Source organism: Musa acuminata, chromosome BXJ1-10, assembly GCF_036884655.1.
Source record: "Musa acuminata AAA Group cultivar baxijiao chromosome BXJ1-10, Cavendish_Baxijiao_AAA, whole genome shotgun sequence".
NCBI classification, from domain to species: Eukaryota; Viridiplantae; Streptophyta; class Magnoliopsida; order Zingiberales; family Musaceae; genus Musa; species Musa acuminata.
This window is the reverse complement of record NC_088336.1, coordinates 27,139,920-27,194,909: the sequence shown is the minus strand read 5'-3', so window position 1 is coordinate 27,194,909 and position 54,990 is coordinate 27,139,920. Positions and strand designations below refer to the sequence as shown.

Here is a 54,990-nt window from a genome sequence, read left to right as displayed (position 1 = left end):
AATTATTAAAAGGCTACATTTAAAATATAAAAATTTAACATATTATAATGATATATTTTTTAAATTTTTAATCGGGAAAAAATTAAAATTGTTAAAATGATGCATTTTGTTTAGTGATATCTGAGAATTAAGATATATATAGATTTGATTTGTTTAGTGAGGGACGAAACCTAAGCCGTAATCATATGTCATTCTTGAGGATCCAAAGTCAACACTCAAACCTCATTCTTGTGTAAAAAATTTAACGAAAAGAAAAGAGAATCTTTTGAAACTTCTCTCAAAAAAGACGGCCCAATGGCTAACGTCGTTTTTGGCTCATACGGAATACAAGGAATAGGAATAATCAATGAGATCTAATTACATATATTTATTTTGATTTTTAGAATTAAAATTTTTATAGTAAAATTTATATAGTTATAAAAGTGAAATATTTAGTTCTATTTATCCTACTATCGTTAATTTTACCGATAGAATTATAAAAATAATGAGATAAAATATAATTTTAACATTCCAATTATGTTTTCGATATTGGCGGACGACAATGTCGCTAGGACCGCGAGCGGTTATTGTGGATGAGAAGGGAGAGTGACGATGTTGACGCTTTACATTTGTATCGGTTTTGTTCGGTAATTGCATCAGCACCGACGTAGATGTAGAACAACAAAAGAGTTATTCAGTATCTACTTTGTCACTCGGATACAGAGGGCAATGCAATTATCATGCGACACCGACGCAAAGCAATGTCGCCCTTCCTTACATCGTTGTTAGTGCCAACAAAGATACTATGCATTTGCATCTACATCGATGTCGATGTAGATGTCGAATGACCCTTTCGTCACTTTGCATAAGTGTCGACGCTATCATCAACATTTGCATCGTCCTCTTCCTCCTCTTCTTTTGCCTCAACTTTTATTGTGCCTCTCTCTTCTCATCCACGATAGTTATCGGTGGTCTTCGTCACCATCCTTCATCATTAAAAACATAATCAAAATATTAAAATTATCATTTTATCTATTATTTTCATGTTTTCGTCGGTAAAACCGACGATGTTATGATAAATAAAATTAAATATTTAACTTTTATAACTATAGAAATTTAAATATAATTTTTAAAAAATCTAAAGATCGAAATATAAAAAAGTTTAACTGTAGGATAATTTATAATTAGCCTCTCGGTCGTGACAATCATGTCTCATCCTGTTGGTAAAGACGAATTCTTCACTACCTGCTGGGATAAGCAGGTAGGAGTCATCCTAACTGATGGAGGTAGGAATCCAAATCTTCAAAGCACCCACTGCAATATTTAAATGTTAGCACGCACGAGGGCAACGAGTTACTCATTGTTGATGATCGATAATGGTGTGGAGGCATTATCCCATGGCGCTTAAAGGCAACCTCTGTCGGCAACCATTTCAGGCAAACCTTTCATCCTCGGACGACATATCATGATGGCCGACGACGACTCCTCTCTCCCTCTCCGCTCTTATCTTCTCTTCTTATCCCTCTCTTCCTCTTGTTCGCATTCCCGTCATTTATGAATTCTTCGCTACCTGCAGGGATAGGAGTCATCCTAACCGATGGAGGTGGGAATCCAAATCAGTCAAAGCACCCACTGCAATATTTAAATGTTGGCACGCGGTCAACGAGTCACTCAATGATGATGATCGATAATAGTGTCGACGCAAGGAGGAATTATCCGATCTGCTGGGATAGGAGTCATCCTAAACGATGCAGGTGGGAATCCAAATCTGTCAAAGCACCCACAGCAATATTTAAATGTTGGCACGCGGGCATCGAGTTACTACTCATTGTTGATGATCGATAATGGTGTCGACTCAAGAAGGCATTATCTCATCGCGCTTAAATGCAACCTCTGTCGTCAACCATTTCACGCAAAACTTTCATCCTCGGACGACATACCATGGCCGACGCCTCCTCCTCTCTCCCTCTCCTCTCTTCTCTTCTTATCCCTCTCTTCCTCTTGTCCGCACTCCTGTCATGGCGATGGACCAAGAGTGTTCGCAAAAACCTCCCGCCGAGCCCCCCTTCGTTCCCCATCATCGGCCACCTCCACCTCATCGCCAAGCTCCCGCCTCATCGCGCCTTGGCTGCCATCGCCGCCGCCGGCGGCCCCGTCGTACTTCTCCGCCTCGGATACCGCCCCGTCCTCCTCGTCTCCTCCGCTCCCGCCGCGGAAGAGTGCTTCACTACTCACGACGTCGCCTTCGCCAATCGCCCCAACCTCCTCGTCCCTCAGATGTTAGGCTTCGTCTGCACAACCATGGGCTTTACCCCCCACGGCCCCCACTGGCGCGACCTCCGACGCATCTACGCCGTTCACCTCTTATCCTCGGCCGCCCTTCGCTCCTCCTCCGACTCACGGACCCGCGCGGTCCGGTCGCTCGCTAAGGCCCTCTTCCTCCAGCCCGGAGATTCTGAGCCGGACGGTCCGCGGCGGGTGGAGATGAAGTCGAGGTTCTTCAATCTGGCGTACGACGTGATTATGACGATGGTGAGCACGGCCCTCAAGGAGGGATCCGCGGAGGAGAGGCAGCGTTTCCGGGAGATAGTGCAGGAGACGTCTGCGGTGAGCGGGGCGGCAAACGTGGCGGACTTCTTTCCGGCGCTGCGGAGGCTGGGGTGGCGCGGACCGGAGAGGAAGCTCGCGAGGCTCCAGCGGACCAGAGACGCACTTATCGGAGAACTGATCGAGCGTCATCGCGTCCGCCGGCGTCGGAGTGGCAGCAACGGAGAGGCAGCGGCGGCGATAGGGAACGGAGATAAGGGGAGGGCAACGGTGATCGACGTTATGTTGTCTTTGCAGGAGAGCGATCCGGGAACTTACACCGACGTCACCATTAAGGGCCTCATTGCGGTACGTGTCGTTTCTTCGGTACTCGTAATCTTACGGTTATGTTCATCTCTCCCCGCTTCGACTCACGACTAAAGTTCATTGAGGGACGCATAGCGGTAATAGAAGCGGGATTACATCCCTCGCCACAAGTCAGTTGTGATGTCAAACTACTCTAATGCTTTTAGTAATAATAATTAAGTTCTAAGAATTAGTAAATAATCATTTATTTTGTATTCACTAATTCCTAAATAGTAAATAATACACACACTACTTTCATGTGTAGGAATTACTGGCAGCAGGAACAGACACGTCGGCCGTCACCATGGAATGGGCCATGTGCCTCCTGCTCATCCACCCCGAAGTCCTGCACGCGGCGAGGGCCGAGCTCGATGCCAAGATCGGCCAAGGGCGGATGGTGGAAGAAGAAGACATCCCCAATCTCCCCTACCTCAACTGCATCATCTATGAAACCCTCCGTCTGTACCCCGCTGTGCCGCTCCTGGTGCCCCATGAGTCTTCCCAGGACTGCACCGTCGGTGGCTACGACGTGCCTCGCGGCACGATGCTTTTGACGAACGCGTGGGCCATCCACAGGGACCCTAACACATGGGACGAACCCGAGGAGTTCAAGCCGGAGAGGTTCCAGTGCGAGGGAGGGAAGGAGGAGGCAGGGCTTAGGATGCTTCCGTTCGGGTCCGGGCGGCGCAAGTGCCCCGGGGAAGCCCTCGCCATGCGAGTGATCGGGCTGGCACTCGCGACCTTGATCCACTGTTTCGAGTGGGAGAAGCTTCCGGGGGAGGAGGTGGACATGACTGAACGGCCGGGGCTATCCATGCCAAAGGTAAAGCCATTAGAAGTCGTGTGCACGCCACGCCACACCATGCTTCATGCCCTTTCACAGCTCTGAGAGTTGGCAAACAGTATGGCAAATACGTTCCTCCTGTCAGAAAGCTGCATGTGAGTTCGCTGTCTGATACGTGTGCTTTTGTGGTTATCCATGCTTTTATTCGCGTTGGTCTTGTGTTTGTGGCCTAATTAATAATTTACAGGCTGAGATAGGTATGACCGTCACTTGTATTATCCTACTCCATATAAATCTAAAATCGAGGTTGGTGCAGTATCATCCTATTTGAGTGTCCTTTACATCCATTGCGACAAATCCATCGAAGAACGCCCTATTCTATTCCCTTATATGACAGGGATAATTATATATTACTTAATTCTGTACTTAGAATTTATATTTTTATATTAAAATTTTTATATTTATGAAAGTAAAATAATTTTTTTATTTTTTTAACACCGTCAACTTTACTGACGGAAGGCCTACCACGTGACATTAATTTCAATAAAAATGGGGTGACTACCGTCCCGTCAACGTTGTTGCTACTATTTTTACTATGACGTTGGAGCTTATCGACAAGGGTCTTGGCCACTCCTTTGCCTACGTTGACCCTGACGTGTGTCACCTCATTAGTTCTAACACCAACGTCTCGTCCACTCGTATCCACCGCTCTCATAAAGGCACTATCATGTTCATCCACCGCTCTCATAATGGCACTATCATGTTCTGATCTTTCTTCGATGCATCCGTAAGCACAAATGTTGGCACCCTTCTCAACTTTGCAACGTTCATTCTTCGGAACAATCTGGTCTACACTTCTCCTCTTTCACATTCTTTGAGAGCTCCTCCTCCTTCACCTATGACCCTCTACAACCCCAACACTCCAGTTCACTCTTCCAATCTCATCGGATCCAATCGCCACTACTTTAGCTCAGGTCACCTTGATCCGAGATTTCGTTCTTGCCCCATCGAGAACTAATGCATTTTCAGTATCTTCTTTGGTTTGCTTGACCACCTTCCTTCCTCTTCGTCCACCTCCGACCACTTATATCACACTTTGTCCTAACGCCTCCCAATCCATCGGTCCGCCCATCACAGTCGCACTTCGCTTGCCCTCATCTGTATAGCCATACCCCAAGAGACCTCTACGAAACCGGATAGCGGCAAGGTTCCCAACCTCATCGCTAACCTCGACTAGACCGCTGATCCCACAATAACTCCACCATCAATAGCAGTGGCAATGATCAGAAAATTTTGGATTGCATCGAGGATAAATCGGATTCGTTGGATGCCACGAACGATAACTTCCACTATGCACAGGATAAGGCTAGTGAGGATAGAACACATGTTGTCATGTCGGAGGAGCATGGTTGGATTTTTGTCATTATCTATGACAGTCTGGCTCTGACGCCAATGATGAACATTTTGGAATTAGTGTTGTAGAGTGCATGGCATCTGGTGTGATACCAATTGGTTAGTGCATGTGGGCTCCCATCCTACTGTTTATCCGAAAGCTATGCATGTCATCCACCGACAATACTTTTCTTCCCAGCAGCTCATAATTCAGCAGGTCCCAAGAGACATAGTTTTGAATGAAGGTGGACGTAAAACAGGATTTCTAGCATCAAACAAAGAGGAATACACTGAAGCTATCCTCGAAGTGATTAAGATGCCAGAGGCAGAGAGACTAGCAATAGCTGCAGCTGCTAGAAAGCACGCTCAAAGGTTTTCAGAGCAGAAATTCTTCGAAGACTTCCAAGGCTGCTGCAGTTCAGCCTATTCTAGCACCCAAATCTTCTTCATGAACTTGACTCGATGATACTGTATTCTTCTCCGATTATAACATTTTCCATGCATGCTGAGCATATTCTGTAGGTAATAATTTTCTTTTCTTTTGACAAATCTTGTAATATACAACACCGATTTTTGATAGGTTTTGTAATGGTGATGACTGTTTTATCAAAGACTTTTATACTGGGCATCAGAAGTTGTTTGTGCTTCGGCTGCAATCGATGCCTAATGTTAATTTGAACTGTATTGATAATTAGCCATAGGCAGACAATTTGCAAACTATATGTATATATCTAATGTAGCTTCTTGGAATTGTTGCAGCTTTACATCCTCTTTGAGGATATCTAAGCCAAGTTTTCTGGTTAGACGATTTTGAGTGTATATTTGCAAATAATACTTATATGTATCCCTTCTCCAAAAAACTAATATTTTGATGATATATTTGTTATCAACTCTGAATTGGAGAGTCATTTTCCTGTGTTATAGCTTTTCCTATCATCATGTGTTGTCTTAGCCGGTCTACCATTGCTAACACAAGTAGCAAGGTATCAAATGATTGGGACTTGTTCTTTGGTTAATTTAAATGATACTTTTTGGCGAGATAAACTAAATCCTTCAACGTTAGATTTATTTCGTTTCAATTTTATAATGATATTTTTTAAATTATTAATCAGGATAAAATTAAAATTATTAAAATGATACATTTCTTTTGGTGATATCTGAGAATTAAGATGTAACATATAAGATTTGATTTGTTCAATGAGAGACTAAACGTAAATGTTAATCATATGTCATTGTTGGAGGATCCAAAGTCAATAGTAAATAAAGAATCTTTTGAAACTTCTCTCAAATAAGATTGTCCACTGGATCAGCGAATCCAACTTTGTCAGATAAACGCGGGCATTCGGGCAACAGTCTCTTTCCATTGTTTGGGACAAGTCACTCGTTGATGATGATAGAAAACGATGTTCACTCAAGGAGGCCTTATCCAATGGCGTTTAAAGGCAACATCTGTCGGAAACCATGTCACGCAAACCTTCCATCCTCCGACGTGTTCTCCTCTCTTATCTTCGTACCCCTCTCTTCCTCTTGTTCACATCCGTGTCATTTATGAATTCTTCGCTACCTTTTGGGATAGGAGACATCCTAATCGATGAAGGTCCTTTTCTAGGAAACAACTGAGCCGTGGCCTCGGGGTCGACGTGGCTTGGTTCGGGTCCAAACGACGGGGATCTCCCTGGGGCGTTCCTCGAGCCCATTGGGACGGTGTAGCCACCTCCTCCGGACAAGAACTTCTTGCTTGTGCATCCGGAGGGGACCTTCGGCTTCGCACCTGCACAAAGGTCGGTGCTCGGCCCGACCCCTCCGACGATCAAGTTAGCAGATGTAGAGATGGTTTTAGATGAAGAAGTGTTTTGGTGTGTCTGTCTCTCCCCCCCTTTTTCTGATGAACGATAGGGTATTTATAGGGAAGCTTACTGCTTCCTGAGCTGTCCGCTTGCAGGGCACGCTGGTAGCGTCTTATCATAATTACTATCCTTATCACCGCTTATGATGATCCATAATAGTGTCGACTCGAGGAGACATTATCCCATGGGGCTTATAAGCAATCATTTCGCGCAAACCTTTCATCCTCGGACAACATACCATGGCCGACGACGACTCCTCTCTCCCTCTCCTCTCTTCTCTTCTTATCCCTCTCTTCCTCTTGTTCGCATCCCTGTCATGGCGATGGACCAAGAGTGTTCGCAAGAACCTCCCGCCGAGCCCCCCTTCGTTCCCCATCATCGGCCACCTCCACCTCATCGCCAAGCTCCCGCCCCATCGCGCCTTGGCTGCCATCGCCGCCGCCCGCGGCCCCGTCGTACTCCTCCGCCTCGGATCCCGCCCCGTCCTCCTCGTCTCCTCCGCTCCCGCCGCGGAAGAGTGCTTCACCGCCCACGACCTTGCCTTCGCGAATCGCCCCCGCCTCCTCGCCGCTCAGATCCTAGGCTACGACTGCACAACCATCGCCTGGTCCCCCTACGGTTCCCACTGGCGCAACCTTCGCCGCATATCCGCCGTCCACCTCTTATCCACGGGCGCCCTCCGCTCGTCTTCCGACTCACGGACTGGCGTGGTCCGGTCGCTCGCGAAGGCTCTCTTCATCGAGGGCGGCGATTCGGGGCCGAACGGCCCGCGGCGGGTGGAGATGAAGTCCAGGTTCTTCAATCTGGCGTACGATGTGATGATGGGGGTGGTGGCCACGGCCGTCGTGGGGAAGTCCGCGGACGAGAGGCAGCGATTCCGGGAGGTGGTGGAGGAGACGTTTGCGGTGAGCGGGGCGGTAAACGTGGCGGACTTCTTTCCGGCGCTGCGGAGGCTGGGGTGGCGCGGGCCGGAGCGGAAGCTCGCCAGGATCCAGCGGAGCAGAGACGCACTAATCGGAGAACTCATCGAGCGTCATCGCGTCCGCTGGCGTCGGAGTGGCAGCAACGGAGAGGCAGCGGCGGCGGTAGGGAACGGAGATAAGGGGAGGGCAACGGTGATCGACGTTATGTTGTCTCTTCAGGAAAGCGATCCGGGAACTTACACTGACGTCACCATTAAGGGCCTCATTGTGGTACGTCTCGTTTCTTCGCTATTCGTAGTCTTCCGGTTACGTTCCTCGCCTCGCTTCCGTTCACGACTAAAGTGCACTGATGGACGCCGAGCGGTAATAGAAGCGGGATTACATCCCTCGCCACACAAGTCAGTTGTGATGTCAAACTACTCTAATGCTTTAGTAATAATAATCAAGTTCTAAAAATTAGTAAATAATCATTTATTTTGTATTTACTAATTCCTAAATAGTAAATAATACACACACACACACACTACTTTCATGTGCAGGAATTATTGGGAGGTGGAATAGACACGACGGCCGTCACCATGGAATGGGCCATGTGCCTCCTGCTCATCCACCCCGAAGTTCTGCACACGGCGAGGGCCGAGCTCGATGCCAAGATCGGCCAAGGGCGGATGGTGGAAGAAGAAGACATCCCCATTCTCCCCTACCTCAACTGCATCATCTATGAAACCCTCCGGCTGTACCCCGCTGTGCCGCTCCTGGTGCCCCATGAGTCTTCCCAGGACTGCACCGTCGGTGGCTACGACGTGCCTCGCGGCACGATGCTTTTGACGAACGCGTGGGCCATCCACAGGGACCCTAACACATGGGATGAACCCGAGGAGTTCAAGCCGGAGAGGTTCCAGTGCGAGGGAGGGAAGGAGGAGGCAGGGCTTAGGATGCTTCCGTTCGGGTCCGGGCGGCGCAAGTGCCCCGGGGAAGGCCTCGCCATGCGAGTGATCGGCCTGGCACTCGCGACCTTGATCCACTGTTTCGAGTGGGAGAAGCTTCCGGGGGAGGAGGTGGACATGACCGAAGGGTCCGGGCTAACCATCCCCAAGGCAAAGCCATTGGAAGTCGTGTGCATGCCGCGCCAAACCATGCTTGATGCCCTTTCACAGCTCTGAGAGTTGGCAAACAGTATGGCAAATACGTTCGTTCCTCCGGTTAAAAAGCTGCTATTGGGTTCGTTGTCTGATGCGTGTGCTTATGTCGTTATGGACGCTTTTGTTCTTGTTGGTTGGCGTCTTACCTGTGTTTGTAGCCTAATTAATAATTTACATGCTGAGATAGGTATGACCGTCTCTTGTATTGTCGTCCTCCGTATAAATCTAAAAACGAGGTTAGCGCATTATGTCATACTATTTCAGTGTCCTGTTACATCCATCAAGACCAATCCATCAAAAACCGCCGTACTCTATTCCCTTTGATGATTGAACTAATTACGTATTACTTACCCTATGTATTAGGGTATGATAATTTTTATACTTAAAAAATTTATTAAAAAAATTATATTAAGGTTTTTATAATTATAAAAATAAATAATTTATTTTAATTTTCTAACATTGTCAACTGCACAGATGGAAGACCCCATATGTAACATCATATGTTCGATTGACGCAAAATCGATGAATAACAACGTAATTTCAACCGAGAGAATCAAAGAGTTGTAGGTTAGGTTTTTTTGGATGTCACCTTCTATTCTCTTCTTTTTTTTCCCTTTTCCGCCAATAACCCCTATTTGGGGCGTGTAAAGATTTGGATAGTGATTTGAGGTACGTTTTCGTAGGCCTTGTCATGTAAATTATCACTAGAGAGGATGACAGTTGACCTATTTCATTATCTTCCACAGATCTTTAGAATTTAAGGGATATACGAACTCTATAGATAAAACATATCTCTCTTATATGCATGATTTTAAGGGATATACGAATTCTATATGTAAAGACACGTGACTCAAGAATTGAAAATCATTAAGAATAAAATATTATATTATCTTGAATAATATGATTACGATGATGATGACGATGTCTCATGCTTCAATGCTATACTTGATATTAAAAAAGAATAATTTATTTTAATTTCATAATTATGAGAATCATAATATAAAATTTTAAAATATAAAAATTATTAAATTAAATAACATAAGTACGGAGATAATATGTAATTAGTGCTTTTTCTTTTCCCTGTCGTGGAACCATGAAACTCTATCTTTCCCCCTTTCCACCGCCACTTCCCACCATTGCGGCCCCAACTACGTCCTCTCCGATTCCCTTCTTCCTCGTTGCACGATCGGAGACTAATATGGAGGATTAGCGTCGAATAAGACCAAGGCGCAATCGACCGTAAATTCTTCAGGGTCCATCCGTCGCGTTGATTTGAGCCACTCTGAGGTGGCCCACTTGTGGGTTCGCTAGCTGCATCCAATCACAGTGTGGGTGGGTGGTGTATCGGGCATCCGTTGTTCCAAGCACGGATGGTTTCTTTTCTTATAAACAAGACCCCATAGCTCTGCCCGCCGAGACCCAAATCCGGTGGGCCGCGAAGAGTCGGAGCGTGATCCATGGCGGTCTGGGTCTTGTTGTCGACCACCTTGCTTTCTTCCCTTCTATCCCTGGTACCCTTCTCCGCTGTCGCGGCCGTGATCTCGGGGCGGCGGGGGAGGCGGAGGGCGGTGGGGTTCTTCCATTCTTACACCAACGACGGCGGTCGCGGGGAGAGGGTCCTGTGGTGCGCCCTGAGAGCCGTGCAGGAAGAGAACCCCGATCTCGGCTACGCCGTCTTTACTAGTCATTTACATTATGAAATTGGTGAGGATGTTAGGATGTTTTGTTGCTTACCACCATTACCTTCGATCTATGAAACAAAACAACAAAGAGTGTTTAATATTTTAGGTTTTTAATTTGATAAGAAAGAAGAGTCCATCATCAATACCTATTGTTCTTTTGTATTTTTTTGCTATAAACAAGTTCATCCTTTTCTGGCACTTCAGTTTTGGTTAAATGATCCCATAGTTTACGTGCCAACATGCACTGTTAGGTCATTCACTTGTACAGGTGGAAATGCATTGAAGAGCACACATATCCTCATTTTACTATGATTGGATAAAGTCTTGGTTCAGTGTATTTTTCGTGGAAGGCTCTGTGCAAATTCACCCCTCAATTCTATTTTGATACTAGTGGTTATATGCTTTTACCTACCTGCTTGCTCGGATTTTTGGGTGCAAAGTTATTTGCTATACTTACTATACGACCACCAGCTCGGATATGGTTTTTCTCGTGTACTCCAGCGCAGCTCAATGTACAATAATGATGCTCTAATTGCTATGAGGTATTTGCAGATATAGTATCTTCAGTTGACTGCAGAAATAGTTGCTTTCATGATTTTTGGAATCTTTATCATTTGCAATCTGTTTATAAGAACTGGTACAGCTTAGACCTTTGTTCTTGATCATGTTCATAAGCTAGGTTCTAAAAATAGTTGCTTAGTTGGTGTCCTACGCTAACTGTAAACTTATGTTGTTTTTGCAATTGAGTATCACTCTACAATCTGTTTCACAAGAAATGACTCCTGGTAATGTTGCTTAAAGGTCATGTTTGTTAAATTTTTATTGTTAAATGGCCACATGTCTGCTTTAACCTCTGGATGCAACTTTCTTTGTAAGTTCCATTTAATCTATGCAATATTTTCTTAGAATTGTGTGATGAGGTGACATTTGATTTATTCAACAATAACAAGAGCTTTTTAAACGAATTGGAGCACACATATGAGAACATGGTCATTCCTTTTGCTCCATGTCCTGCTTTTTCCTAGTGCTTATTCTGTATTGTATGTATGTCATGATTTGTTTGCAACCAATTGCTATGTAAAGATTTTAAGCGATGAACACTGCTTCTTATTGTTCTTCACTCCTGTAGACGAGGTCAGAATACTGATACTCTGACTTCAAAGAAATAAATAAGCATTAAATTGTATGGATTTGGCAGTCGAGGTATAGGCAATCTAGTCTTGTTTGGACTAAGAAGAAGTCTTTTTTTCTTTGACGTGTGGTGCTAATCATCTTATGTCTTCTTTACTTGTGAGGCAGCATTCTGCTATCCAGGTGCAAAGTGGTGTACTATACAATATTTAGTTGGTTGTATGGGTCGGTGGGATCCTGTGCACATCTTGCAATGGTAAACTCCTCATGGGCCAGGTCACATATAGATTGTCTGTGGAAGATTCCTCCACTCACTAAGAGAGTGTACCCTCCCTGTGATACTTCATCCCTTCAGGTATATATATAATTCTTGTAAATTGGCAGCCTGGCTTATACCTGACTGTTGCTTAACAATTTTAGAATGCATGACAAATTTCCAAGCCAATTATATTTAATTTTGATGTCTTGTTTCTTTACAAAACCAACTTTAGAGAGCTAAGTTTCACGGTTTAGCTAAATGTGTCTTATTACCTGCAATTGTTTAAAAGAATTAGCGAGTTGGACATTTCAAAACATCCTATTTTATCATCTGGCTCCATTTAATTATTCACTGCTAGAGATTTATTGAACCATCATTGATGAAAGAAAGTACTGAATGTCCAAGCGGATGCTTCCTCTGGGAAAGCTAGTTAGGAGTCCTGTGATTGTATCAGTTGCCCAGTTTCGCCCAGAGAAGGTAATGTCTGTGAATGCCCTCATCATGTGGGCATATGGTTAGTTGATGTCACAATATTAACTGAACACTTGATTCTCATCAAGGCTCATAGCCTTCAACTGGAAGCGTTTGCACAATCTGTTGGAATTCTAGATCAGGACATGCCTAGGCCAAAGCTCCAATTTGTGGGTAGTTGTCGGAATAAGCAGGATGAAGAAAGTTTGCAGAAGCTCAAAGAGAGATGCAGGGAACTAAATTTGGATAATTTTGTGGAGTTCTGCAGGGATGCTGCGAATAGGTTCGATCTGCAGCACTAGTTTTCTTTCAACTTGAAAATTCCTAGCTGCTAGTATATTTTATGTTTTGGATTCCCTTTTTTGTCTCTAGATTTGTTTTCACTGTACACAACTAACAAAATTTTCTGGTTTTTTCTTAAATTTTGGTGGATCAAAACAGAGTTAGTGACATCTATGTTTGAGTTTAGGTGTACCAAGTAGAATTTCCCATATAAGGACTCCGTTATCCTTTATATACTGTTTGGTTTTGTGCTACCCTTTTATGTTATTGACTAATCGAAGCATATCCAGAAAGAGCATAATGAGTAGCTTGAGGCTGGAGATGTGCAGGAGGATAAGGACTTCAACATTCCATATGTTCTTGAAGGCCCAGGGTTATTTACTAAAACAAAGCTGAACTTGTATGGTTTTTGTGGATATTTCTTTTCTACCCTTATGGAAACCAGAAGTCAGTTCCATAGTTTGCAGGTAGAGATGAACGACGACAGATTTTTACTCCACCATTAGCATGGATGGAACTTCCATTAATGGTCTACTCATTTGTCTGCCGTGTCAGAACTTTGACCAGTGGTCAATTTGAAGTTCCAGTGGAATCGATCTAGAACTGTTCTGAGCAATACCATTCTTTCAACTAGTTTGACCGTCTCCTGTAAACTACGACTGACCCATTAATGCACGACTGAATATAGTGTCCAAAGGATAACAAGTTATTGGATACCTTCAGACTCGAGGGAATATCAAAGGTCTTCTGAGAGAGGGAACAAGAAAGTTTTAGATCAATCTAATCGTGGCTATGCATCTGAGCTCAAACTTTGACATACTATTTGCAGAACATGCGATTTTGGATGTCGTCTTGTGCCTGAACTTTATGTTTAGAAGTTCTTGAAACTCGAGAGGAATCTTCACTACATTATCTAAAACTCTACTGCCTCCAATGCATAAATGATATACAGTTTCTTCTATTGTTTGCCATGTTTCCGTCAGCTCTTTTTGAATTGTTCACCATAACAAGGACTAGATCCAACTTCTGGGAGGTGCTGTTGCCGGACTTCACTCTATGATTAATGAACATTTTGGAAATAGTGTCGTAGGAGTACATGGCATCTGGAGTGATACCAATTGGTTAGTGCATGTGGGCTCCCATCCTACTGTTTATCCGAAAGCTAAGCATGCTATCCACTGACAATACTTTTCTTCCCATCAGCTCATAATTCAGCAGGTCCCAAGATGGACATAATTTTGAATGAAGGTGGACGTAAAACAGGATTTCTAGCATCAAACAAAGTGGAATATACTGAAGCTATCCTCAAAGGCAGTTCAGCCTATTCTAGCACCCAAATCTTCTTCTTGAACTTGATTCAATGATACTGTATTCTTCTCGGATGATAACATTTTCCATGCATGCTGAGCATGTTCTGTGGGTAATAATTTCCTTTTCTTTTGATAAATCTTGAAATATACAACACCGATTTTTGATAGGTTTAGTAATGGTGATGACTATTTTATCTAAGACTATTGGCAACTGGAAGTTATACTGGGCATCAGAAGTTGTTTGTGCTTCAGCTGCATTTGATTCCTAATGTTAATTTGAACTGTATTGATAATTATCCATAGGCTGACAATTTGCAAACTCTATGTATATATCTAATGTAGCTTCTTGGAATTGTTGCAGCTTTACATCCTTTTTGAGGATATCTAAGCCAAGCTTTCTGGTTAGACAATTTTGAGGGTATATTTGCAAATAATACTTTTATGTATCTCTTTTCCCCAAAAAAAAATAATATTTTGAGAATATATTTGTTATCAACTCTGAGTTTGAGTATAATTTTCTTGTGGTATAGTTTTTCCTATCATCATTTGTTGTCTTAGCCGGTCAATCGTTGCTGGACCGTATCGAATTAAATCCTTAAACGTTAGAATTAGTCGGTTTCAATTTTATATTTTTGTTATAGAGTATTCCTTTTTTATTTGTTTGCCTTTATAATTATTTAGATGCTACATTTAAAATGTAAAACTTTTAAGATTTTATAGTGATATATTTTTAAAATTGTTAATCAGGATAAATTTAAAATTATTAAAATGATACATTTCTTTTGGTGATATCCGAGAATTAAGATGTAACATATAAGATTTTATTTGTTTAATGAGGGAATAAACGTAAGCGGTAATCGTATATCATTGTTGGAGGATCCAAAGTCAATAGTAAATAAACAATCTTTTGAAACTTCTCTCAAAAAAGATTGCCTATCTGCTACCGGCCTTTTGAAACTTCTGCTGAGGGGTCCACTGGATCAGCGAATCCAACTTTGTTAGATAAACGTAGGCATTCGGGCAACAGTCTCTTTCCAACGTTTGGGACAAGTCACTCGTTGATGATGATTGATCGATACCGGTGTTTGACTCAAGGAGGCATTGTCCCATGACACTTCAGCAACCTCCGTCGGAAACCATTTCACGCAAACCTTCCATCCTCCGACGTGTTCTCCTCTCTGCCTCTCCTCTCTTCTCTTCGTATCCCTCTCTTCCTCTATTTTCACATCCGTGTCCTTTATGAATTCTTCGCTACCTTTTGGTATAGGTGACATCCTAACCTACGGAGGTCCGAATCCAATTATGTCAAACCCCACCGATGATGATCCATAATAGTGTCGACTCAAGGAGACATTATCCCATGGGGCTTATAACCAACCATTTCGCGCAAACCTTTCATCCTCGGACAACAAACCATGGCCGACGCCTCCTCCTCTCTCCCTCTCCTCCCTTCTCTTCTTATCCCTCTCTTCGTCTTGTTCGCATCCCTGGCATGGCGATGGACCAAGAGTGTTCGCAAAAATCTCCCGCCGAGCCCCCCTTCGTTCCCCATCATCGGCCACCTCCACCTCATCGCCAAGCTCCCGCTTCATCGCGCCTTGGCTGCCATCGCCGCCGCCCGCGGCCCCGTCGTACTCCTCCGCCTCGGATCCCGCCCTGTTCTCCTCGTCTCCTCCGCTCCCGCCGCGGAAGAGTGCTTCACTGCTCACGACGTCGCCTTCGCCAATCGCCCAAACCTCCTCGCCCCTCAGATCTTAGGCTTCGTTTGCACCACCATGGGCTGGACGCCCCACGGCCCCCACTGGCGTGACCTCCGACGCATCTACGCCGTTCACCTCTTATCCTCGGCCGCCCTTCGCTCGTCCTCCGACTCACGGACCCGCGTGGTCCGGTCGCTGGCTAAGTCCCTCTTCCTCGAGCCCGGAGATTCTGAGCCGGACGGTCCGCGGCGGGTCGAGATGAAGTCGAGGTTATTCAATCTGGTGTACGACGTGATGATGGGGTTGGTGGCCACGGCCCTCGAGGAGTCCGCGGAGGAGAGGCATCGTTTCCGCGAGATAGTGGAGGAGACGTCTGCGGTGAGCGGGGCGTCAAACGTGGCGGACTTCTTTCCGGCGCTGCAGAGGCTGGGGTGGCGCGGGCCGGAGAGGAAACTCGCGAGGCTCGTGCAGAAGAGAGACGCACTAATCGGACAACTGATCGAGCGTCATCGTGCCCGCCGGCGTCGGAGTGGCAGCAACGGAGATAAGGAGAGACCAACGATGATCGAGGTTATGTTGTCCCTACAGGAGAGCGATCCGAAAACTTACACCGACGTCACCATTAAGGCCCTCTGTGCGGTGCGTCTCGTTTCTTCGCTATTCGTAATTTTCGGTTATGTTCGTCTCCCCGCTTAAATTCGCGACAAAGTGCAATGATGGACGCCGAGAGGTAATAGAAGCGAGATTACATCCGTCGCCGCAAGTCGGTTATGATGTCAAGCTGATCCATGCTTTCAGTAATAATAATTAAGTTCTAAGAATTAGTAAATAATCATTTATTTTCTATTCACTAATTCTTAAATAGTAAATAATGCACACACTACTTTTCATGTTTAGGAATTACTGGGAGCAGCAACAGACACGTCGGCCTCCACCATGGAATGGGCCATGTGCCTCCTGCTCATCCACCCCGAAGTCCTGCACGCGGCGAGGGCTGAACTCGATGCCAAGATCGGCCAAGGGCGCATGGCGGAAGAAGAAGACATCCCCAACCTCCCCTATCTCAACTGCATCATCAATGAGACCCTCCGGCTGTACCCCGCTGTGCCGCTCCTGGTGCCCCATGAGTCTTCCCAGCACTGCACCGTCGGTGGCTACGACGTGCCTCGCGGCACGATGCTTTTGGCGAACGCGTCGGCTATCCACAGGGACCCTAACACATGGGACGAGCCTGAGGAGTTCAAGCCGGAGAGGTTCCAGTGTGAGGGAGGGAAGGAGGCAGGGCTTAGGATGCTTCCATTCGGGTCCGGGCGGCGCAAGTGCCCCGGGGAAGGCCTCGCCATGCGAGTGATCGGCCTGGCACTCGCGACCTTGATCCATTGTTTCGAGTGGGAGAAGCTTCCGGGGGAGGAGGTGGACATGACCGAGGGGCCGGGGCTAACCATGCCCAAGGCAAAGCCATTGGAAGTCGTGTGCACGCCACGCCACACCATGCTTCATGCTCTTTCACAGCTCTGAGAGTTGGCATACAGTGTGGCTAATACGTACGTTCCTCCGGTTAAAAAGCTGCTTGTGGGTTCGTTGTCTTCTACCTGTGCTTTAGTAGTTATCGACGCCTTTGCTCGTGTCGGTTGGCGTCTTCCCTGTGTTTGTCGCCTAATTAATAATTTACACGCTGAGATAGGTATGTCCATCTCTTGTATTATCATAATCCATATAAATCTAAAAACGATGTTGGCGCATTGTGCCATCCTATTCGAGTGTCTCGTTACATCCATTGCGACCAATCCATCAAAGAACGCCGTACTCTATTCCCTTTAATTACATATCACTTATCCCTTATTTAACATGATTTTTATATTTAAAATATTTATCATTGGTGCATCCGTGAGCGCCAATGCAGCACACCTTCTCTCCTTTGCACCGTCCATCATTCGAAACAAGTTGACCTGTTCCTCTCTTTCACCTTCTTTGAAAGCCCCTCCTCCATCTTCGTTCCTCTACAATCCCAACATTTCAGTTCACTCTCCCGCCCTATCGAATCCAACCTACTTTAGCTTGGGACACGTTGATCTGGGATTCCGTTTTGGCCCCATAGAGAACCAATACATTTTTTGAGTCTTCTCCGGTTTGCTCGACTACCTCCTTTCATTGTCGTCCTCCTTCAATCACTTCTATCACACTCTATCCTAGTGCCTCCCAATCCATCGGACTGCCAATCATAGTCTTACTTTGCTTGCCCTCATCCTTTGCTTTACCGAGGACCTCTCCAAAATTACCACTAAGTTTGGCTGTATAGCTATACCGTTGGAGACCTCTAAGAAATTGGACAACAGCAAAGTTCCCAACCTCATCGCTAACCTCAACGATCAAAGAAAATAAAGAAGGTTAGGAAATAAATAAGCAGTCAAAGGAACAACTTGCGCACCAATGGTGTGGCCGACCATAGGACAGTACCGAAGGCAATCTCAAAGGTCTTAAAAGAACAAAGGAGGCATATTGGCATATGGCTAACAAGATGGCGGATGCAAACCTCGAGCCGACATTAATGGGATAATGTGTTCTTTTGATGTTGTTGGGGGAGGATATGTGTTCATATTCTATAGCTTTTCTTAACATCACTTTTGTCTCATCCGATCGATCATTGCTAACACAAGGAACACCGTATCAAATGATAGAGGCTCTCTCCAATTACATTTAAACTGATTTTATTTTTTGGCGAGACAAATTAAATCCTTCAGCGTTGGAATTATTATGTTACAATTTTATATTTTTGTTGTAGAATATTCCTTTTTTATTTGTTTATCTTTTTAATTATTAAAATACTATGTTTAAAATATAAAATTTTAAAATGATATATTTTTAAAATTTTTAATCTGGATAAAATTAAAATTATTAAAATGATACATTTTTTTTTTTGTGACATCTGAGAATTAAGATGTAATTCTTATATAAGATTTGGTTTGTTCTAATAGGACACATTCTCGTATACTCCAGTGGTAACAGTCAACAGTCATGTCAAAGTTAATATGGAGCATTAAGACTGATATGACACATGCATCGACACAACACCTCAGACCTCAGACTTAGATGGGACCACCACCTATTCGTACGTTGTTCGACCTATTCCTACGTTGTTCGAAGCCGTACAAGATGCGTGGGCAATGAAAAGTAAGCAACAGTCTCTTTACAACGTTTGGGAAAAAGATTGCCCATCTGCCAACGGCCTTTTGAAACTTCTGCTGAGGGGTCCACTGGATCAGTGAATCCAACTTTGTCAAGGAAAACGGTGTTGACTCAAGGAGGCATTGTCCCATGGTGCTTAAGCAACCTCTGTTGGAAACCATTTCACGCAAACCTTCCATCCTCCGACGTGTTCTCCTCTCTGCCTCTCCTCTCTTCTCTTCGTATCCCTCTCTTTCTCTTGGTCACATCTGTGTCATTTATGAATTCTTCGCTACCTGCTTGCTGGGATAGGAGACATCCTAACCTATGGAGGTCCGAATCCAATTCTGTCAAACCCCACCGATGATGATCCATAATGGTGTCGACTCAAGGAGACATTATCCCATGGGGCTTATAAGCAACCATTTCGCGCAAACCTTTCATCCTCGGACAACGTACCATGGCCGACGCCTCCTCCTCTCTCCCTCTCCTCTCTTCTCTTCTTATCCCTCTCTTCCTCTTCTTCACTATTCGTAGTCTTCCGGTTATGTTCCTCGCCCCGCTTCCGTTCACGACTAAAGTGCATTGATGGACGCCGAGTGGTAATAGAAGCGGGATTACATCCCTCGCCACAGGTCAGTTGTGATGTCGAGCAGCTCTATACTTTTAGTAATAATAATTAAGTTATAAGAATTAGTAAATAATCATTTATTTTGTATTCACTAATTCCTAAATAGTAAATAATACACACACTACTTTCATGTGTAGGAATTACTGGCAGCAGGAACAGACACGTCGGCCGTCACCATGGAATGGGCCATGTGCCTCCTGCTCCACCACCCTGAAGTCCTGCATGCGGCGACGGCCGAGCTCGATGCCAAGATCGGCCAAGGGCGCATGGCGGAAGAAGAAGACATTCCCAATCTCCCCTACCTCAACTGCATCATCGATGAGACCCTCCGGCTGTACCCCGCCGGACCGCTCCTGGTACCCCATGAGTCTTCCTAGCATTGCACCGTCGGTGGCTACTATTGGTGTCAACAACTTTAAGTCGTGACCTCGGGACCAACACGGCTGGGTTTGGGTCCGAATGATTAGAGATCTTCCCGAGCGACCCTTGAGACTGCTAAGGTGGCCACTGCGGTGGTCCGATCGCAATGGGACAGGAGTTTCCTCCAAGAGGGAACTCCTCGCCTGGGCGCGCAGTAGGAGCCGCTCCGTCTTCGTCCCTGCACACAGGTCGAGTCGGGAGGCTCGACCCGACCCCTCCGACGATCAAGTCAGTCGATAGTCTTAGGGAGTTTTTTCTCTCCTTTTTTCCCTGCTTCATTCCGGACGCGAGGGTTTTTATAGGGAAGGTCACCACTTCCTGATGTGCCCGCTTGCAGGCAGCAGGGTCGTACCTAGGATAACCTGTGACACCGGCATAGGCGTTGCGTGAAGGACCGGGCTCCTATAGGGTGGTGACGTGCCTTGGTGGGCGTTTTTGGTCTGCCTTGGCCAGGCGCTGTTAGGTCAGACCGAGGTAGGCGACCCGAGCAGCTCCTCGGTTTGCATGATCCAAGAGACGTCACTCGAGAGCAGGTGACGTTAGTTCGTGTCCCATCATTATTATTACTCTCATCATATTCCCCCCCCCCCCCTCCCGTGATGAGGGTAATAATTGTGATAAGACTCGTGTGACGTTAGTTGCCCCATATGACGCCTCACGCCTCTGTTGAACTGAGAGCACCTGGTCAACGCGGACCGGAATGCCTACCAAGGCACATTAACACCCTACTCAGGCTCGATCCTTTACGCCACCCCAACGGCAATGCCAGACGCTACCAGAAGTATGATCCTGCTCCCTACGAACAGGCATATGAGGCAACGATAATTCTCACTATAAAAACCGTCGCGATCCGAGGAAAAGGGAGGAGAAAGAGGAAAGAGGAGGGAGACGAGAGGCAAACAAGAAGACACAACTTAGCTAAAAAAACCCCCTGCAACTATCCACTAACTTGATCGTCGGAGGGGTTGGGTCATGCTCCCCGACCCGACCTTTGTGCATGTGCGAAGGCGGAGGTCACCCACTAAACGCACAGGCGAGGAGTTCTTTCCCGGAGGGAATAGCGACCCCGTCCCGATCGGAACACCGTAATCGGCCACTTCAGCAGTCTCGAGGAACGTCCCAGGGAGATCCCCCATCATCCACACCCGAACCAAGCCGCGTCGGTCCCGAGACGACGGCTTAAAGTTGTTTACACCAACAATGTTCTAATCTATTTCATGTATGTCTGTGAGTGCTAATGCTGCCACCCTTCTCTCCTTTGCGTTGTTCATCCATTGAAACGAGCTAGCCTGCTCCTCTCCTTTGCTACCTTCTTTGATAGCTCCTCCTCTTCCTTCACCTTTGTCCCTCTGCAACCCCAACACTCCAATTCAATCTCCCAGTCCATCGGATCTAACTGCCACTACTTTAGCTTGAGTCACCTCGATTAGGGATTCTATTATGGGCCTATAGAGAACGAATGCATTTTCGGTGTCTTCTCCGGTCTACTTGACTGCGTCCCTTCCTCGTCATCCTTCTCTGACCACTTCTCTCGCACCATGTCCTAACGCCCCCCAATCCATCGGATTGCCCGTCACAATCGCAGATCACTTGCCCTCATTCGTTGCTTTTCCAAGTACCTCTCCAAAATTGCCACCAAATTCAATTGTATAGCCACACCCCAAAAGACCTCTAAGAAACCGAATGATGGTAAATTTTTCAACCTCATCTCTAACCTCAATTGGACCGCTGATCTCGACAGTAGCTCCATTAATAGCAACGACAACAATCAAATAAGTTTTGACTGCATCGAGGATGAATCGGATTCATTGGATGCCACGAACAGTGATTTCCACTAGGCACAGGGTAAGGCTGGTGAGGATAGAACGTATGTCATCATATCGAAGGAGCATGGTTGGATTTGTATCATTATCTACAACAATTTGGTCCCGATACTATTGATTACCTCCTCGCTAATCTCTATCTCACCATCCAACGAGAGCTCTGCATGCCCCTTGAATTATCACATTCAAGAGGTATGAACCTGTTTTAAATCAACATATTTGATAATATTAAAATTTTAATCAACAATCCAAGATCCAAATATAGATTTGAGGACGTCGAAAAACATTCAGGTAAAATTCGTCTCTATAATTTCACAGTTTATAAAACCTATGTAGTTTAAAATCACAATGTTAATGATCTTTTTAGCTTTTACGGAAGACAAGATTTATATTCATGAAAGTGAATTATCTAATTCTATTTATCTTAACATTATCAATTTTACAGATAGAAGCATAAAAATAATGAGTAAAAATATAATTTTAATATTTCAAATATGTGTTTGATATTGACGGACGATGATATTGTTGGAGAGAGCGGATGATTGTTGTGGGTGAGAAATGAGAGCGATAATAAGAGGTAAGACAAAGGTAAAGGATGATATAAATATCTATGCTCTTTATTTGTATCGATGTCATTCGACAAGTACATCAGCATCAATGCAGATGCAGAACACAACGCAGTTGTTAAGCGACTTCAATGCAAATACAAAACAATGTTGCCCTACCCCACATCGTTATTGACACTAATGAGGATGCTCTGCATTCTGCATTTGCATCGACATTGATGCAGATGCTGAGCGACCCTTTCATCCCTCTGTATTTGTATCGATGCCAGCATCAACATCTGCGTCGTCCTCTTCCTTCTCATCCATAATAATTACCTGTGACCCAGCATCTTCATCGTCCTTCATCACCGAAAACATAATAGGAATGTTAAAATTATCTTTTTGTCTATTATTTTTATTTTTTCGTTAGTAAAACTAATAATGTTAGGATAAATAGAATTAAATATTAAATATTTATAATTATAAAGATTCTAATATAATTTTTTTTAAAATCTAAAAAATAAAATACTAAATAAATTTAACTACGTGAGATAATAAAGTAATTTATAATTAGCCCTATTCTGAATCAGGGTATCGGCAGTGACCATTCAATTCTCATCCTACTGCTTCTCCCGACGGGTGTAGTGGGAAAGACGTGAATTCTTCACTACCTGCTGGGATAGGAGAGGAGACAACATAACCGAAGCAGGTGGGAATCCAATTCTGTCACAGCCCCCACTGCAATATTTAAATGTTGGCACGCGGGCAACGAATCACTCATTGAAGATGATCGATAATAGTGTCGACACGAGTAGGCATTATCCCATGGCGCTTAGACGCGACCTCTGTCGGCAACCATTTCACGCAAACCTTTCATCCTCGGAAGGCATACCATGGCCGACGCCTCCTCCTCGCTCCCTCCCCTCTATTCTCTTCTTATCCCTCTCTTCCTCTTGTTCGCATCCCTGTCATGGCGATGGACTAAGAGTGTTTGCAAGAACCACCCGCGGAGCCCCCCTTCGTTCCCCATCATCGGCCACCTCCACCTCATCACCAAGCTCCCGCTCCATCGTGCCTTGGCTGCCATCGCCGCCGCCCGCGGCCCCATCGTACTCCTCCGCCTCGGATCCCGCCCCATCCTCCTCGTCTCCTCCGCTCCCGCCGTGGAAGAGTGCTTCACTGCTCACGACATCACCTTCGCTAATCACCCCAACCTCCTCTTCCCTCAGATCTTAGGCTTCGTCTGCACAACCATGGGTTGGACCCCGAACGGCCCCCACTGGCGCGACCTCCGACGCATCTCAGCCGTCCACCTCTTATCTGATAGAAATAATAGAAGATAAGAACAATAATTGAAAAAGCTTTATTGTAGAAATGAAATAACTTTAGCTTGAATCTATTAACATGTTCCTTCTCCTATTTATACAAATTAGGAGGGAGGATTTCCCTAACAGAATAGAGGATTTTCCTCAACAGAATGAGAAATTTCCTCATATAGTTAGGAAAATCTTATCTTCTATCATGCCCCCGCAAGATGGTGCTCCTGACAAGGATACCAATCTTGAATCGATGCAAAGAATTGTTTACAAGCGAGAGGCTTCATGAGTAAGATAAGTGTAGATCGCTACTGCTGCTGCTGCGATTGCTGTTGTTGTGATGCACAGGCGTTCCCTTCATTCTCCTTAAGTCTGCCGAATGTTGACAGATCAGCGAAGACTACCGCAGTGAGAAAGATGAGGATTGACCACGGAGCCTCTTAGGAATGCAACGGCATTGGTCGCTAGTCGAAGGGTGAAGCTTCACTTTTCTTAGCGACGTTGGTCACTGGCCGAAGGCAAGAGTGAAGCTTCGCTTTTCTCAACGACGTTGGTCGTGGTCGGCTGCAACGATAGAGAAGAAATCTACAGCATTGTTGCAGTGTTGCTACTATAGCAAAGGAGGAAACTGCAATAGAGGAGGAAGCTGTAGCGGAAGAGGAAGCTGTAGCAAAAGAGGAAGGAAAATAGCTACAATGAGGAAGAAAGGTGGGACAGTGCTGATGAGCAGCACTAGAGATGCCGTAGCGGAAAGGAACGGACTGTCACGACCTTAGCTGGTTTTGCCTAAGGCGTGCGGCACCCTCGCGCGTCCGTCCGCAAAGGTCAGCCTCCCCGAAGCCTCCCATTGTCCCTTAGGACCAACAAAAGAGAGAACGGGTTGAAGAGAACGCCTCAATCGGGATCCACAAGCAAACATGTCCGAAAAACACTTCATAGACAATGCAAATTACAAACAGACTTTACAAGCTCTGAATAGTTGCACAACAAAGGGTAAAATGGTCCATTACAGACCGAAAAGCTCTCGAACGTGTCCACATGACACAACCTTTATTTACAAGCCTAAAGAGGCCACCAACCCAACTAAAATGGGACTATTAAGCCTTCGGCCGCCCCTTTACATTCTGTACAAGGCATGAACATGCCAAAAGACAACGGACAGACATAAGCATTACATCCAACATCTTGTTTAGAAGTTTGTCCGTTACATTCTCCCCCACTTATCCCTTCGACGTCCTCGTCGAAGCCTTTGTGAACACTGCAACTCTTCGCCTTTGCTGAGTCTTCAATCTTCCGCTCCAGCTGCAATGCGCCTCCTGGCTCCCAGCTGCTCTCCGCTGCTGTTTCTGAGTAGTCGAACCTTTGATCCGCCATGCTGCTTCAACTCGCCAATGACTCTGACTCTGGTGTGGGGTTGGCTGAGTTGTGTTGATCCTTGTCGATTCTTGCGGATCCACCAAATGAAGGAAAAGACCATTCTTACTGCGCCAGTTTCTCAAAATTTCCACATGCTGCTTGAACTGGGTGGATGCTTGTTGGAGCTTTAACGAGCATCGCCTCGCAAACTTCTGAAGTTTTGGGTCCTTCCTCCACAAAATCTGCTCATTGACTCTTCTTTCAGTTAGTTGTCACATCCAAGTAGGTTCGCATCACTTCCGCTTTCGATTGCCATTTCGTTGGGAAATGAAGCGGACAATCTACTCTCAGTAGCACTGATCACCGTTGGTGAGGATTTTGACAACTATTGTCTTCCATTATCTTCGAAGGGTCTTTGAACTTGTGCAGAGCTCCTCTGCTGGATAGATAAGAGAACTGGGGTACTCGGTTTCGCCCATTCTCTTAAGAGTTGAGAAGGCAAAGGTTACTTGACTTCGCCCGCCTCCTCGAGGTTGTACTTCATGCATCGAGCTGGTTACTGGCCTTCGCCTGCTCTTTGCTCACACTTCTGAAGCACTTGAAGTGTTTGCACTCCTTGCGTTGAGTTAGCTACTGTGATTCACCTTCTCGATGCCATTGAACTTCTGGAATGCAGGAAGTTTTCACCCCAACTTGGAGTAATTCTCTGATAGATAAGGTCGCCTCTGGGATTGTACCGTCTTCTCCATCAACCCTGCCGCCTACTCCACTGAGTAGCAAAGGTACAGCACCGCGTACTGCCTGCTTCGTTCCTTGGTCATGCACTCTTGCATGACCCGAAGTCCTTCACTTACGGCTATCTTGATGAGAAACTTGTTGACACCGGTCTTACGAAGTTTCTTGGCCTCTGCCCTTCAGCCTTGTCTCGGTACTTGGAGATTACCTCTGCATGCTCCACCTCCTCGGCCCCTTTCACGACCAACCGCTCTCCCTCCGTGAGAGCAAGGGATCAATGACTTGCACGGAAGTCCCGCCTCTGCGGTACCATGGCGCTGCCATGCCCATGGCCCTACTATCCGTCGCCTCGCCTCTGTATCCCTTTCCTTCACAATCAATAGAGATGTCTCCGTGGCACTCCTCTGAGTCCACCTCCATTCTAACTGATGCTTGATTTTGGGTAGCTAAGTCCCTCTGGACTCGTCGTCGCTTCCTCGCCCCTTTCGACCCCCTGCTTCAACACCACTGTGTTCTTCCAAGCAGTCCGTTTGGTCGATGGAAAGACAGACTGCAACTCCCATGCATGGCCTCTGCCATCACATTGTAGGGTTTGCACCGATTCTGTTCTCCTTAGCTTCCTTGGTAGCAACGTTCGCTTACTCGACCTTGTCCTCTGACTTGTCGGGCTCCCTTAAGCGAATATGAGCTCTGGAGCAGTCCAACTCTCCAGCTGCTTCGATCATACCTCTGCATGATCAAGTCCCTCTCATGGGACTCACTGGTACTTGCATTCGAACTTTTCCCTTGGTGGAACCCAGCCCCCATATGCTGATGACCAAGGTTTTCATCCGATGCAAAATTCGGTGCACGCCCGGAAGACCCGCCTCTACGGTACCATGGCCTTCACTCCTTGAATCCATAGCCCTTCTTGTCGTCATGTTGTTCACCAAAGCGGAGCTCCCAGTAGCTCCCGATCATACCTCCATATGATCTCATCCCTCACGGGACTTTGTCGTGTGTGTCGCATTGCCACGAACTGTTCCACCACGATCCGCTGCACCATGTCGCCTCCTGGTGACATCTCCATTGCATTCTGATCCTTGTGGAATAAACTCGAATTGTGAACCCTCCATGTGTGGCCTCTGCCAATACATCGCAGGGTCTCCTCCACCTTCGATTTTGTTCGCTCCTTTGGCAATCGACCTTCATCCACCCACTCTTGGGTCACACCTAGATGAAGCACCGCTCTAGGACAGTCCGTCGCCTAGTAGCTCCCGAAGTCCACCGACTTCGCTGTAATTTGTGCACCATTGCCTGGATCCTGGGCCTCTGCCCCTACCAGCACAATCTCCGCTGCGCACTGCTCTCTTCATAGCAACTCAAATGGCAACACTGTGGCATATTCTTCAAGAGTACCCGCCTCTGCGTCCTCTTGCCCCGTGCTAAGGCCTTCTGTACCCAACTTCGCCTCCGCAAATTGAGTCGCCTTAGTTCCTCCGTCGAATGCTCCTCCGAGATAAGGTGCATGTGCCCTGAAGCTCCCTTCGTCTTTGGCACCATGCAAGATGAGTCCGCTCTGTCAGAATGAAGGACCCAGGGAACAGCATGATTCTACTCCTGCCTCTGCAAGAGTTCATGTCCTTGACCTCTGTCTAGGGAAAGCGCTGTGCCTCTGCTCCATGTTCCAACTTCTATGCTGGCTCCCTTCATGCGGCTTGGGTACTTCGCCAAGTTACACCCAAGTTGCTCCGCTCCTCGTTTTTGCATTGAGTCGATGGTGGCCCTCGCGCCCACCATTCCACGGGTCAGCCCTCCCTTGAGTCCGATCTCCATATCGACTCCAAGTGTGCCTCCATTTGAGTTGCTTTGGGTCGCTCCCCCACTTGATCTCGCAATGCATCCACCAATGCATTCTCTCAAGCGAGATCATGCGACGACTCCTCGCCGCTTGCTCAGTCCATCGAGCTTCGTGGAGTTGTTGTTTGTGAGGTACTCCTCCTCAACATGTGAAGTCCGTCTCACATGATTCTCCCTCTGGAGAGCTGAGACTTATCCCTCCTGGATAACTGTCCCGTTGGAGCAACATCTCTCTTCGTTTCGGAGACCACCATCCCCTTGGACTACTCCGATCTGCTGAACAAACTGTGCATTGTTCTGCCTCTTGCAAACGCACTTGCTAGATTGCGCCTCCATGTCAATACAGCCACCGCTGCACCCCTCAAGGCCTAGCAACATGCTGAACTCGTTGCACACTTCAGCCTCCTCCGGACGTATCCTTCGCATGTCGAAGAGAAAGTTTCAATGCTCCATGGCGCCGAGTCTTGACCGCCTTGGGATGGCCACGAACAATCCATCGTCCGCATACAAGCCCATGCATGAGTACCGAATTCTTCGAGTTAGCAATTCCCCTCACCTCTGTGAGCTTTGCACAACTCTTTCGGTCGCTGAGCAACTCATTCCACTTTGCATGGTCTCGTCCTTTGCCAAGCGCCTCGCTTGCCTTGAGCACCATCAAGTAAAGTTGTCAACGTTGAGCCGTAGCTCAAACTCAGCCATCCCAACCTTTGTGCGCTCCAAATTCTTCCAAGCTTGCCTGTTCTCGTGGTGCCTCTTGCGCGAAGGGTTGGCCATTCCTCTGAATGCCAATCTCAGATGCCCGCTCCTCTGAGCGACTCTTTTCCCTACATCTCCATGCCCGTTTTCCCTCAAACGGTCGCGCGTGTGCTGACTGCCCTCAACGCAGCCCCGCTAGGTCCCCCACGTTTGCATGTCAAGTGTTTCTATGAGTGTTTGTCCCGCTCTGATACCACAATGTCACGACCTTAGCTGGTTTTGCCTAAGGCGTGCGGCACCCTCGCGCGTCCGTCCGCAAAGGTCAGCCTCCCCGAAGCCTCCCATTGTCCCTTAGGACCAACAAAAGAGAGAACGGGTTGAAGAGAACGCCTCAATCGGGATCCACAAGCAAACATGTCCGAAAAACACTTCATAGACAATGCAAATTACAAACAGACTTTACAAGCTCTGAATAGTTGCACAACAAAGGGTAAAATGGTCCATTACAGACCGAAAAGCTCTCGAACGTGTCCACATGACACAACCTTTATTTACAAGCCTAAAGAGGCCACCAACCCAACTAAAATGGGACTATTAAGCCTTCGGCCGCCCCTTTACATTCTGTACAAGGCATGAACATGCCAAAAGACAACGGACAGACATAAGCATTACATCCAACATCTTGTTTAGAAGTTTGTCCGTTACAGGACGTTGGCACAGAGTGGCAACACCAATGATGAATTGGCAGCGAGAAGAGAGCTTGCTCTAGGCAAGCGACTCTGATACCATGATAGAAATAATAGAAGATAAGAACAATAATTGAAGAAGCTTTATTGTAGAAATGAAATAGCTTTAGCTTGAATCTATTAACATGTTCCCTCTCCTATTTATACAAATTAGGAGGAAAGATTTCCCTAACAGAATAGAGGATTTTCCTCAACAGAATAGAGAAATTTCCTCATATAGTTAGGAAAATCTTATCTTCTATCATGCCCCCGCAAGATGGTGCTCCTGACAAGGATACCAATTTTGGATCGATGCAAATAATTGTTTACAAGCGAGAGGCTTCATGAGTAAGATAAGTGTAGATCGCTGCTGCTGCTGCTACGATTGCTGTTGCTGTGATGGCACAGGCGTTCCCTTCATTCTCCTTAAGTCTGCCGAATGTTGACAGATCAGCGAAGACTACCGCGGTGAGGAAGATGAGTATTGACCACGGAGCCTCTTAGGAATGCAACAGCGTTGGTCGCTGGCCGAAGGGTGAAGCTTCACTTTTCTCAACGACGTTGGTCGTTAGCCGAAGGCAAGAGCGAAGCTTCGCTTTTCTCAACGACGTTGGTCGTGGTTGCGATTACAACGGCTGCGACGGTAGAGAAGAAATCTACAGCAATGTTGCAGTGATGCTACTACAGCAATGAAGGAAACTGCAACAGAGGAGGAAGCTGTAGCAGAAGAGGAAGCTGTAGCAGAAGAGGAAGGAAAATAGCTACAACGAGGAAGAAAGGTGGGGCAGTGCCCGCTACGCAGAGTGGCAACACCAATGATGAATTGGCAGCGAGATGAGAGCTTGCTCTAGGCAAGCGGCTCTGATACCATGATAGAAATAATAGAAGATAAGAACAATAATTAAAGAAGCTTTATTGTAAAAATGAAATAGCTTTAGCTTGAATCTATTAACATGTTACTTCTCCTATTTATACAAATTAGGAGGGAGGATTTCCCTAACATAATAGAGGATTTTCCTCAACAGAATGAGAAATTTCCTCATATAGTTAGGAAAATCTTATCTTCTATCATGCCCCCGCAAGATGGTGCTCCTGACAAGGATACCAATCTTGAATCGATGCAAAGAATTGTTTACAAGCGAGAGGCTTCATGAGTAAGATAAGTGTAGATCGCTACTGCTGCTGCTACGATTGCTGTTGTTGTGATGGCACAGGCGTTCCCTTCATTCTCCTTAAGTCTGCCGAATGTTGACAGATCAGCGAAGACTACCGCGGTGAGGAAGATGAGGATTGACCACGGAGCCTCTTAGGAATGCAACGGCATTGGTCGCTAGCCGAAGGGTGAAGCTTCACTTTTCTTAGCGACGTTGGTCACTGGCCGAAGGCAAGAGTGAAGCTTCGCTTTTCTCAACGACGTTGGTCGTGGTCGGCTGCAACGGTAGAGAAGAAATCTACAGCAATGTTGCAGTGATGCTACTACAGCAAAAGAGGAAACTGCAACAGAGGAGGAAGCTGTAGCAGAAGAGGAAGGAAAATAGCTACAACGAGGAAGAAAGGTGGGGCAGTGCTGATGAGCAGCACTAGAGATGCCGTAGCGGAAGGGAACGGACGTTGGCGCAGAGTGGCAATACCAATGATGAATTGGCAGCGAGAAGAGAGCTTGCTCTAGGCAAGCGGCTCTGATACCATGATAGAAATAATAGAAGATAAGAACAATAATTGAAGAAGCTTTATTATAGAAATGAAATAACTTTTAGCTTGAATATATTAACATGTTCCTTCTCCTATTTATACAAATTAGGAGGGAGGATTTCCCTAACAGAATAGAGGATTTTCCTCAACAGAATGAGAAATTTCCTCATATAGTTAGGAAAATCTTATCTTCTATCATGCCCCCGCAAGATGGTGCTCCTGACAAGGATACCAATCTTGAATCGATGCAAAGAATTGTTTACAAGCGAGAGGCTTCATGAGTAAGATAAGTGTAGATCGCTACTGCTGCTGCTGCGATTGCTGTTGTTGTGATGGCACAGGCGTTCCCTTCATTCTCCTTAAGTCTACCGAATGTTGATAGATCAGCGAAGACTACGATGAGGATTGACCACTTGGTCGCTAGCCGAAGGGTTTTTTTTTTTTTTTTTATAGAAATGAAATAGCTTTAGCTTGAATCTATTAACATGTTCCCTCTTATTTATACAAATTAGGAGGAAAGATTTCCCTAACAGAATAGAGGATTTTCCTCAATAGAATAGAGAAATTTCCTTATATAGTTATATATAGTTATATATAGTTAGGAAAATCTTATCTTAGTTACGAAAATCTTATCTTCTATCATTATCCTCGGCCGCCCTTCGCTCGTCCTCCGACTCACGGACCCGCGCAGTCCGGTCGCTCGCTAAGGCCCTCTTCCTCGAGCCCGGAGATTCTGAGCCGGGCGGTCCGTGGCGGGTGGAGATGAAGTCGAGGTTCTTCAATCTGGCGTACGACGTGCTGATGGGGATGGTGGCCACGGCCCTCGAGGAGTCCGCGGAGGAGAGGCAGCGTTTCCGGGAGATAGTGGAGGAGACGTCTGTGGTGAGCGGGGCGGCAAACGTGGCGGACTTCTTTCCGGCGCTACGGAGGCTGGGGTGGCGCGGGCCGGAGAGGAAGCTCGCGAGGCTCCAACGGAGCAGAGACGCACTAATCGGAGAACTGATCGAGCGTCATCGCGTCCGCCGGCGTTGGAGTGGCAGCGGCGGCGATAGGGAACGGAGATAAGGGGAGGGCAACGGTGATCGACGTTATGTTGTCTTTGCAGGAGAGCGATCCGGGAACTTACACCGACGTCACCATTAAGGGCCTCATTGCGGTACGTGTCGTTTCTTCGCTACTCGTAATCTTGCGGTTACGTCCATCTCCCCGCTTCGATTCACGACTAAAGTGCATTGATGGACGGCGAGAGGTATTAGAAGAGGGATTACATCCCTCGCCACAATTCTGTTGTGATGTCGAGCTGCTTTATACTTTTAGTAATAATAATTAAGTTCTAAGAATTAGTAAATAATCATTTATTTTGTATCCACTAATTCTTAAATAGTAAATAATACACACACACACACACTACTGTCATGTGTAGGAATTACTGGCAGTAGGAACAGACACGTCGGCCGTCACCATGGAATGGGCCATGTGCCTCCTGCTCAACCACCCTGAAGTCCTGCATGCGGCGACGGCCGAGCTCGACGCCAAGATCGGCCAAGGGCGCATGGCGGAAGAAGAAGACATCCCCAATCTCCCCTACCTCAACTGCATCATCAATGAGACCATCCGGCTGTACCCAGCTGTGCCGCTCCTGATGCCCCATGAATCTTCCCGGGATTGCACCGTCGGTGGCTATGATGTGCCTCGCGGCACAATGCTTTTGGCGAACGCGTGGGCCATCCACAGGGACCCTAACACATGGGACGAATCCGAGGAGTTCAAGCCGGAGAGGTTCCAGTGCGAGGGAGGGAAGGAGGTGGCAGGGCTTAGGATGCTTCCGTTCGGGTCCGGGCGGCGCAAGTGCCCTGGGGAAGGCCTGGCCATGCGACTGATCGGGCTGGCACTCGCGACCTTGATCCACTGTTTCGAGTGGGAGAAGCTTCCGGGGGAGGAGGTGGACATGACTGAAGGGCAGCGGTTATCCCTGCCCAAGGAAAAGCCATTGGAAGTCGTGTGCACGCCACGCCACACCATGCTTCATGCTCTTTCACAGCTTTGAGAGTTGGCATACAGTGTGGCTAATACGTCCGTTCCTCCCGTTAAAAAGCTGCTATTGGGTTCGTTGTCTGATACGTGTGCTTTTGTCGTTATGGACGCTTTTGTTCTTGTTGGTTGGCGTCTTACCTGTGTTTGTAGCCTAATTAATAATTTACACGCTGAGATAGGCATGACCATCTCTTGTGTTATCATACTCCATATAAATCTAAAAACGAGGTTGGCGCATTTTGTCATCCTATTCGACTGTCCTGTTACATCCTTTGCCACCAATCCCTCAAAAAACGTCGTACTCTATTCCCTTCGATGGCTAATTACATATTACTTACCCTCTATATTAGGATATCATAATTTTTATAATTCAAAATTTTATATAATAAAATTTACATTAAGATTCTCAAAATTATAAAAATAAAATTAATTTATTTTATTTTTCTAGCATTGTTAGCTGTATCGATGGAAGACCCAGCACGTAACATCACATGTTGGATTGGTGCAAAATCGATACACAACAAGGTAATTTCAATGGCGATAGAATGATCGCTTCTATAGCGATGGTCGCCCCATCAATGCCATTGCTGTTGTAATCAATGTGACGTCGAAACTTGTCGATGAGGGACTTGGACACTCCTTTGTCTATGATAACCCTGACGTGCTCTACATCACTAGCTCCGCTCCAACGCCTCCTCCTCTCACATCTACCACTCTAATGAGGGCACCAGCATGTTTCGATTTATCTCCGATAAATTCGTGAGTGCCAACACCGCCACCTCTCTCTCTTTTGCTTCGTTCATCCTTCAAAATGAGATGGCCTGCTCCTCTGTCACCTCCCTTGAGAGCTCCTCCTCCTTCACCTTTGTCCCTGTATAACCCCGATACTCCGGTTCACTTTATCGCACCATCGGATCCAACTGCCACCAACTCTATTAAGGATTCCATTCTAGCCCCATAGAGAACCAATGCATTTCCGATGTCTTCTCCGGTCCACTTGACTGCCTCCCCTTCGCGTCATCCTCGTTCGACCACCTCTGTTGCAGCCTACCCGATGCCTCTCAATCCATCAGGCCACCCATCATAGTCTCACTATGCTTACCCTCATCTGTTGCTTTACCAAGTACCTCTCTAAAATCGCCACCGAGATCAGCCGTATAGCCACACGTCGTGAGACTTCTAAGAAACTAGATGACGGCAAAGTTCCTAACCTCATTGCCTACCTCAACTCGACTGCCGATCCCCGTAGCAGCTCCACCACCGTCAACAGTAGTCGCAACGATCATGAAAGCTTTGACCACATCGGGGATGAATCAGATTCGATGGATGCCACAAATGGCAACCTCCATTGGGCATAGGGCAAGGCTGGAGAGGACAGAACGCATGTCGTTGTATTAGAGGAGCATGGTTGGGTTTTCATCGACATTTACGATGACTTCAATGGCCTCGACGCCACCGATTACCTCATCAATCTCTATCTCGCTATCCAATGGGATCTCAAGGGGTTGCACTGAGACCACCCGCAAAACACCAGCGAGCCTTCCATTGACACCTCACAGGAGCTCAACGATGGTTGTTGCAAAGAAGGAAAGTAGAGCACCAAAATTAAGAGAAGCAAATACTACATGGACTGCAATAAAGAGGGTTCGAAAACAAACAGGCGGTCGAAGGAACAATTGACACAGTTGAGCACCAACAATGCGATGGAGCACAGGACAGTACCGAAGGCGATCTCAAGGGCTCTTAGGAAAATAGAGGAGGCTTCTTTGCATATGTCCAACAAGATGGTATATGCGAATCCCGAGCTGGCACTGATGGGATCATGTGTTATTGTGATGCTGATGAGGGGCGAGGCAATGTATGTAATGAACGTCGGTGATAGTCATATCGTTTTGGCCAGGAGAGCGGAGTCGGATCTATGGAACTTGGTCGGGGCATGCAACCCAAGAGCTAAAAGCCATTAGAAACGAGACTCTATGTTACCTTGATGATTATTTGTACCCCATTTTAAACTATAAGATCAGTCTGAGAGTTGACAAGGTGAAGGTGCTGCAAGTGCAATGGCCGGTCGCCGTCCGGGTGGACCAGCATTTGGTGGCCGTGGTGGAAACGGCACCCGGAGACGGTGACTTACCATATCAGTTACCGTCGTGCACGATTTAGCCTCATCCAGAGGCGCGTATGTGGCGGGCTTCTCCCTTCATTTTCGACTTCACAGCTTCGTCAATGTCTTGAACGTCATTCCAATGGGAGTCGTAAGTCTTTGCCTCTTCACAATCCATCTCCGTCTAAAACAAGTCTATTGTTCTCGACGAAGCGGCATCAGAAGACTTTGAGCACCACTTTGTCTTTTCCTGGTTCGATTTTATTTTTTTCTCATTTAAGTTTTATTGCTGCTTCATATATATATATAACGAAGATAATTCGCTTTTGTTTTTAAAAACACAGGTGTGGTCTTTTTTAAATTAAAAAAAATATTTCATTCCCGTGTCAATTGATGTTTTCTTATCAGCTATAAAATTCCTGCTTATTTCAGTGGCGTTTAGTTATCGACTCTGAGATTGCGAGTAATTTCTGTAGCTTTTCTCATCACCACACGTTGATCGTTACCAATACAAGAAGCACTGCATCGAATGGTTAGAGGCTGTTTCTCCAAATATATTCAAACTGAATTTTTACAAGAAAATGTTCAATTTTTTTTTCATTTTTGTCGAAGAATATTCAAGCACGGCAGACGGTGACTGAATCAGGGTGAAATTAATTTTTTAAAATGATACATTTATGGTGATATCCGATTTTTTAGATAATAGATATGTTCCAAGTGGGACGAAATCAGACATGCTTCTGTTGCCCTTGGCGGTGAACATACGGTGATCTTTGAGGATATAACCTAACCCCATCCTCGAGGATATAAGGCAGGGCTGCTTCATCACTTTGGTTTCAGCCCATCCCTGCAAAACCGCTCATCCTTGGACAAGTATGGCCGACGACGCCTCCTCTCTCACTTTCCTCTCTTCTCTTCTTTTCCCTCTCCTCGTCCTGTTGCTCGCATCCCTGTCACGGCGATGGCTGAAGAGTGCTCGCAAGAATCCCCCGCCGAGCCCCCCATCGTTCCCCTTCATCGGCCACCTCCACCTCATCGCCAAGCCCCCGCTCCACCGCGCCCTCGCTGCCATCGCTGCCGCCCGCGGCCCCGTCGTACTCCTCCGCCTCGGATCCCGCCCCGTCCTCCTCGTCTCCTCCGCTCCCGCCGCGGAAGAGTGCTTCACCGCCCACGACCTTGCCTTCGCCAACCGCCCCCGCCTACTCGCCGCTCAGATCCTAGGCTACGGCTGCACAACCATCGCCTGGTCCCCCTACGGTCCCCACTGGCGCAACCTCCGCCGCATATCCGCCGTCCACCTCTTATCCACGGGCGCCCTCCGCTCGTCCTCCGACTCACGGACTGGCGCGGTCCGGTCGCTCGCGAAGTCCCTCTTCCTTGAGGGCGGCGATTCGGGGCCGGCCGGCCCGCGGCGGGTGGAGATGAAGTCGAGGTTCTTCAATCTCGCGTACGACGTGATGATGGGGGTGGTGGCCACGGCCATCGAGGGGGAGTCCACGGACGAGAGGCAGCGATTCCGGGAGGTGGTGGAGGAGACGTTTGCGGTGAGCGGGGCGGTAAACGTGGCGGACTTCTTTCCGGCGCTGCGGAGGCTGGGCTGGCGTGGGCATGAGAGGAAGCTCGCGAGTCTCCAGCATAGGAGGGACGCGTTAATCGGGGAACTGATCGAGCGTCATCGCGTCCGCCGCCGTCAGAGTTGCCGCAACCGAGAGGCGGCGGCGGCGGCGGGGAAAGGAGACGAGGGGAGGACAACGGTGATCGACGTTATGTTGTCCTTGCAGGAAAGCGAGCCGGAAACGTACACCGACGTCACAATTAAGGGCCTTATCGTGGTACGTGTTCTTTCTTATTTCTTCCTCTTTAACCGGCTATGTCACCTCCCGTCTCGGAGCCGAATTACCGGCTATGTTCATCTCCCACCGAGCAGCGGAATTATCGCTGTCGCCATTTCGAGGGATTAGTTATCTTTAACATTGATCTTTATAATTTCAAAAATTATTCATTGTTCTAATAAAATTTATTTTTTTTATTTTTTATTTTATAAAATTATATTTTTAAATTTATATAAAAGTATTGATATTTTATTTTATAAATATAAAATTCTTAATATTATCACGTAAAAATTTATATGTAAAGATAATTAATTACGGAAGGATAATGTATAATTAGCTTCACTTTAATAAAAATATTAGTCATGGCTTAAGTCGGCATATGAAGCAACAGTCTTATTAGTTAATTTTCTACCGTGCCCACTAAATATTGACTGCCATAAAAAAAAAAGAGTATATGACCCTCAACCTCCAATGATAACATACTAACAAATGATAGAATTTGATCCTATTGGAGGGTTGTGATAGAGGCAGACACGAGGAGAAGGAAATAATACACACTCTTTTCATGTTTAGTCACTATTGGCAGCTGGAACAGACACGTCGGCCGTCACCATGGAATGGGCCATGTGCCTCCTGCTCAACCACCCTGAAGTCCTACACGCGGTGAGGGCCGAGCTCGATGCCAAGATCGGCCAAGGGCGCATGGCGGAAGAAGAAGACATCCCCGATCTCCCATACCTCAACTGCATCATCAATGAGACCCTCCGGCTGTACCCCGCCGGGCCGCTCCTGGTGCCCCATGAGTCTTCCCAGGACTGCACCGTCGGTGGCTACGACGTGCCTCGCGGCACGATGCTGTTGGTGAACGCGTGGGCCATCCACAGGGACCCTAACACCTGGGACGAGCCCCAAGAGTTCAAGCCGGAGAGGTTCCAGTGCGAGGGAGGGAAGGAGGAGGCAGGGCTTAGGATGCTTCCGTTCGGGTCCGGGCGGCGCAAGTGCCCCGGGGAAGGCCTCGCCATGCGAGTGATCGGGCTGGCACTCGCGACCTTGATCCACTGTTTCGAGTGGGAGAAGCTTCCGGGGGAGGAGGTGGACATGACTGAAGGGCGGGGGCTCACCATGCCCAAAGCAAAGCCACTGGAAGCCATGTGCACGCCACGCCACACCATGCTTGATGCCCTTTCACAGCTCTGAGAGATTGGGATACTTGGCAATGTAATAATAGGTCGGGTATGATCTTTACATAAAAGTGTCGTATGCACACGATTAGTCATATCTCAACCAGACTAATTAATCCTAGTGTAGTTCAAAGCCTACTTCTATTGTGTTGTAACCATACTGCTCGCTACATTACCTTCCTCATATTACCTCCTTTCGAAGCCTAATTAGCATGCTGAGATATCGACATCTTACCTCGCTACATTACCTTCATCCTCTTCTTTTTCTTTTTCTTTTTTTCCATTTCCTTTTCTCCAAATTAGTCATGGCATCTTCTTTTGTTCCTTTATTGTCACCCCCATCTCCATCCTAGTTTATGATTCTACACTCCCATCAAAAGAAGTCATTATTATGATCTTTATCATATGCTTTTAGATACTGTCTTATAATTCGAAGTATTTTCCTATATGTCTACATATGTAGTTCCTTATAATCCTAAGTATTTTTTTCCTATGTCATATATCGTACTTTACGTGTACAATACCCTCAATCGATAAGAGCTACATGGTTTTGTACACTACTGATACACGACGACAAGAAAAAGAGAGAGGGCAACGCAGTATTTACTCGAAATGGAAGACATTGGATCAGTGATCAAGAAAGAGCTTTACATGTTTGATGAAATGAAGGACAACACAATACATCATTCTCTCTCTCTCTCTCTCTCTCTCTCCTTGTCGAGTAGTTTGGTTCTTGGATCCTCGGATCCCACATAGAGCGACTACTCGCGAGTCCGTGGGCGGTCGGTGGCCACCAGCCCATCAGGAGCGCCGTACCTGGGATTGGACTTCCCACCCCATTCGCATTCCAACGCGTATCCTCTCTTTCTTTGACCTTTCGTTTCGTTCCATGAAACTGTTTCTTTCCCTCTTCCGCCGCCACTGCCCATTCTTGGCGGCCCCGAGTACGTCCTCTCCGTTTCTCCTCCTCCTCGCCGCTACCAGATCCACATGGCGAGTTCCCAAGAGAAAGCGGTGGCGGTGATCTTGATGGGAGGTCCGACCAAAGGTAGGTCTACGCCTCCCTCTCCCCCGTGTCCGATCCTCTCGTTGCTCTTCTCCTTCAACTTGAGGATCCAGGTTCTTGATTCTTGCTTTCGTCGTCGTCGTCGTTGTTCAGGGACCCGGTTCAGGCCGCTGTCGTTGAACGTCCCGAAGCCGCTCGTCCCTTTGGCGGGGCAGCCCATGATTAACCACCCGATCTCCGCCTGCAAAAGAGTACTTCGTCGTTCCCTCGATGCTCTCTCTTTTTTATGCATTACGGTGTGACGCATGTTCTTGGAAACCTTTAGATCCCAAATTTGGCGCGGATATACCTGATCGGCTTCTACGAGGAGAGGGAGTTTGCTCTGTACGTCTCGTCCATCTCCAACGAGCTTAGGGTTCCCGTGCGGTTTGTTCTTTGCTATGGGTTTGCTATGGCTTCTTGTAGGTTTAGTTGATTCAAGAATCTTATTATTGTGTACTCTTTCTTTTTAATCGGTAGGTATTTGAGAGAAGACAAGCCGCTTGGCTCGGCAGGAGGGATCTACAAATTTCGGGACCATATAATGGAAGAGAACCCGGTTAGGCGTCTTTTGATCTTGGTCATAGATTTTTGTTGATTCTTGAAATTGAAAACTAGTTTGATCTCCTAGTTTGATTTCATACCTTGTAAGTTCTGGCGTGCTGCATTGGTAAGTTAGAGAAAACGCAATACGATTGTTTTCTGATTTGTCTCGTGTTTTTCTTTTGGGTGACAGTGTCACATATTTCTGCTGAATTGCGATGTTTGCTGTAGTTTTCCTCTGTCAGAAATGCTAGGTAAGTTCCTTTTGAAGCTGTAAGATGTTTTAGCGTTCATGTTTCGATCTATCTTGTTCTTAGATGGTTAAATCTTTCATGCTATTAAACATCATTTATGCAAAAACAATTGTCTGTAAAATCTTATTGGGATCTGCAAGTTTTAGGCCAAGAGAACTCAATTCCACTCGCATACTCAAAATTTTCATAATGTTCAGAGTTGCAGCGTGATTGCTTCACGAGTCTCAATTGAATATAAATAAAAGGATATCGAACATGTGAGAAAGTAATAAGTAGAACCAAAGGTAACGAGAGACGTGAGAGATTTATGTATGTTTTAAAGAATGATAGAATTGTAAAATGAAAAAAAAAACTCTTTAAATGTGACTAAATACAATGTTTGTGATAGGTTTCATGATAAGTCAGATACTAAAGTTGGGGGAAAAGCATCCATTAACACATTAGAACTAAGGAAAAGATAGTAGATAATATTAGATGTAACAAGGATGAAGATCAAATGGTGTTTGTTAATAATAGATAGGTTAGGGAAATGTGGAATATTTATTTTTATGTTTCTAACAAGCAGTCTAAGGTAATTACTATCTGTGGTAGGAGGAAGTGACAAGTATAAAAATAATAGATTTATTCCTTGGACTAAAGCAAGTTAGCCAAAGGAAGCTTTAAGGAGGATTAAATAGGACTTTGATAAAAAGAAAATGTGGGGAAGTAGCCAATTCTACTTTCAAGTATACCATAATATTATACAATTATGTAGATTCCGGAGAATATCATATTGCTGGACCATACCTCTTCCTCATGTCACATTTGTATGGTTTTACATTCAATTGTCTAAATGAACACAGATGCACATAGAAGACATGGTGGTATGGGTACTATTTTAGTAATCAAGGTAAAGTGTGGTTAGTTTCGAATTTGATTTCATCTTATGCTGCTTCCTTTAGGCAGCACCATATGACTTCTCAATATGCTTGCATTGGCTCCTCTGTTTAGGTCTCTGCTGAAACAGCCAACCAGTTTGGTGAGCTGGTTGCTGATCCTGTCACAAACGAAGTCTTGCACTACACTGAGAGGCCTGAGACTTTTGTATGTATGGGTTGTCATGTCATTTAATTTTGACTTCTTTCTTTGGGAGTTGCAAATTCATCTTTTGCCAGAGACTCATAGTGCTTATACGCATGCACATGCATCTCTAGGAGGCAGTTTAACTGGTAGTTGAATCATACCCATCTTACTTTTTATTGCTGTGTCTTTGCAGGTAAACGATCTTATTAATTGTGGTGTATATGTATTTACACCACAGATTTTTACCATCATCCAGGAAGTCGTTTTGCAGGGGAATAACACAGGTGCCACTCCTTTATGCATATTCAGTATTAACACAGTTACCTAGTTAGTAAAAGTACAAAAGATTAATATAATTGTTTAGTCATTTACTTTAACTCCTCAGGCTACTATCTTTTGCAGTAGTTTGAGTCTCATTAATGGTTGGTTCTTATGGAACTTCTCTATTTTATGTATAATGCATGTTTTTAGCACAGAGTAATCTATTTTAGCTTGTAGGTTTTACTTGATTGTTCAATAATCTAGCAAAGTTGTCTATGGTAACATAATTTTTGGTTTTAGGTCTTGTAAGTTATTTATTTAAGCAAACTAAACCATTTCAGAAATAGTTTGTATAACACCTTGTTGGGGATATTATAGATGCCTAAAGTAACCTTTGCCTCTCAATTAGTGAAGCCACTGGTTTATGAGAATTGATGAGTTATATGAATATTTTATCTAAGAGAATACATACTAAAACCATGGTTCGCCTTATCGGTCCATACCGGTGTACCGACCGACAATTGGTATGGTACATACCAATGTATTGACACATGGTACGATGAGGTGTACCAATCTCTTACCAATAGATTGGTATGTACTATCCATGTCGATCTCCTGTTGGATCGGTATGTACCGCCTGTACCGAGTGGTACATCATGGTACGACGAACCTTGACTAAAACTAATTATCTAACTTCCCTTTGTCTTGTCTATAATGTTACTCTGTCTTGATGCATAAATTGGCATTTCCACGTTAAGTATGATGAATAGTTGAAGAACTGTAAATTGTTGATCTTGTCTAAGTTAAATTTGAAGTCACCTGAGAATATAGTCCACATGTTTAAGAAAATAAAATTGAGCTAGAATTGTCGGCTGATAACCTACTAACTTTAGGATTTTGGGCTATAATACTGTCTAAATTGCCATAATAATTCAATTGTCAATTTGGCATACTCATAATCAATAATTAGTACTAGAGCCCATAGTTTGACTTAAGCTTGGTGAATGGTGGACGCTATGCAAGTTAAGGGCTGACTTAATTGTGGCTGTATGTTGAACAATTGATGATTGGTTGGTGCTTAGTTCAATTGTTAAATTGAGGAGAATTGAACACATACACTATGCAAGATGAAATTTATGCATATACACTCTCTGTGGATGAGTTAGCAAGGATGCATATAAGGCCACATTTCATTGGTGAATTGGTAGGTTCCATCCATTATGGCAGTGATGCTTTTGCTCTCTATTTAAAATTCACCTACCAAAATCTCAACAATCTAAACCCCTTCCTGTGTATAAGATAATTGACCATGATTAGGAGCATTTTGGTTGTTTTGGTAATATTTTTAGTTAACTCATCACCTATACCAAGTTAAGTGCAACTTTAGTGAATGGTAGCTACAAGTTTAAAGTGTAGTGTCTTTTGTTTCAAGGTAGCTACAAGTTTAAAGTGTAGTGTCTTTTGTTTACAGGGTCATACAAAATACTTGAATCTTTGCAGCGGTTAAGAGGTTTTTATTGATATTTGCAAAGGGGAATTTAACCTAGAAATTATGGTTCCACATGACTGAAGTGATTGAATTATTAACTATAACTTTTTTTGGTCTTAAAACCTACTAACTTAAGATTTTGAGGTAGCATTTGTCCAGATTATATCAGTTCAGTGCATGTCCTCAAAATATTTTTTCTACCAGTTGGCATAAGATCCATGGTTTGGTCTGGGCTCAGAGATCATTATTCTATGTCGATTTAGTTTTGGATGCTGTGATAGGCAATTCGGTATATTTTTTTTTCAATTTTTCATGGACTAAAATTCTCATTAGTACCAGTAAAGAGAATGACTTTATGGCCACAAATTTATGAATTCTTGGCAGGGATAAAAATCCTCTCTAACTTCCAGGAAGTGAAAAATATGCAATGATCTATTCGAGGAAATTCCCAACAAAAATCCCACTATTTCTTCTATTGATTTGGTCATAATCGCTACCTACACTCTGTGGAACTGTTCTCAAAAAATAGGAGCTAACAATTAGACCCAGGTTCCATCGAAAGACATCCCAATCCCTAGGTAACATTGCTCGAGTATGTAACCAGAGATGGATACTAGATGGCAAAATGGATTTTGGATTCTGTCTCATTCCTCTGAACAGGAACTGTTAGAAATTTTATTAATACTGCAATCATTAGAGGAATACCCGATGCTTATTGGGTGTGAGGTATTTCAAGAAAAAGAAGTACCACTCATGTAATGTTTCTATTTGCAATTGCAGATGATTCTGTTGGTTCATTAACAAATGATGTTTTCTAGCATCACTAATTCTACATCATAATCTTGTGTTTAATTATTTTTTTTAATAATTATGTGACTATCCTTTTTCCTTGAGATAATAAGTAGCACAAGTTGCTAGACCTAAGCCAATAAGGAAGTATGTGGTTAGCTCATTGTTGTTTGGTGTGACATTAGTTGTCTAGTGAGGAGAATTTTATGATTTTATGCTGAAGGTAATAAATGATAGGCTACAGATATTGATGTTGACCCATAACTCTCTAGATTAAACCTTTTGGTTGCCACATTGCCGAATGTCAACCTGTAGTGAAATCTCCTCCAGCAGTTACAAGCGAATATTCTAGATGATAATATACGATCTTTTCTAGATGATAATATTCTAGATTAATCCTTTTGTAGTCTTTTCTTTTATGCTCATCAAAGTTAATTGAGATTTTTGATCTCATATCTTAGATGGCATTTCTTTTCTTTGGCACTGTTGCCACTGCAAGTATTATGGTCCATAAATACTGTTTCTACCTTTATTTGCATAGTAAGATGTGTAGTTTAATTTGCTTTTGTTTTAGCTAAGCAGATAATAATATAATGCTACTCTACTTATATGAAAATTAATCGAATGTTAATGTATTCCCTACTTTCTTTTGTTTCAGTTAATTTGCGCCGTGAAACCAGCTTAGAAGCATTCCAGTCAGTGGCTAAGTATGAATTCGTGGAACTTATCTGCAGTATGAAAATGGAATAAGCCTGTATCAACAAGTTGATTCATTGTCGTCATTTGCTACTATAATAGGACAGTGCTGGATATTTCTAATGGACAAATATATTTTTAGGATGGGTAATTATAATAAGGTCTAGGAAATTGATCGTTGTTACTATTATGTTGTCTGCAGGGCAAAAGTAACTTGGGCAGAATCAGTCATGATGTTCTAGACTTAGGAGCAAGGCACTTCTTCCAACCTACCCACCACCCTCTTCCTTAGGAAACTATTGTGGATAGGTTGCTGGATGTTTGTCATAGCCATTGTCAAAGATTAGGCTCCTCTCTGGACAGTGTCAAAATATTTTAGTTTTAGTCAACCAGTTTGGTTGTCAAAATAGTCTTTTTAACTTTTGAAGAGGCTCAGTTGTGTTGGAATTGGTACTGACATTTCTTAACAGGGTGCTACCGCCAGAATTTGTTCGGCTCGATCAGGATATCCTGACTCCTCTTGCTGGAAAGAAAAAGCTTTATACATATGAGACTGTTGACTTCTGGGAACAGATCAAGACTCCAGGGTTTGAACGCCATGGCCATCCCACTTCTTATGCCTGATCCTGCAACAGCTGAATGCACTGACATTTTTTCTTCCTTCAGGATGTCTTTGAGATGCTCTGAATTGTATCTCTCCCAATTTCGTCGTACCGCTCCACATCTCCTAGCAACTGGAGATGGCACCAGAAGTCCAAGTATTACTGGTGATGTTTTCATCCATCCATCAGCAAAAGTGCATGTAACTGCTAAGGTAATGTTTTTTTCTTGAATATTACCACATAGCCAACTCGGACCCTTCTCTGAGTTGTTCCTTAACAAAATTTGATTACTGAATGTTGTGACTGTGATCCATAAAGCTTGGGAATGCATCTTATATTTCTGCTGTTTAATTTACATCCAATGATAGTCAAGTTAAAAATGTACAATAAAAGTGTTTATGTGAAGGAAAAAAGGGTTGACTAGTGCTGAATGGACCAATGACAATAATTGTAGGCCATATGTGTTGTTACTAACTTGTGCAGTTAAAAGTGAACAGATTGGACCTAATGTCTCTGTTTCTGCAAATGCCCGTATCGGAGCTGGTGTGAGACTTATCAGTTGCATCATCCTAGATGATGTTGACATTAAGGTATGAAACTTACAATACTAACTAAGCTCAGTCCTGCATCATCTTTTACACATTTCTGTTCTTATTACAGGAAAATGCAGTTGTTATTAATTCCATTGTTGGTTGGAAGTCATCTATTGGAAGATGGGCTCGTGTGCAGGCAAGCTTAGTTTATTTGTTCCATTGTTTTGATGATAGTTTATTTCTGGACTAAAAATTACAGGACAGATAATAAAAAATTATATGGAACTTGTTAAGATAGAAATAACCACACGAACCTCTTGAAAAAGAAAGAACAATTATTGAGTCCTCTAGGAAGCACTGGTTGTATAACAACCATAGTTGTCTTGCACTGGTTGTAGAAGTAGGATTACTTTGATTGCACTTGCCTAGGTGGTTGCACGAATTCGATTGTAGAACAACCATAGTGTTTTAAGTGAATGATTGGGAAATACCGGCTGTCTTTCAGGGTGAAGGAGACTACAATGCGAAACTAGGGATAACCATTCTTGGTACTACTACTCCTTGTCCACCTTCTTTTGTTTTTTGAAAATTGTTTTGGAGATGTTACTGTTAATTCTAATTTTCAGGTGAAGCTGTAGCAGTTGAAGATGAGGTGGTTGTAATCAACAGCATTATTCTACCAAACAAAACCTTGAGCATTAGTGTACAAGAAGAAATCATCCTGTAGTTTGGTTTGGAGAAAAATGGCTCTCATGGGAAGATGCCATTCCTGTGGAGAACAAAAGTTGCAGGAGATATTTGACCTAGAAATGTTTTGAGTTTGTATTTCTGAATAATATTTTTTTTGAGGAAATTTCTTACTGCAAATATATCTCTCGAGGAACCATTCAAATTGCATGACAAATTTCTCATTTGAAGCAAATTTACATTATTTTATTTTAAATTGTACGAAATATTTTTTATTAGTTCCGAGGAGTCAAACTTCTATAAGTACGAAATAAATAAATTGCATGAAAACATTTCTCTATAGCATTTTTCAATATTGCAAGAAAAAAATTTTCAATATCTTTCAGTATATGGGCAACCCACAATAACATCTCATTCAGCCTTCTCAGGGAAACTACCCTGGGTTCGTCAAAGTAGGTTGCAGGGATTTCAGGGTAAGGGCTAACCAAGCTACACACATGCAGTCACAATGGCGAACAAAGATAAGGTTAGAATAACTTGTCAACATATATAGATGTAGTTCTGTATGAAAGATAAAACTTCGTCGCGACAGTATCTGTTGCCATCAAGGAACATTTGGCATCCAGCAAAACGCACGACACTTTGAGTAAACTGAAAGTGTCTTACCCAGGGATGACTTCTCGGATCGAGCGTGAATCTAGCAACGAAAACAGCAGAAGCTGCAACTACCGATGCCAAGAACCAAAGACAGCCATAGTCCATTAGAGTCAACTCTCCAAAGTAGCTTGCCAGGAATTCTAAGTTCGCATACAAGTACTGTTTCAGAGTTAATATATACCATCAGAATTGAAGCTATAATGTAACTATTTGGAAAGAGATTGCACCCTACAAGAAGAACAAACAAACAAACACTCACTTTGCCATCGTCTCTACCAGCCTGTGTGAATCTCCTATAACCACAATATAGCAAATTTAATTAGCGATCAAACTTATAAGAGAAGAGAATTCACCAGACGCTTAACGCTGCGCAAAATCTCATGACACTACAAGGACTCGAGAAAGGGCATCCGAGAAATGTCTTGACCGTGGGACTGCCCATATCAAATCTCATATGTCTTAGAATGCTGATCTCCATGTTCAACACCTGCACGCGCATGAGCACCAAAAAAACACAAAAAAAAGAAACTGCCAAAGAACAATTAACGAATTCAAGAAGAGGGTGAACAGAAGGTTACTTCGTCCTTCCGGTAAACATCATGAGCTATATGGCACATGTGTTTCATCCCAGGGTTTTTCTGCTCTGCGTACTTCCTGCATGCATTGGTGGAACCCCATGCAACAAGTTCCATCAACAAGATGACCAAATGACGCAGCAAAAGATATTCAAGGGGGAAAGAAAAAGTGAGTGAGAGAGAGAGAGAGAGAGAGAGAGAGAGAGGATCTTGAGACAAATAACATTCCATGCAACGCAAATGGCAGAAGCCCCAAGCAGTTGAAGACGAGGTCCTATAACGGTGAATGAGGAAAGGGATCTATCAACGTAAGAGACAGCAAGGCAAAGGATATCTGAGCGCAGACGGAAGTAGTTCCTCATCGTGGCTGTGATTCCGATCTGAACTGCCTCCAAGTAGTTCATTAATGGCCTCAGCTTCACCTGAAACCAACAAAGAAACACGAAGAAGAAGACGAGTTGTGGATAGAAAAGCGACATGATTTCAACAATCTATGTCGTGGAAGACTAACCTCCCTTGATCTGAGGTAACCATAGATATCAGACACGTAAGGTATGCACATCTGCGAATCATCAACATCTACGTAATCTCCTTGGGTTCAGTCCGCACAGGTCGAGGGGGCAGTCGCTGCCTGAGAGGTGCCAGGGAGATCCGATGGCCTGAAATCGTCTTTCTTGGAATCCTAATCTCCCGACGCTCCTTGGGTGCAGTCCGCACAGGTCGAGGGGGCAGTCGCCGCCTGAGAGGTGCCAGGGAGATCCGATGGCCTGGAATCGGCTTTCTTGGAAGACTGATCTCCCGACGCTCCTTGGGTGCAATCCGCACAGGTAGAGGGGGCTGTCACCGCCTGGGAGGTGCCAGCGAGGTCCGCCGGCCTGGAATTGTCTTTCGTGGAAGATTGATCTCCCGACGCTCCTTGGGTGCAATCCGCAGAGATCGAGCGGGCAGGCTCCGCTAGTGAAGGTGCCGAGGATGTCCGGCGGTCCGGTGCCATCTTTCTTATGGCTGGACTGATTACCCGACGCTCCTTGGATACAGTCGGCAGCAGTGGAGGGGGCAGTCCCTGCCTGCGACATGACGGGGAGGTCCGGCTTCGCCACCTCTTTCTTGGGAGACTGAACCCCCGGCGCTCTTTGGATGTGCTCTACAGTGATGGACGGGGTGGCACTCGGTGCCTGGGGCGTAACACGGACGTCCTGCTACATGACCACGTCTCTCTTGGGAGACGGATCCCCCGACACTCCTTGGACGCGGCCCGCAGTGGTGGAGGGGAGATCTCCTGCCTGAGAGGCGGCGTGGGAGTCGGGCGACCTGGCCACGTCTTTCTTGGGGGACTGATCCATTGTCGGCGCTCCTTGGATGTAACCCGCAACGATGGAGGACCGGCGATCTGGTGTTGCCTTTCCTTATATTTCTTGTTTCTTGATTCCCCTACATAGATCCGAAGAAGAGGAAGCAGAATATATATATATATATATATACACATATATATATGTATGTATATATACATATATACACACATGGTGATAATAAACCAAACATATTAATACTTAAAACTAAGGTACATGTGTATATATATATATATATATATAAACACACACACATATATATATACACACACATATATATATATATATATATATATATATATATATATATATATATATAAACACACACATATATACACACATATATATATATATATATGTATATATGTGTATGCATATTATATATACATACACATATATATATATATATGTATATATATATATATATGTATATATATATATATATACATATATACACACATGGTGATCATAAACCAAACATATTAATACTTAAAACTAAGGTACATGTAACTGAATAATTACTCACTTTGCCATCTTCTTGACCGGTCCGTGTCAGAAAGCTTTCCGATGCTGGTTCTCCCACGATGGAGCCACGTCAGCTTCAGTATGGGCTCCCCCTGCAGGCATCTTCAATCCCCCAATACGGTTATTAAAGAATTACTGATTAGATCCATTTGGAAATGGTTTCACAAAATAGTAAAACGTAACAACCTGATAGAAACTAACTTTCTCGAAGTAACTATCGAAATCAAGATTAACTTCGATCGAATAATTGCTACTCTTAAGTTCTATTCGCTCACAACGCAAATAGATAGTTTATGATGCGATGCCTTCTCGAGACTAACCTTAGGTATTTCTTCAGATATGCCAAACCCAACTGACTGCCACCTGGCTAGTTTGCAAGAAACAAGCGATGTAAACTGAAATCACAGTCCATTATATAAACAGATTATAGCCTTTGTCAGATGGTTTGGCTTTGAAGTGTGAATAATAGTATGATCAAATAATTTTTAGAATTCAAACATAACAGATCCATGATCGAATTATAAGGGGAGAATGTGTTCAGTAGAAATTCTAATTGGATCAATCACTAACAAGGACTAAATTAACAGCTGCCAGCCAAAACAAAAACAAAAAGCATCTCAATACTATAATAATGAGAAATGAATTCAAGCACAGATGTTATGTCAAACTTCATCATGTAAAGCAAGAAGTTGGAAGGAAAAAATCACCATTGTAGAAGTTGAAACGGATGACAAAGTAACACATGCCAGTGATTAAAAATGACAAAATGGTTAAAGCTAATTGTAATACAAACAGACACGATTCTTATTTTAATGCTAAGTATAGTCAACACGCTGAGAAAAAAATGTCTAATAAAGCAGCTGTGAACATTGGGTTCTCACTTGGAGACCCATGCAAATTTCTAGTAGTTCCCTGCAACATAGCTTCATACTTGAGGCTATGCTTCTTGTGTATTTTCTGGTATTCTCTTTTTTGTGGGTTTGGCGTTTCTAAACTAGAGGCTCTTAGTCTGCAGGCTGTGATGGAACCCCTAGAGAATTCCCTCATGGGAGAGAAAAATGGATTGTTCAAAATCATGCGCAATTTTATATTCTGTGTCAACATTAGCATTCTTTGGGGCTATCTTCAGGGACTCAAACACACCTTTAATTTTAAGATGCGAGAGGTATCAATAGGCAGAAGAACACAGTCAGACAGATGCAATGAGATCAAGATTGTTGTACATGTATACATCACATAGAAGTATTTTTTGCTTGAAAGACATGTACCTGAGGCTGCTTGTATTGTATTCTGGTAGTCTTCCATCGGATTGCTTTCTCGTTCAGCTGCAAATCATAGTCTATCAAACTCAACTCACCGAGGTAGCTTCCTAGAAACTCTAACAGCTGGCTTGAAAACTGTGTCAGATTAGCGTAATAAATCATGAGAAATGCAGCATGCAAACCAACCAATGGGCACCACTCATTCTTGATTAGCCTAATAAACACTCACTTCGCAATCTTCTTGACCACATAGAATGAACTTCCTACAAGAGTTCAACATTAACTTTGATTAGCCTAACTGGACTGCGAGGAAACCGACATGCTTTCAAGAATCCTCTTGTGGAAGGACAACCTCCAATGATCTGAGGTAATCATAGATATCAGTCGCGTAATGTGTACACGTTTGCGGATCATCAACCGTGGATGTAGTCTCGACGATGATGCCCGCAAGGTCTGGCAAATTGGCCTCGACTTTTCTTGGGTGACTGATTTCCCAACGCTCCTTGGATGTCGTCCTCGATTCCTACAACCTAGTGAAATTTGAGTTTAACCCAAACGAAAGAGAAGGAAGAGGAGATGAAAGAAAGTGGGGTGCGGGAGGGAAGCATGAGCTCGTACATGAAGAAGAATTAGAAGAGAGAGGCGACGATGATGGCAATTTCTTTTCTTCTTTTGGGGGCGGTGAGGTTGTTCCACCATATCTTTCTTGCAATTGCTATTCCTCCTGAAGAAGAAGAAGAATAATTAGAAGAGAGAAGAAAAAAAGGAAACAGATACAGCATCATCTAATCCAAACCATTGCATGTCAATACCCAGGATGACTTCTTGGATCGATGGTGAATCACCCAACAAGCGCGATCGAAGCAGCGATTACAGAAGGCAAGACCTAAAGACAACCATTATCTCCGAAGGGATACAATCTTTAAGTAGCCAAAGAATTCGCATCAGGGCATATGAGACGAAGCGCATCGCCGTCGGGAGGACGGAATGAATGCACAGAGCCGCGCGATCCATCTCCAGCCCTGTTCGCCACCATCTGAGTGAGGCGGGGGTCGGCGTTCTTCTTGTCCGCCTTCGAGTCGGGTCTCTCTCACCCTCTATTGGCTTCTTCTCTGGGTTGGAGGTTACGGCACCCGCAGCATCACGTTTTATGCGTCCGGAAAGATCTAGAAGTTGGAAATGGTGAATCGGTAGGAACAGGCCGACGTGGGCATCAGACACGACTGTATCAGTGGAGCCCGCAGTGACGTTTGATGTGGGCTTCTCCGGTCAGGTAAGCGAGCGAGTCGGAGCGCGCAACTGCTTCCCGACTCATGCTTTAAAAATCGCGCAATTGCTGATTTCGTTAGATCTCTATCGAGGTTTACGTTGTGTAACAATAATGATACTGACACATCGTGAAACGAAATCATAGTTAAGTCCTGAACTCTCCAGATACCATAATTGCTTCAATTTTGGTAGTTATTTGGTCCAGTATTGCTTCTAATTCAACTATAAATACCAAGATTCATCTGGAAAAGTGCATTCGATATAATACATAAATTCAAGAATAGCAGTAGTGATCTCATTTTGCGATCATAGTTAGCGATCTTGCGTTTTCTATATACATTCTGTGAAATCCAATCACATGTAGAGCAACTTCATCACAAGTCTATCACACGACAATAAAACAGGGATGGAGACCAATGAAAACCATATATATTTACAAAAGGATACACTTCCAAAGAATTTGAGATTAATTGGCACTCTCACAATTCATGGCAAGCTTCTACAGAAAAGCAGCCTATACGTGCCATAAAAAAATATCTGATCCACAAAGTTATAGTCATGAGATTTATAATACACATCATTTCCTAGACTTGCACATGGTAAATCTCGAGGGGCAATTATCTCTTCCAGCTTCCCTCATCAAATGATACTTTTTTAGTAGGAACAGAACTGCAATCAGCAATTTTTGATGCATTCTTTAACATCGAAGTTATCAGTCATGCACAAAGATTAGATAGAGACTTCAGAAACATCCAAAGAGCTTCAGCGTTCTCATTTCAAAGACTAGATCACACTTCATTTAGCTCCACATTCCGGCTTGGGATCACGTTTACCGATAGTCGTGATAGTTAGCCACGGTGCACGTCATGGTAGGTATTCCTTGGGTTCATCGAAGTAGGTTGCAGGAATCTCAGAGGGAGGAACCAGTGAAGATACACACTCGAACTGTCAAAATGAATACAAAAGTTCAGACAAATGAAGAGAACTAAGATCGTCCTAGCAATCTCAAAAGCATAAAAGCACTTCTGTTCGATGGATAAGACTTTTACCCTGTGCTGCTTGTATTTATCTCTGATAGCCACCAGCGACGCTGCTTTCTTACTCAACTGCAAATCAAGTATGGCACAGATGCAGTATTTTAGATCAGACACCTTATAGCCAGTACACTCTTCCAATTTTTTGTTCTGCAAAGTAAAGAAGGGATGTTAAGCATAGCAAGAAGAACAAACAAGAAGAAGACACACACTCTATCCATTCTCATGTAACAATGTCTTACCCAAGGATGACTTTTTGGATCAATTGTGAATCTTGCAACAAAAACAGCAGCAGCAGCAACTACCGACGGCAAGAATTTAACGCAACCATAGTCCAGTAAACTTAACTCAGCAAGGTAGCTTCCGAGGTATTCTAATTGCAGATTTGGGTACTGTATCAAGTAAAAAACAAAATGAGAAAAAAAATATATAAGCAATGAAGCCATAATTGCACGTCGGGCTACTGTAACAAGTTGAGGAACATATCAAGCAAGAGGAATAAACACTCACTTTGCCATCTTCTTGACCAACCTGTGTGAATCGCCTGCAATAATGAAATAGCATCACAATGATTAGGGGAGCTAAACTGGTAAGCAAAAACCAATCAGTATATGCTTACACCGAAACATCAAGGAGAACCTGAGAAAGGGGCTAACATTCCATACCTTACGAAAGTTTTGATGGTTGGATTGCCCATCTCGAACTTTAGAAACTTTAGGATGTCACTCTCCATTTTCACCACCTATATGGACATAGATAAATGGAGAAAGAAGTGTTCATCAACAAGCTCTAAATCATCAAACGGTACAATGAGATCAAAGAAGATATAGAGAAAAGGCTACCTCTTGCTTTGTGTAGGTATTATCCGTGATATAACAAAAATCTTCCGCGTTAGGGGGGCTAATCTCTTCATATTTGCTGCGTTATCGGATACCAATCCAAAAACTTCCATTAGCGCAGTGTTCAAATAAGAAAATCATCATCGATCAAAGAAAATGGATTGTAACATACGAAGCAATGAGCATGGAAGAAACCCCAAGGAGCTGCAACCGGTGTCTATTGATCGCATTGAACGAAAGGAATCGATCGATGTAGGAGACAGTGAGGAAAAGGGTATCGGAGACCAGCTTGTATTCCTCCGCCACCTCAACTAACCAATCCACCAGAATCGCCCTCATATTGGCCGTGACGTCGCTCTGAACCGTCTCCATATAGTTCGGCGATGGCCTCCGCTTCGCGTCCGCCTAGAAATCCAACGAAGCAAAATAGCAGATGAGACCAACTCTAACTAAAAACATGACACTTTCCCACGGAAGGACTCCTTAGTAGTAGACAAACCTCCATTGAATTGAGGTATTGATAGATATCAGACGCGCAATGTGCACACATCTGCGGATCATCATCCGACGGGGCGGCGACCTCCACGAGGTCAACTTTCTCGTCATCCGCCTCTTCCACCTTCTTCTTGGGCTTCGACTTGGGCTTAGAAGGAGGAGGGGTGGTGGGATCTACCGCCGCCCGAGGGACGGCGTTGGAGAGGGTGGGGAGCTCGCTCAGAGCCACGCGCTTTTTCTTCGCCGGCGGCGGGGCGACTGGGTCCGCGGCCTGGGCGGAGGCTACCCTCTTGGCGGCAGCACGGGTGAGGCGTGGGGCGCCGTTCTCCTTGTCCGCCATGGATTCCGATCTCTCGCGCTAACCAAGTTGCGCTTGGATTTGGTGAGGGCGCGAGGAGAGGAGAGAAGGGAATGGGGGAAAGAGTGGGGGAATGTGCGGTTTGTATAGGAGCGAGGGGAGAGTAGAAGTGAGGGGGAAAGAAAGGGAGTCCGCCATTTTTTGAAGCGATTCGAAACCGCGAGAGAGAGAGAGGGGGGGGGGGGGGGTGAGGGGAAAAGAGGGGGGTTTGTTTTGGCTTTGGAAAGAGTGAGCGAGAGAGAGAGAGAGAGAGAGCGGGGTTGGGAGGAGGGCTCGGCGATCGCGGGGATTCCCTCGCTTTCGAAAGTTCGAAATGGGGAGCGAGCCGTTCGGAATTGGGAAATTTTTTGGGAGGTTGGGATTGGCGGAGACTTGGAAATCAATCTCGCTGCGCTCCATCCATTTTTGGCATCTGATGGCGCCGCTTGGTTTCCGTACCGGCAACAATTCATCCCCTTTTGTTTTAAGTGAAATCAAATCCAACCTGCATCGGACCGGAATCGATCCACGCTCGAGCCCGTCACGAACCGATTCGTCCGCTCGATCCGATTAAAACGCGTCCAGATCATATTAAATCTCGTCGTGGTCTCATTTCGATGTATCGACGACCCTGCAATTGCATCTCGAGGGAGGATGTATGCGGAGGAGGATCATCGAATACTTTGCATGAGTAGCTAATCGATTTGGTCCGCCATATATTATATGCGATTTTACTGTAACATTGGAAAAGTTTTAATTTTCCTTTTTCTTTTCTGCAAATAGCTATGTAGGTGTTGAA

The 54,990-nt window shown here is 44.8% G+C and overlaps 7 protein-coding genes and 1 long non-coding RNA gene across 11 annotated transcripts; 6 read left to right on the top strand and 2 right to left on the bottom strand.

The window, feature by feature from the left end:
* The first annotated feature begins 1,842 nt into the window (after positions 1–1,842).
* Positions 1,843–8,980, top strand: LOC135594815 (uncharacterized). The gene is made up of 4 exons (XM_065085325.1): positions 1,843–2,874; positions 3,137–3,758; positions 7,093–8,087; positions 8,357–8,980. The coding sequence occupies exons 1-4, from the start codon at positions 1,864–1,866 to the stop codon at positions 8,978–8,980; spliced, it is 3,252 nt and encodes a 1,083-aa protein (XP_064941397.1). The 5' UTR covers positions 1,843–1,863.
* Positions 8,981–10,087: 1,107 nt separating this feature from the next.
* LOC135595866 (uncharacterized) lies at positions 10,088–14,293 on the top strand. Its single transcript, XR_010480691.1, has 3 exons — positions 10,088–10,663; positions 11,941–13,905; positions 13,988–14,293. It is a non-coding gene; the product is annotated as an uncharacterized LOC135595866 (long non-coding RNA).
* Positions 14,294–15,466: 1,173 nt separating this feature from the next.
* LOC103968565 (cytochrome P450 81Q32-like) lies at positions 15,467–17,549 on the top strand. The gene is made up of 2 exons (XM_065087305.1): positions 15,467–16,433; positions 16,692–17,549. The coding sequence occupies exons 1-2, from the start codon at positions 15,510–15,512 to the stop codon at positions 17,310–17,312; spliced, it is 1,545 nt and encodes a 514-aa protein (XP_064943377.1). The 5' UTR covers positions 15,467–15,509; the 3' UTR covers positions 17,313–17,549.
* A 14,625-nt stretch (positions 17,550–32,174) lies between these two features.
* Positions 32,175–32,938, top strand: LOC135595864 ((+)-piperitol/(+)-sesamin synthase CYP81Q2-like). Its single transcript, XM_065087304.1, has one exon. It carries the CDS (start codon positions 32,200–32,202, stop codon positions 32,782–32,784), a length of 585 nt encoding a protein of 194 aa, XP_064943376.1. The 5' UTR covers positions 32,175–32,199; the 3' UTR covers positions 32,785–32,938.
* Positions 32,939–35,646: 2,708 nt separating this feature from the next.
* On the top strand, positions 35,647–38,026 carry LOC135595862 (cytochrome P450 81Q32-like). The gene is made up of 2 exons (XM_065087297.1): positions 35,647–36,707; positions 37,281–38,026. Exons 1-2 carry the CDS (start codon positions 35,751–35,753, stop codon positions 37,902–37,904), a joined length of 1,581 nt encoding a protein of 526 aa, XP_064943369.1. The 5' UTR covers positions 35,647–35,750; the 3' UTR covers positions 37,905–38,026.
* Positions 38,027–38,557: 531 nt separating this feature from the next.
* LOC135595863 (uncharacterized) lies at positions 38,558–46,059 on the top strand. The gene is made up of 15 exons (XM_065087298.1): positions 38,558–38,936; positions 39,048–39,145; positions 39,220–39,320; positions 39,414–39,492; positions 39,670–39,730; positions 40,573–40,619; positions 40,721–40,813; positions 40,986–41,076; positions 43,990–44,038; positions 44,498–44,614; positions 44,694–44,841; positions 45,127–45,219; positions 45,290–45,358; positions 45,668–45,710; positions 45,789–46,059. The coding sequence occupies exons 1-15, from the start codon at positions 38,879–38,881 to the stop codon at positions 45,887–45,889; spliced, it is 1,248 nt and encodes a 415-aa protein (XP_064943370.1). The 5' UTR covers positions 38,558–38,878; the 3' UTR covers positions 45,890–46,059.
* Positions 46,060–46,697: 638 nt separating this feature from the next.
* LOC103969799 (cyclin-A3-1-like) lies at positions 46,698–51,359 on the bottom strand. 4 transcript variants are annotated; one of them, XM_065087302.1, is made up of 11 exons: positions 51,030–51,359; positions 50,836–50,941; positions 50,447–50,747; positions 50,224–50,352; positions 49,276–49,350; positions 48,957–49,057; positions 47,593–48,512; positions 47,306–47,503; positions 47,085–47,156; positions 46,860–46,993; positions 46,698–46,734 (listed from the first exon to the last, which is right to left on the bottom strand). In XM_065087302.1, the coding sequence occupies exons 7-11, from the start codon at positions 47,641–47,643 to the stop codon at positions 46,713–46,715; spliced, it is 477 nt and encodes a 158-aa protein (XP_064943374.1). In that variant the 5' UTR covers positions 47,644–48,512; positions 48,957–49,057; positions 49,276–49,350; positions 50,224–50,352; positions 50,447–50,747; positions 50,836–50,941; positions 51,030–51,359; the 3' UTR covers positions 46,698–46,712. The 4 variants fall into 4 exon arrangements, with proteins under 4 accessions (XP_064943374.1, XP_064943375.1, XP_064943371.1 ...); XM_065087303.1 differs by lacking the exons at positions 46,698–46,734; positions 46,860–46,993; positions 47,085–47,156; positions 47,306–47,503 and having other exon boundaries at positions 47,643–48,512; positions 50,447–50,480; positions 50,570–50,747; XM_065087299.1 differs by lacking the exons at positions 46,698–46,734; positions 46,860–46,993; positions 47,085–47,156; positions 47,306–47,503 and having other exon boundaries at positions 47,643–48,512; positions 50,447–50,480; positions 50,570–50,740.
* A 662-nt stretch (positions 51,360–52,021) lies between these two features.
* On the bottom strand, positions 52,022–54,350 carry LOC135595025 (cyclin-A3-1-like). Its single transcript, XM_065085531.1, has 8 exons — positions 53,859–54,350; positions 53,532–53,764; positions 53,363–53,438; positions 53,186–53,262; positions 53,031–53,064; positions 52,763–52,912; positions 52,536–52,670; positions 52,022–52,431 (listed from the first exon to the last, which is right to left on the bottom strand). The coding sequence occupies exons 1-8, from the start codon at positions 54,192–54,194 to the stop codon at positions 52,351–52,353; spliced, it is 1,122 nt and encodes a 373-aa protein (XP_064941603.1). The 5' UTR covers positions 54,195–54,350; the 3' UTR covers positions 52,022–52,350.
* Positions 54,351–54,990: the final 640 nt, after the last annotated feature.

Bases quoted from the DNA above. Each gene is read 5' to 3' on its own strand.
- LOC135594815 (XM_065085325.1), top strand. From the start codon at position 1,864: ATGCAACCTCTGTCGTCAACCATTTCACGCAAAACTTTCATCCTCGGA. The intron at 3,759-7,092 runs GAGAGTTGGCAA...GGGGCTTATAAG, and splicing joins TCATGCCCTTTCACAGCTCT to CAATCATTTCGCGCAAACCT. The intron at 8,088-8,356 runs GTACGTCTCGTT...TTTCATGTGCAG, and splicing joins CCATTAAGGGCCTCATTGTG to GAATTATTGGGAGGTGGAAT.
- LOC103968565 (XM_065087305.1), top strand. From the start codon at position 15,510: ATGGCCGACGCCTCCTCCTCTCTCCCTCTCCTCCCTTCTCTTCTTATC. The intron at 16,434-16,691 runs GTGCGTCTCGTT...TTTCATGTTTAG, and splicing joins CCATTAAGGCCCTCTGTGCG to GAATTACTGGGAGCAGCAAC.
- LOC135595864 (XM_065087304.1), top strand. From the start codon at position 32,200: ATGGAATGGGCCATGTGCCTCCTGCTCAACCACCCTGAAGTCCTGCAT.
- LOC135595862 (XM_065087297.1), top strand. From the start codon at position 35,751: ATGGCCGACGACGCCTCCTCTCTCACTTTCCTCTCTTCTCTTCTTTTC. The intron at 36,708-37,280 runs GTACGTGTTCTT...TTTCATGTTTAG, and splicing joins CAATTAAGGGCCTTATCGTG to TCACTATTGGCAGCTGGAAC.
- LOC135595863 (XM_065087298.1), top strand. From the start codon at position 38,879: ATGGCGAGTTCCCAAGAGAAAGCGGTGGCGGTGATCTTGATGGGAGGT. The intron at 38,937-39,047 runs GTAGGTCTACGC...GTCGTTGTTCAG, and splicing joins GATGGGAGGTCCGACCAAAG to GGACCCGGTTCAGGCCGCTG. The intron at 40,620-40,720 runs GTAAAGTGTGGT...TCCTCTGTTTAG, and splicing joins GTACTATTTTAGTAATCAAG to GTCTCTGCTGAAACAGCCAA.
- LOC103969799 (XM_065087299.1), bottom strand. The intron at 50,481-50,569 runs GTTGTCCTTCCA...GAACTCTTGTAG, and splicing joins ATTACCTCAGATCATTGGAG to GAAGTTCATTCTATGTGGTC. The intron at 49,058-49,275 runs GTTAGTCTCGAG...GGGGGATTGAAG, and splicing joins TATCTGAAGAAATACCTAAG to ATGCCTGCAGGGGGAGCCCA.
- LOC135595025 (XM_065085531.1), bottom strand. From the start codon at position 54,194: ATGGCGGACAAGGAGAACGGCGCCCCACGCCTCACCCGTGCTGCCGCC. The intron at 52,913-53,030 runs GTGAGTGTTTAT...TACTTGATACAG, and splicing joins TTGGTCAAGAAGATGGCAAA to TACCCAAATCTGCAATTAGA. The intron at 52,671-52,762 runs GTAAGACATTGT...TTTACTTTGCAG, and splicing joins ATCCAAAAAGTCATCCTTGG to AACAAAAAATTGGAAGAGTG.